At 47.2% G+C, this 70,875-nt stretch overlaps 3 protein-coding genes and 2 pseudogenes across 3 annotated transcripts; 4 read left to right on the top strand and 1 right to left on the bottom strand.

Moving 5' to 3' along the window:
• Window positions 1-14,468: 14,468 nt before the first annotated feature.
• Window positions 14,469-15,367, bottom strand: LOC149364695 (peptidyl-prolyl cis-trans isomerase NIMA-interacting 1 pseudogene; annotated as a pseudogene).
• A 7,443-nt stretch (window positions 15,368-22,810) lies between these two features.
• Window positions 22,811-25,491, top strand: LOC149364694 (uncharacterized; annotated as a pseudogene).
• Window positions 25,492-34,051: 8,560 nt separating this feature from the next.
• Window positions 34,052-41,405, top strand: LOC149364693 (kelch-like protein 10). Its single transcript, XM_089568739.1, has 4 exons — window positions 34,052-34,260; window positions 38,067-38,275; window positions 38,881-39,113; window positions 41,122-41,405. Exons 1-4 carry the CDS (start codon window positions 34,102-34,104, stop codon window positions 41,403-41,405), a joined length of 885 nt encoding a protein of 294 aa, XP_089424865.1. The 5' UTR covers window positions 34,052-34,101.
• Window positions 41,406-42,644: 1,239 nt separating this feature from the next.
• On the top strand, window positions 42,645-44,525 carry LOC149364692 (uncharacterized). The gene is made up of 3 exons (XM_089568738.1): window positions 42,645-42,808; window positions 43,093-43,203; window positions 44,197-44,525. Exons 1-3 carry the CDS (start codon window positions 42,661-42,663, stop codon window positions 44,523-44,525), a joined length of 588 nt encoding a protein of 195 aa, XP_089424864.1. The 5' UTR covers window positions 42,645-42,660.
• Window positions 44,526-45,164: 639 nt separating this feature from the next.
• LOC149364691 (kelch-like protein 35) lies at window positions 45,165-48,171 on the top strand. Its single transcript, XM_089568737.1, has 4 exons — window positions 45,165-45,186; window positions 46,287-46,412; window positions 47,459-47,602; window positions 47,926-48,171. Exons 1-4 carry the CDS (start codon window positions 45,165-45,167, stop codon window positions 47,946-47,948), a joined length of 315 nt encoding a protein of 104 aa, XP_089424863.1. The 3' UTR covers window positions 47,949-48,171.
• The last annotated feature ends 22,704 nt before the right edge of the window (window positions 48,172-70,875 follow it).

Below are 70,875 nucleotides of genomic sequence, written 5' to 3'. Positions count from 1 at the left end.
ACTACAACACGGTTAGGGTTTGTGAGTCAGTTTTCTGTCCTTATAACTTGAGGTCAACTTAGGGAACACAGCCCCACAAAGCCTCAGCGCGCGTATAGGCGTTGTGACTACTATTGCTGCGAGTACTATACAAGGTGTTTCACCTAATACTTGACACAGTTTTTAAAAATAGGGTTGTGGAGTGAGTTTTTAGTTAGAGGACGGCTTTTTTTTTTTTTTTGGCATAGCATTGCCAGCGGTGTAGTACATCAGAATAAAGCGAAGACGTGCTGGCTAGCAAGTTGAATAACTAAAGCTGAATAGTTAACTTTTTAACCATTACTGTTAGGCTATTTTATTATTCAGAAGCATGTAGCCCATCATAACTAATATTCATATCAGTCTCTAGAATTTCGAGGAAGCGGACACCCTGGGCGCTGCGGCACAATAATCTTCGGCTACATCACGCCAATATACATGTGCTTTTGAGAAGCTTGCAGACAAAGTAACCTCTATAGTGCAGGGAACTCGTCGAAATAGCCGTAAACAAAGCCACCAAATCTGTGAGGGCGTAAATCCAAGGGGGAGTATTCACCAAGTTAATGCTCCCCCTTTTGTGGGTCCAGAAATGTTGGACTAACATGACATGTTTACGCAAAAAGCGTACTGGCGCTAAAAGACGAAGACAAAACACACAACGCACAGGACTGGCGCCAGTCCTGTGTTGTGTGTTTTGTGATCGTCTTTTAGCGCCAGTACGCTTTTTGCGTAAACATGTCATGCTACAACCAACTAGCTCAAATCAAAGTACTGTTAGACTACCAATCGTGAGCAGGCTCTACGTAAGCTCAAGCGCGTGAGCCGATGAATATGCAAAGTTTTTTCATAGCACACGACATAAACGGGTGCCACTACACTCGTGAATAGGCTTAGAAGCGTGCTTTGGTCTTCTGTTCTGCCTGGAAGAACACAACAAACAAATATCCCACGGCTTACTTGGAAGAATGCGCGCGCCAAAAATGTGAGACAATGAAAATGACGACGTGAAATATGCCGCAAGGACGCCTCTGTCTCGCAAAGCTCTGCGACGGAAAAGGCCATTTTCTCCGAATGGGGCAAAATGTTTCAAAGTCAGTTGTCACTTTAAAAAAGTCAATGTTACTAAAATTGAAGTAAACCGAAACTTTAACTGCAAATTTCTGAATAAATCAACTTCGCGCTTGAGGTTTCTTTTCCATAAATGAAACTGCTTTAAAGTGCATTTCTCAACGACCACGTGGTGTTCCGCTTACAACGAATCTCAAGAGCACTTCGTGGAAGCTAAGTGCTGCAGATGCGCTTTTCTAACAAAACCTTTTGTTCAATTAAGAAAAGCTTAGAAAGACGTTTAGATATGCAGATATATTCAAATTTCAATTCCGCTTTGTAAAAAAAAAAAAAGTAAAGTACCCGACACAGAATTGGAGGTTCCTACTTGAACCAGCAAATTCTGATATTGGACTGTAAAAAACAGCGATGCACACGGAGATTAGGATGGCAAATGAATGAGGTCAGCCCCTTTTTCAGGGGTTATAGAAAATCAGTGAAATAGTTGGTGCTGGTGTATTGAATGCAGTGTATTCATTAACATACTAACTTCGGCTGATCGCCACGCAAATATTCGCCGCCACAGAAGGTTTCCATGCCATCGGATGCCGCCGACGCTTTTGTTGTTTTATGCTTGCGATTTTTTGCCGTGTTTTCCACCTTCGAAGTACCATTATTTGATTGCAAGCTTTTTCTCTCCGTAAAAATTCGAAATGCTAGACGACCATGCACTGTCCGATGTCAGTGCAAGTTAAAGAACCCCAGGTGGTCGAAATCTGCGGAGCCCTCTACTAAGGCGTCCCTCATAGCCTTAGTCGCTTTCGGGCGTTAAACTGCATACACCATACCGTAAAGATTCTAGCGCAGTTTTACATAGGAGCAAAGCATGCCACTCGGAAAAGTGACCACACCAAATAGTGGGCAGAAGGATGTCCCTATTCAAGAATTTTTGTCAACGACCCAAAATTCCGGCGCAAAATCGTGAGAGACAGTGTTAAAAAAATGCGAAGAGGTTAACCAGTCTCCTACTCTGCTCGGAGGGAAAGTGAGAAGAAGTCATGAAGGTCAACAGAAAACTGAGGTAAAAATGAAGAGTGCTACAAAAACTAGTTTAATTAAGGTAAAGAAATCTTAGAATAAAATTAAGTAGTAGGGTAATATTTTTTTTAAAAGGACATTTTGCCAAGTTTGCACAGATGCGCAGTGTGATGCCACTGTTTAAAACTTTAAAAAAGTTCGTTTGTTCATGAAACCCAGCGAGTGCTATTTGCGTTTATCTAATGGCCACTTGTCCTGAAGTGAAGAGCTGTGGAACACGCCGCGGTGGTGCGGTCACTCCAGTCGTTCTATCAAGCTCTCTCACTGCAGAAAGCACAAGCCTTAGAAGAGAACAGAAGTAATAGAATGCCCTTATTGAGGTTGGGTTTTGGCTTTCACATCTAGAACTCGCAATGACGACAAATACGCTGCGCATACGTAGGAAAATATCCCTTATACAGCGTTGCAGTCAAAAGAAAAATTTGAAGAAAAAGAAACAAAAGCATAAGCATAAAAGCAAGCGCCAAGAAATGCACATAGTGGTTTCTTGCATAAAGAAAAAAGGTGAAGTATGGCTTCCACCAGAGACAGCGCAGCAGACCTGAAGAAGCTTTAAAAAAGCCATGCTGTCCGGACATCTGCTCAGAAGTGCGATTCCTTGAGGTAATCTCAAGGAATGGCGTGTCCGCCTAGACGTGTTGTTAAGCACTACTAATAGTAGTTGTCAGCATCCATAGTTAAACTTCAGGAAACAATAGTACCATTGTTTTGCGCGTTTGATTTATCTTGCTCCCGACGATTCTCAAGGAAATGCATCTAATTCACATTTCCTTTCCGTTTGGGTAGCTCAGATTGTTCTGTTCAGCCTCTTGTAATCAGTGCTTCGTGGTAAATTTTTTCAGCGCCCTCAATGGTTATCAATCGTTATGTGCTATATCAGTAGCTGAGGCTGCCAACAACAGCTTATTTCTTTCTCTTGCCTTCCCCGCGCACTTTAGCTCTTTCGGTAAAGAGGCTTCCACGCTCCATTTCCCTTGTTCCGCAGCCTCACATGGCCAAGATCGTAAACTGTTCTCTCCGGGAAAATGGACGGGAAAACTGCGAAGCTCGGACGGAAGCTCCGGAAGGTGGCCTAGCAGCTCTGCCAGCTTCTATTTACGTCTGGCGTACGCGCGAAACTTGAGCCGGTGAATTGGGCCATCTGTTCTGCATCGATATTCTGTCCGTTTATGATTGCTATCATTCCGCTACAAAGCACGCAGCGCCGGGCGCTCGCGCTTTGCATTTCAAACACTGAGTTATAAAATCCAAAACCGACCACTGCCTGCAGATTTGTTAGAACCAGTTTCCGCACTTTCGCGACACCAAAAGGCGTTGTTAAATTGCAGGCTGCTTCTTGTCTAACCCTCAAATGGTAGCATGAGAGTCACCCTCACCATGCTTTAAGCGTATTAATATTGGCAGAAAGGTGAACTCAGTTTACGCATTTTGTCTTCGCGAAACGCATTATTCATCCAGTGTCAGTACTTCAAGAACACAGCTTTCAATGGAGCAATGAATTTATTGGCTATATTTTAACTTCTCTTTGTCCATTAATTTTTTTGTCCATCCGTCCACACCAGGCCGAAATAACTATCAGTGACTATCTCCAACAGCGCCGCTATCTCATGCGCGTGCAGGCGGAAAAAAAGTTTGTAATAATAGTGGCAACAAAGAAAAAAGAAAATATTGAAAAAAAATAATAAGTGCATCTAAGCAACCACGCCCACAGAAACGATTGCTGCCCAACGGATACCCCCAATACTCTCCTGTCCGTCATAATAAAACTGCGCGAAGAAGACAGGACAACAAGACGAGGCACGAACAGGAACACACAAAGCGCAGACTTCCAACTAGTTTTATTGCATGAAAGAAGCGGACTTATTATGGTCTCTAACAAGACAAAAAAAAATACAAAATATACAACAAACAACAACATACAGGTGAGCATAAGCTTCTGTGTCAAGAACTTCACCCAAAAGAAAAGTCCCACCCTCTCATGAGCCCCTCTTTGGCCGTTTTGTGTTTTTCTTAGTCTTTTTTTTATGTACAGTGACCTTTACTCATCTGTAAGAAAGAAGCACTACCTTAGGGGAAAGCCACCGGCCGAAAGCTCTGGTCCTGGCATTGAAACTTGATGAGCTTCTTACGTTAGCGCACTGATTACATTTCTGCATCCGCAGAGACAAAGCTACCATTCAGAGACATCCTTGCGTCATGACTGCATAGTCATTTTTTTGTTTTTGTTTTTTTTTTACTAGCAGTCTTCCAAGCTTTTAACCTCTGCTCTCTTTTACAAAGCTTATTCTTTCGTTCGCCCCTCTTCTTTGCCTTGCAGCTTGGAGTCGACAAAAGTTTCAAGGATTGTTAGTTATCAAGGAGCCTTTTTGTCCTCCGGCAAAGTTGAGGCCAGTAATTTTGGTTTGTTATGCTAAACGCGGCATTGCTATCCACTGGTAGCCTCCACGAGTACGAAACAGCTCCGTACCCACGCTCTACTACAACCTCCCATACGAAGCTTCAAAAGCTTGACGCTCTTACAGTGCGGAGTCACAGTGGCAAACCTCTGCACCTCTCCATTAAATCTCATTCGACAGGTTGTTCACTTAATATGATTTGCAGCTGCATTCCTCGAGTCTCCTCCATCTGTACATATTGGACAAATTGCCACAAGATTGCAAGAAATGAGCGATTCAACGCTGTTCCGAGCAGCACGTCATGTCATTCGTACGCTTGTCGCTCCTGTTTGTGGCATTTCGGTAAATGATTCCCAGAAGTCTTCAGTGAACCGTCCTCTAAGGCCGAAATGAAGACGAAACAAGGTAGCCACACAAATTCTAGAATTACGAAGCTATGAAGGCAGCCTTCAGAAAAACAAACAAACAGACGAAATGACACACAAACAAACAAACACACGCAAAGGTAAACCGGAGGCAATGATCAATTTTAGTGTTATCACTAGGATCCGGAAATTTAGGCACTAAAAACCCCGAAATATGCAGGCATCTAGGCTCTAAAAATATTGAAATAGGCGCTATAAAGCAAAAATAGGCGCTTTGAACAATACTTTTTATTAGTACACGATTTGTCTGTCATGCACGGAGCGTACGCAGTCCTAATTGAAGCACGCCACGATAGAGCACATTCTCAGGTTTTCGAACCTGAAGCTCCTTCGGTTTTTGCTAAGCATCGCTTTGTACTTTGAAAAGCTGTTTTCGACGTCACGTGAAGTTTGTGGCGCGAACCTAAAACGTGAGAGTTCATAGGGGCTCAGGCCTTCAGCTGATATGGCTGTACCGTCTCGGCGTATAAGGTCTCTGATTCGGGAAATTGTTTCTAAATCCTCTAATTGCTGCTTCTTCGTAGCAGCAGTAGCGCCCCTTCCTTCCCGTCCCTGAAGTGCTGCTTGTACTTCTTCGACTGCCTTCAATGATTCATCTATTAAGAGTCCAGCCTTTTCCAACTTCGTCATCCTTTCCGTTAATGTTGAGAAGTTTGCACTGATGTATGTCGTCTCTTTCCAAACTCGCCTCTTCGAGATCACACACGCAGCGGCATCCTTGATTTACTCAAAGACAGGTTTGACCACTTAAAAGTGCTGTGCATAATATACTGCTGCGTTTATCCATGTTCCCCATCGAGTCAAAACAGGCTTTGGCGGCAGAGGAATGCCAGGTGCTGTGGCGCGAAAAACAGCAATTCTTGGCGGAGATTTAAGAAACAGCTGTTTCGTGCTAGGTACTAACGCGTCCACTTAGGGAAAAGAGAGCCGGACACATTCGGCGACACGATGCGTTGCATGAACAACGCAGGTCGAGTGAACCATCTTGTTGAGTAAAAGCGTCAGTCCTTTTTTTTTTTTTTTGCCGTGCACATGTAGGATGCTTCATCCGTGATGAACGAAAGTACCTTTCTCATACTGAATATTTCCTGGCCATGGAAGCTCCAGAGATGAAGTGAAAAAGCGCGCTATAGTCGAATGGCTCACCTTTTCAAGAATGTCTGCGTTGGGCAGGATTGCTCATCGGGCTTCCTCTAGGCTCAATGCTCCGACGATGAAGTTGGCCACATACCGTCCGCTAGCGTACGAGGTTTTGTCGACTGACACCCAAATGTAGTTGTCCCCAATTTCATCTCTGATTTCGGCGAGAGTATCCACATAGCACTTTTTCACGTATCTCTTACGAAGCATTTATTCATCTTTAACATGCTGCTTGGTGTACTTTTCCAGAAAGCTCCGAAGATCACTCTTGGTTAGTTCCGACAACGGGATATCTGCCGTTAAAAATGCTTGCCACAACTCTTTGGCAAATGACGATTCCTTTGCTGTCAAACTACCACTGAAAGCCTCAGCCAATAGAAGCTGCCATGTCCCCTCTTTCGTTCGCTTCAGGTTTGCAATATGCTTGTTGGTAGCTACACGTTGCACTACATGGCAACGCTTCTCACTTGATACTGAAGTTTCGCACGTGTTGCAAAAAAGCAGCAGAAAAAAGCATCTCCAAACTGCAATACCCAGTGCATGCAACGAGCGCCTCTCGATGCCGTTTGTTTCGGCATGTCAATACGAAACGAAATGGAGGGCGCTGATGAAGCAATGAACCCGCTCAAGTCAGTCTCACGGGTTCTGGAAGCGGCAGGCAAAGAAGTGGCCGTTCTTTGAAGGACGGTAGGCGGCCGAGAGTCGACCGAGCAACGAGCGAGCAGTGAGCGCGCGAGTGTACGAGTCTTGCGCGCGTTGAGGCGACGGTCCAGGATTGGATCGAGCGCGTTGAGGCGATGGTCTCCGGCTGGACGGCGCCGGTTCGGGTGTCGGGTTGCACTCAGGGTGATTATATAACCTCTTTGGTTGCGCCAGTTACACTTCGAGAAAAACGTTTGGCGAGACCCTCGCCTTTCATCATGATGTCTGAAAATTGAAAAAGGGCACCTAGGGCCTAAATGCCGGATTTAGGCATTTATAGGCAACAGGTGCGGTTAAATAGGCAGTATTTCTTAAAAAATGACAAAAAGGCAGGCAAGTGGAAAAATTTCACGTTTAGGCATTTATAGGCATGTTTAGGCAAATGCCTAAAGTTCCGGGCCCTAGTTATCACACTAAAAAATTATTCCGTGCCTCCCTGCAAAGGTGCTCAATGAAACATTATGAAGCAGAAGGGGACATACGTGCTTCATCATGGAAGGATAGCAGCTAACTGTCTAGACACCCAACGGAAAACTGGGTACTTGTCCGCAAATCCGCATCCTGCAATCTTCTGTACACGACTGTGCGTACAGCTTTTTGTGACGTACGGTGCAATTGCATAACGAATAACAGGACATATCTCTGATTGGTTACTCTGGAGCCGCACTTTGAAAGCTGCGGCAGGCGCACTGAGTCAATACAAAAAAAGTCCTATCGACGTCATGATAGTGGTCGCTTGTATAACAGGGGGGGGGGGGGGGGGGGGGGCAGTGATTGCAATGTTTCCTATTTTTCGATACCAAGAGAAACCCAACGGTAGATTCAACACACTCCTAAGGACAAAGGAGGCTAGTACGGCCACATGGAGCTTCTGCCAACAGAGGTCGTTCTATTCGTTTTCGTTTCAGAAGGGGAACAACGCTGTTCCTTGTAAATAAGAATTCGACATTGAGAAGAAGAACATATTAAAATAAATATAAAGTGTGTAGTTTTTTGGTTGCTGCTCCCGCGCGGCAGCACTCTAGTGTTATTTATATTAAAAAATAATTATTTTGAAATGTATCTTACCAATAACTATTTACATTTATTCAAAGCTGCTGCCCCGGGAAAGTTTTGGGAGGAGGAGGCATCCCTTAAAAAATATTGTGAAGGTCAGTAGGGTAACCTGCCTGAGAGGTTATTACAAATGAGGGAGATAACGATTAAGCGAAACAAACACGCACAAAACTACTGTGCACATACATATATACATAAACATAAAGCAAGAGTGGCTTAAGCACTCCTCTTACTATACGGGAACACTGTAACAAGTGGCCCCCCAGAGGGCGGCACAATCGTCGAGTATGTCGGACCATACCAGTGCGAAACAATGGGACCGAAATGTATTATAGCACAGGCGACCCTGCTCGGCTGCCACGACTTACAGGCCCAACAAGCCTTAGTTGGGCGCGCCCGGGCGGCGGCCACCGCCACTGGGGTCCAAAACTTGGAACCTCCACCGAGTGTTTGTAAGGATCGGTGCCTTACAGGCTGATCCAAGCATACCTCCTGTCCATTCTTAATAAATGTTTCACCACCACCACCCACAGGCAACGATAGTAACGTCGCACTACGTGGTATTAATGACAAACTTTGCGCGCGCTTCAAAAATTGAAAGAAGAGGTTAGATGAAGCACAATAGAAGTCAAATAGCTATATACAAGAAAAAAAATAGGAAGAATACCTATTTCGCGAAATTACAAGGCTGCTGGGAGGCCTCGAGGGAACCGCTAGGGAAAACGGCGTGGCGGCGAAAATGTCGCCACAGAGACGGCAGCTTTATGCCGGAAAGGCCATAGCAGGAGGCAACGTGTATGGTTCCTCTCGGTACATTGAAAAAAAGATGCGCAGGAAGGAAGCAGCACTCGGGCAGGCACTCTGCCGCGTTTGCCGAGACAAACGTAAACACCGAGGCAGTTATCTAAGTTAGAAAATAAAACCCGAGGACTATATGCCGAGCAACCGTGTACAAACGAAGATAAGCCTAAACGCAACGAGTAAGGTTGCAAAATATAGAAAGAAAATGGAGGCGTGTGGCAGGTGTTTCTCCCGCCGAAGTCTTAAAAGAGCACGAGGCGAGAAGAGACGCGGATAAGTTCCGTCAACAACTTGGTATCCGTCAGCGAGAGGCCTTTCACGGCACTCTTAGTCGACATAGTATTATTTCTTTAACATTTTCGTATGGTAGCTGAGTACCCAAAACTCGTATCGTTGCTGGTTTAGGTTGGGAGCCGACACCAGCAAAATGACAGTACTCGGTCTAAAAGCGCACTTCGACCCACCACATTGAAATGTTTACTTTCTTTGTTTTCTCACCATTTCGCCTTTCGTTTTCCTCTTCCTTTCTTCCTTTCTCCTTTGCCTTTTCGCCTTCTCCGGACATTTCATTTGCCTCCCGTTTTAAGACTTGAAACAGTGCGTCTTCTCTTGTCCCTTCGCTCTCACCTCCCCTTACTGTCCAAACACATCGGCACCAACCTGGCCCGCCTTGTTGGCAGACCCCAAGGAGGACCTACAGCGAGCCGTGGTGCGGCTTGCCATCGATATTCTAAGTCTCCAATTAAAGACTGTGAATAGAGGAGTCTCTTCCCTCTTTCCTCATAACAGGGAGGGCCAGTCGAGTTAGTACATGCTCCATGATTTGTTCGCACATAATGGAGGCCGAAAACTGATATTTTATTTCCAAGCTGCATTTTTTTTTTTTCATGCAGGTATGAAAGCAATACTTTCGGTTTCTGCCGAACTGCTTCGTAAAAAAAAATGGAAATTGGTTTTGAGGAACGGAAATGACCGAGTAACTGCCTCACATATCTCGGTTAGCACCCAAACCACGCCTTAAGGGAAGGGAGGAAGGTGGGAGTGAAAGAAGAAAGAGAGAAAGAGGTGCCGCAGTGGAGGTCTCCGGCATAATTTACACCGCCTGGGGATCATTAACGTGCACTGACATCGCACAGCACACGGGTGCCTTAGCATTTCGTCTCCATCAAAACGGGGCCGCCAAGGTCGGATTCAACCCCGGGTACTCCGGCTCAGTAGCCGAGCGCCCTGGGCTACTGAGCTCGAGTACCCGAGGTCGAGACCAACCGTGGCGGCCCCGTTTTGAAGGAGGCGAAAGGCGAAAAGCGGACGGGCAAAACCTTAAATGGACGCTTAAAGGAGAGTGCTACGTCCCTGGGTTGGTTTGTTTGGTTCGTCTATGAGGATTAATGACCTAAAGCGATTCAAGCTATCAGAGACTGAGAGGTAAGCGTCAAGCGGTAGCAAATATGCTATTTTTACAGAAGATAAAGCATTTATAAGAGAAAATCTCGTAAAAATAAACTACACACAGCGCCACCACGTGCGGGATCGTGTCGCAGCGGTAAGTGACATAGTATTTGCAACGGTATTTAGCCGTCAACGGGCAATTGTCATCGATTGAGCGTTGACAGCGTGGCGAGCGTAGCTTAGAGTGCGAAGAGTCTCATAAACAAAACACTTCAACATAGACCAGGGAAGGAAGGAAGGAAGGAAGGAAGGAAGGAAGGAAGGAAGGAAGGAAGGAAGGAAGGAAGGAAGGAAGGAAGGAAGGAAGGAAGGAAGGAAGGAAGGAAGGAAGGAAGGAAGGAAGGAAGGAAGGAAGGAAGGAAGGAAGGAAGGAAGGAAGGAAGGAAGGAAGGAAGGAAGGAAGGAAGGAAGGAAGGAAGGAAGGAAGGAAGGAAGGAAGGAAGGAAGGAAGGAAGGAAGGAAGGAAGGAAGGAAGGAAGGAAGGAAGGAAGGAAGGAAGGAAGGAAGGAAAAACTTTATTTTACTATAGTCCTTTTTCCTGCGGTTTGGGGGCATCTTCAGAGACGTTTTCTCCTTATTCTATCCCCAGGAGTCTTCTATGTCGAAGTCGTCCGCCTCTAATCAGTGGTCGGTTGTCCTCAGTCCAGGGCTCCGCTGGCCACTGCCGCCCGTTGAGCTCGCTGTACCAGACCTTCTTGGTCTTCACAGCGGTCGCTGGACAGCAGAGTCTCCCACTGCTCCGACCTCGGGTTTTGTAGTTTGGGGGCCACGTCTATGTTTTGGCAGGCCCATGTGATGTGATAGAGAGTAGGTTTTTCGTCGCACCAGGGACATTTGTCCGCGTATATGGTAGGGTGCATTTTGTTCAGTATATGTAGGTTTGGGAAAGAGCCTGTTTGTAATTGTCTCCAAGTGACAGCTTCCTCTCTGCTGAGAGATTTGTGCGGTGGGGGATATCGCATTCTTCTGCCTCTGTAGTTTTGTAGTATGGCCGAGTAATCCCTGGGTGCTGGCGCGAGTTCCGCGGGCTCGTCGGATGCTCGGAAAGTAATGTATCCTCGAGCTATCCTGTCGGCCTCTTCGTTCCCTGCCACCCCCGTGTGCCCCGGTACCCACACAATTTTGTGTGGGATCTTGTCGCTTTGTTCTTCCTGGTTTTTAATTCTGTCGCTCGCTGCGAGAAGTATACGGAGCGCGTGACGACCTATCCTGCCATTCATGTAATTTCGGCAGGCTGTTTGAGAGTCCGTGAGTATTGTTAGCGACCGCCCGGTTCTATAGCCCTCCGCCACCGATAGAGCAACGGCTACTTCCTCAGACTCTGCAGCTGTGCAGCCTCGGAGAGACGCGCTGGTCATTTCGCGTAAAGACGAATCGACCACCGCCGCCACAGCGATTTTGGTGTCGCCTTCTCACCAATACTTTGCTGTGCCCGGCAGCGCTAAAACATTTTGACCCCTCCTTTAGCGGCAGCTGCCCACACTGTAGTGCAGTGTCTTCTGACACTTATCACATGGTGTGGGCCTGCCCCTCCAACCCCGCTATTCCCCCCATCCCCAACCCAACCCGGGAGGACTGGGAGGCGACCCTGCTCGGCTGCCACGACTTACAGGCCCAACAAGCCTTAGTCGGGCGCGCCCGGGCGGCGGCAACCGCCACTGGGGTCCCATACTAGGGACCTCCACCTAGTGTTTTTAAGGATCGGTCCCTTACGGGCTGATCCAAACATACCTCCAGTTCATTCGAAATAAATGTTTTCACCACCACCACCACCTCCTCTCCAAGACGCGTCTGCATACACGGTCGTGGCTTGAGGAGCGTATGTTTTCTCGATGAATTCGGCCCTCGCTTCTCTTCTGCCTCGATGGAGGTTGGGATCCATGTTTTTTGGTATTGGCGCTACCTTCAGGGTCTTGCGAAGCTCGTCCAGGGAGAAAAATTCATGGGGGCCACTTTGCTGACCTCAAGTGCGGTGAGGCGAAAGCCTTAAGCGCAGTGTTGCTGCTTATGTCACTGATGTGTGGTTAATATGTTAAGTTTCGCCTCTAAGAGTGGAACGCGACAGCGTCTTGCAACGCTGCTAGGGAGTCCACACACCGCCATCGCCCATTCGGCACTACGCCTTGCTCGACGGTAAATTCGTTTTTGAGGAAAATAAATGTATCTCTCTCGCATATCTCGGTGGACACCTGAACCTCGCCGTAAGGGAAGGGAAGAAGCTGGGAGTGAACGAAGACGCCGTATTAGCTAGACGCGCCTTTACTCATTCCAAACCATTGACCTGGCATGGCGGAGCGGTTAGCGTGCTCGTCTCGCACTCCGGACACCCTGGTTCGATTCCCCAACCCGACCAATTTACTACTCGGTTTTATTTATTTATATGGTCTGACTAGAATGGTTAATTAGGCTAATTGGTTTTAACCATTGTTCTAATGTCATACCTCATGTCCTGTCAAGTAATGGAACTCTCTAGAATGTTTGGCACAATGTGTATGTAACATCTAGAAACGTCTTAGTCATGTAGTCATTAAGTACAATGATATAACCATGAAGCGACTTTCATCATGTTCCGATGTCTGTCGATTGCACCCGATTAAGTATCAATTGGCTATTGATTGGCACATGCCCTTATAAGGCATGCATCCGAAACGCGGACACATTTGCTAACACGTCTTGGTCACGACAATATGAGGCAGTAAAGGCTTTCGCCTTAAAAGGTTAGACGCTAAAACGAGCGCTGAATTTGTCTCTTTTAACAATTAGTGCGCCATTTCCTTTCCTAAAAAAACAATTTTCAACGCGAACCCTATAACATAAGTGATGCGACGACATCTATCAGCACGGCCAGTAACCATGTCTAATTTTTTGTTCTTCGTGGTGGTGGCCGGCGGAGGCGATAACGGTGGCGTCCAGCAGTGGCGAATGTCCCAGCGTTCTGGGTAGCACGTCCTGTCACCGTCCCCTCCTCTTCGGCACATGACGACTGCTGTTCTCACGGGTCGCAATACGTAAAAAGCGCCAAGGTCAGGTACTCTGTCGCAGGTGAAGAAAAGATAAACGAACGAAAAGTGGCTGATGAGGAACGCTCCTCTAGACTGTTGTGCGGCTGTCGGTATTCATGAGCCCTACTAGATTACGGTACGCCTCTCCTGCAGCGTATTTCATGCTCACATTTACTCTTGCCGACGGGATAGTGTGTGAATTTTCTTTCTCTCTTCCTCAGCATCCAGCACTCGTTTCGGTTGCATGGCAGCTGCATTGACTGCACCTTTCTACCCTGATCCGACTGCACACACATACGTATGATACGGTAAACGTAGAGACTACCCATGTCTTATCAGCCGAGGTCAAAGCTGGTCAAAGGCAACAAAATTAAGCAAGGGCCAGAAACGCTGCGCGCTTCCTTCTCCACTTCTCGTCGTTATCGTCGCCTTCACCACAGCAAGATTTGTTTTTTTTTTTTAAAGTTTCCACGCCTCGTGGTAGTAGTAGGACAACTTTATTCATCGGAAACTATGACGAAATTCCAGAATGGACGCTAGGCGGCTACGTAGCACAGCCTTTCAGCGACAACTTCGGCCCTGCCCGCCGCACGAAGTTGTACCTCTGAGTCCGAGCTGGACAACGCAGTCTGCCACTGCTCTCCTGAAGCCCCGTAGGTCTCTAGATAATGCAGACAGCTCACCTGACCTTTGACATTTTTTTTCTTAGCTATCTCCTTGGCATCGTATGGTGCTTATGCTTATCTTGTCTCTGTCCAGGTCCTCTCCCTGCATTCTAACTATCACCGTGGAAGTTCCACCGGTTCCTTGCCCTTCCCTTTCCACGCTACTCGCCTCCTCAAATCTCGGATGTGATAAAACAACTTTATTCTGACACAACATTCAACGTTTAGAATATCCTCTAGTCTCGAATGTTGCCACACGAACACACGCGCGTCCGCTGGGTTTCATCGCATAAAGGCTATAACTATAAGATATTGGTCACAGCTAGCTGTCTCTAAACCGCAGCAAGCTGTCTCTAAATTCCAACCACAGGCTAAGCGGCTTTCGTGCATATTGCCTGACCGTTTATTCTTTGGTCTCTTCCCGAAAAATAGCGAATGTAAATAAAAGAAAGCTAAAAAAAAACAAAAATATTTACAAAGCATGTGCGACCTAGCCTATTTCCTGTCGCATAAGCAAGCAGTGCCCTTTAAAGAACAGTAGTTTAGCAGCAGAACACAACACACTAATGGAGTGGCAAGCGTACAACTTTTACGCAGCCAAAAAACCCACAGGCCCGTGCGCAAAAGTGCCTTCCCTTCAGATGTACATGAGAAGTCCAGCCGAATCGGTCAGGCAGTTCGGAGTATAATGTGGACGCCAAATTCCGTGAACACTGGCTCGGACAGCTGACCCGCTCGAAGCGCGAAGGCGGCGTCTTCGAAGGGCTTCTGCATAGCGCCGCGACCGAATATACCCAGGTCGCCCTTCTTCTTCGCCGAGCTGCAGTCGCTGAACTGGCGAGCAAGCTCGTCGAAGGTCGCTTTACCCGACACGACGCGTTCGCGGTAGGCCTCGATGAGGCCGACCGCCTCGTCTCGGCTCCGGGTGATGACTGCTTCGCGCCAAGAAGTGGGCCGACGGGAGTCCCGGTGCTTGACGAGCAGGTGCGAACACTGCACCACGCCCTGAGGCCGCTGTCCCAAGGGCGCAGCCTGTGCGGCTTGGGTTGGAAGCTCCCACTGGCTTTCATTTGTCAGCAGGTTAACGTAGTACGGGTGGCCTGTAGATCGGCTCACTTGCATTTCCCAACCACTCGGCAAATGACCTGCCATCTTAATCATGCGGTGCTGCAAGGGGAGAAAACGAAGAGTAATCAAAACAGGAAACAAGAATTACCGAAATTAGCGCTACTGATGATGATGATGATGATGATGATGATGATGTCCTTGGGCTGAATGGCACATACCTACGGCGGGGGATTGGCCAGGGTGCATAGCGGATACAAACGCACTCATGTACAGGGAATGGAGTAGGATTAAATCTAAAAATTTGGAACGCAGAGCTAGAATTTGTACAATACAAAAAATACGGAGAAAGAAAAGTTGTGAATTCACATTCTAGCAGAGGAATCTACCAGATGAAATTATATAATCGTGAATAGAATCGAACACTGGTTTCAGGGCATATCCCTTGGCGCTTGCCCCGAAGGATAAGAGAATCGGTATAGATAGAGGAAGCCCAAGCCGAGCGAGGGGGATCTCCAGGCAAATTCTACGGAGAGCAGCGAGCCGCCGGCAGGAGAGGAAAAAATGTTCTATAGACTCAATTTCGCCACAAGACTCACAAAGGTTGGATATCGAAAGCCCCGATCGGCATAAATAAAGATTTAGCCGCGGTATCCTGCAGCGCAAAAGGGTCATGGACACCTCACATTGCCTCGAACTACACATCCGCACACTCCAAGGAAATGCCAGGTGTTGAAAATTCGCTGCAGCGAGGAGAGGCTCATGGCTCAAGGTGTGGAAACGCTGGAATCGCTGAAAGCGTGCTAGAGTCAAGTAAACAGTATTTGGGACGAAAGGGACAATAGGACCATCAAGGGCAGACTTTGCTAAAAAATCAGCCCTCTCATTAGAAACAATGCCACAGTGCCCAGGGACCCAGTGAAAGCGAACTTCTGAAACATGTGGAGGAATAAAAAATTGAAGGGAACGGCTCATAGGAGTATCACTCGAGGTTTCGAGCGCTGCCAAAACAGACAGGTTGTCTGAGAGTATAATAACCCGAGTGATACTGCAGGGAATCCTTATTAAGGCCAACTCAATGGCCAGAAACTCAGCTACAAAAATAGGGGTATAGTCAGGGGCCCGAAATGAGTAGCTCCAATCAAGAGCCCTTGAGTAAATACCAATAGCGGCCTTTTCATTTTGCTGGGAGGCATCTGTATAGACGGCAATATGGTTAGGAAAATTGTCTAGGTACTCCTCTATGAGCCCATTTAACATATTGGCGGGCAGGTTCTTAGCATTCCTTGGGAGGGTGTTGTCAAAGAAGACGGCCGTGTCAGCCCGCCTGTGGTTGACTAGTACCAAAGATCTCATTGATACAGAAATATTTGACAGCAGGGAGTTAGAGAACACCACCTGAGGGAGCTTATACCGAGGCCAGGAAGTACCAAAGAAGAGAGTTGGGTTCGTTGTAAATATAGGGTTAGCCAATCCAGGAACAGGCTCCAAAGACCTTAAAAATGTCCGCACAGTGATAAGCTCAAACCGGGAATTGAGATCAGGTATTCGCGCCTCCAAGTACAACACCGCATTAGCTACTGATTTAGGGAGACCTAAGCAAAGGCGCAGAGCGCGTCGCTCCATAACAAACAGGGGTTCACGCTTGTACTTTGGGCACCCAGAAAAGAGAACGGAGCCAAATTCAAGGATTGGCCGTACATAGGACTTATAAAGAAGTAGTAGAGTGTCTCGTCGCATACCGAATTTTTTGTTGCTGATCCTCACCAACCGGCCGAGGGCACGCTCACCCTTAAGCGCAATGCTTCTAATGTGTGGCCGCCAGTCTAATTGCGGGTCATATATTATACCCAAGTATTTTGTTGAATCAACTTGCGGGATGAGGATAGAGTGATACGACAGAGAGATGTAAAGAGGGGTTGCTTGTGGGAAAACAAGGACGGCACACTTGTTCACATTTAAAGTTAATTTTATGCTGTCTAGCTAAACTTCCAGAGCATTTAAATACTCTTGCAGTAATTGGTACAGGATATGAATGTCTTTGGCAGAAGCGAAAAAAGCAATATCATCCGCATACACATAAACTTTGACGGCTGGGTGAATAGGGATATCACGCATTATTATGTTAAACAATAACGGTGAAAGAACGGAGCCTTGTGGGACACCTCTAGACTGGGCGTATGTTGTAGAAGTTAACGTACCCTTAGAACAAAAGAACGCTCTATTCTTTAAGAACTCTCCTATCCACGCAAATAGGTACAAAGGAGGTTGCACATTAGCCAGTTTATGAAGCAAAATGCTGTGTTCAACGCTGTCGTAAGCCTTTGCAATATCTAAAGTAACCAGAGCTGATACCTCATTTTGCCTCATAGCAACCTTAATACGGCTCTCCAAGTCTATGTGCGCGGTCCAAATAGAACACCCCCGGCGGAAGCCAATCTGAGCCTCGCTAAAACCTTGAAGACTCAGAATATGACTAGTGAGGCGGCTGAAGACTACCCGCTCTACAAGCTTAACCAAATTTGATGTGAGAGCAATCGGCCGAATATTGTCGAGATCAAAACCCTTCCCCTGCTCTTTCAGCAGTAAAATAATTTTCGCTGTTTTCCAATTTTGTGGAATCCAGGCTTTTTCCAAAGACCAGTTCACAATCTGCAAGAGGTACGAGGCAAAATCTTGCATTAGGATTTTAAGCATGCCAACTGTTACTCCGTCAATCCCAGGGGCAGCAGATTGCAGGCAATTAACTACGGACGCTAAATCAGATTCAGATGCCTTAGTGAAGTCTCCACCCAAATGAAACGGGCTTGATGGAAAGGTAGTGCGAGCTCGAAAACGCCCAGCAAGGCCTTGGGCTATGTACTCTAGTTGATCTTTTTCGTCCCGAGGTGGCAATACTGTGGATTGAGAGATGTGAGAAGAGGGCAGCACATGAGTACGTTCCATGAATCTATAAAGAGACTTCCGGTTGACAGGATTAGACAGATAGGTGTTCAGGCTTGCATTGTAATCATCCTTAGCCTTAGATATCGTTCTTTTAAAAGAGGCTGCAAAGAATTTGTAATTTATCCAGTTCTTTGGGCACTGGTTGTGCGTTAGACTCTTCCATGCAGCTTTCCTTCGACGATAGGCTTTTTCGCAGTCGTCATTCCACCAACTGGAAGGAGTCTTATTTACAACGCCTGACCGGACTGTAAAGACTGCTCGCCGAGAGGCGTCTAACACAGAATTTAATACCTGAGGGCCCCCGTCAGATTTATCGGAGGGGGCAACAGACGAGAGGGTCTCACCTAGGAGGTTCTTGAACAGTGTAGTATTTATAAATTTTTGTGGCGAACCAGTCGCCTTGACTGGACTGCACGCAATAGTGAAAGTGATTGGAGAGTGGTCACTGGACGTACCGCAGTCAACTGTACACCACGAAGATACCGCTGTACCATTAACTGCTAGCGTTAAATCAATAGCTGATCGAGAATCAGCCCTCATGTAAGTTATGGCGCGACTATTGTAACAGCACACGCCGTTTCCTGACATCCAAGACCAAAGTAATTTCCCGCTGAAGTCTGATCTGAAACCACAAATTATATGATGGGAATTGAAGTCCCCAGCTAGAACTACTCGTCTGCTGATGCGCAGTAACGCATCGAGCTCATCCGTCCTACGGACTCCTGCGGGGAAGTAGATATTTGCCACCGTAACAGGGGCGCACTGCGGAATAATGATTTCAACGGCAAGTATCTCACAATCAGGTCTCATAATTTTGTGAGACACTTTAGCACGATGATACAGTTTCGTTGAAATCAATGTTAGTAAGCCCCCACCCCTGCCGTTTGGGCGATCATTTCTAAAAACGGAGAAATTTTTAATTGCAAATGGGCGATTAGGATTGAGCCACGACTCCTGTATTAAAATAATGTCTGGACTATGTTTTAGTATAAGCTGCTGTAAATCGGGGAAAGGTGATGATATAGAGCGACAATTCCACTGTAGAACAGATATTCCCGCCATGATTATTGCTTTAAAAACGTAGCCGCAACAGCCTCTTTCAACACATATGTTTTCTTAGAAATTCCAGGCGAACTTTTCTTAGTCTTACCATGATGATGGTCAGATTTCTATGGAGAAGAGGAAGCACGACACTTCTGAGATGGAGTAGTCATTTCAACATCTGACTCACAAGCGTTAGAGAGGGGGACTTGGTCAGAGTCATGTACACCCACGGACGTGGAGGCAGAAGGGGTGGTGGGCTGAATAGCAGCAGTGGCAGAGGAGGAAGGACAGGTAGACGAGTTGAGGTTACTTAAAGCCGATGAAGCAGCCTGCGCGGAAATGACCTGGGACAAGGCATCACTGAACGTACTGATCATGCGGTCAAGTACGCCAGCAACAGCCTTCTCCACCGCAGCAACAACGGACTTAGTTAAGGCTGCTTCCACATCAGCCGTGGTCGTGCGGGCAATACTTGCGTATGAGCACTGCCGTCTGTCAAGGCGGGCGTATGCATCAGCGCGCGAGCGCCTGTCACGCTGAATAATGTCCAAAACGTTCTGCTCATCGGCACGCTTGGGGCAGGTGGGGTCGTCAGCTGTGTGATCAGAGTGGCAAAGACAGCAGCTAAGCGACATGCGCAGTAACTCTAATTTCGCAGGACATGCGAGGCAGTTGCTGCGCCATTTCCTTTTCTCAAATACACAAGATATGGAGGCTAGGTATAAAGACGTGGAAGAAGACGACGACGACGACCGTCGATTGCTACAGCGCTACTGTAGCAATCGACGGTCGTCGTCGTCTTCTTCCACGTCTTTATACCTAGCCTCCATATCTTGTGGATTTGAGAAAAGGAAATGGCGCAGCAACTGCCTCGCATGTCCTGCGAAATTAGAGTTACTGCGCCCTTTCCATTCCTTAAAACCAATTTTTCACCAAGAAAACAAAAGTACTGTCTCGAAAGGAGTCTCGTCCAGTCCAGCTGTATGTTACGGTACTCACTGGTACTAACGAAAAGGATTCAGCCGAAGTTACTGAGGAGAAGAAGAATAAGTTAAAGAAATGCAACGAGTTATGGAAAGACAATTGATAGGTGTAACGTTAACAGACAGGAAGAGGGTAGAGTGGGTGAGGGAACAAACATGAGTTACTGACATCCTAGTCGAAATCTCGTTTGGTTTCTTGTTTCGGGGGGTTTCACGTCCCAAAGCGACTGAGACTATGGGGCATGCCGTAGTGAAGGGCACTGTGAATTTCGACCACCGGCGGTTCTTTTAACGTACACTGACATTGCACAGTACACGGGTCTGTAGAATTTCGCCTCCATCGAAATTCGACCAGATTAATAAATGGACTTGGGCAGGACATGTAATTCGAAGGCAAGATAACCACTGGTTCATGAGCGTAACACACTGGATTCCAAGGAAAGAGAAGCATAGCGGGGGCCGGCAGAAAGTTATGTGGGCGGATGAGATTGAGTAGATTGCAAGGATAGGGTGGCCGGAGCTGGCACGGGACAGGGTTAATTGGAGAGATATGGAAGGAGCCTTTGTCCTGCAGAGGGCGTAGTAAGGCTGATTGATGATGACGATGATGGTGTTATCCCTGTCGGGTTAAAGCCGGAATGCCGCTTTCTAGCTGTTAACGTCAACATTAGATTCATCTGCGTTACGTTAAGTGTTATGACGACCAGCTTACACTTGAGTAGCAAGCAATACTACGGGCTTTCCTTATGCGTATACGGTCTTTTTTTGCTAACCATCTGGAGCCTTATTGCGCCTTACGAAGAAAACAATCAAGCATTATTATCTTTATTTCAACGTGGCCGTCTGCTCCGCTTGACAGCGAATGTAAAGCCAGCTGCTGCAGCTCAGACCTCCTCGCAAGGACGCCATCCCAAACTCTGAGCTAACGCTGAGCAACTTAAAGTATTTGAAGACTTAGTTAGATTCAGGCCCTAATTCATCTTGAATCAATTATGCTGCCCGGTCCTTCTTGTTCGAAGACACATCGATTGGCTAACCTATTTTTGAGGACGAGTAATCGACCTGACACATGTTCCACGAGGAAACATGCGTGGCATAAATCAATGAATCCAGCGCGAAGCGGGCAGGAGCGGTAATAGAAGGTAATGGCACGCCTAAAGGAGTGAAAGTACTTAAAGGAGCAATCAATCTTCGTTCAGGAGAGAGAAAGGTAGTTTTCCTTCGCTTTCTCTGGTGCTATTCACCCCCTAATCTGAGTGCAAGAATGTTCTGATTGAAGTAGGGCGGCGGGATTCTTTACCGGTTGCTACCCATGTTTCTGCATATTTTCTGAACAAAGTTGCAATTGACGGTGTGCCTTCCTTCTTAGATGGAAGAAAAACACGAGTATTGCCTGCCCGTAGTAAGCTGCGTACGAATAACTAATCTTAATCGTAGTCATGCGTCAGGTTAATGCACGCTGCGATTAATTTTGCACGCACTTCTGTCTCCAGTGGTGGAAGTGGCTCTGCCTAACCAAATAGGAAGTTCTTTATCTTTTCTCGGGATCACAGCTTCTATGTTTAAAGTGATGTTTATTGCCTCAAATCCTAAAAAAAAATGTAAGTGTGATGAGCAATGGAAGAAAAGAATGGTTAAGTAAATGAAAAAAAGGTTGGCCGATTAAATGGAGTCGATGAGTGAGTGGGGATATGGTCCCTGTGTCCAAGCAGTATGTGACGAAAAATTGTTCGGAGAGACACCCCCTACGGGCATGTGCCTGATTCTTATCGGCACAGCGAATTAAAAACGAACGTTTGCTGTAATCATTTATATTTGTAAACAAACAGTCTTGTTTCTAAAACGCAGGAGTCCATGAACGATTTAGATACTTTGCACTCAGACGCAAACTTTATCACCCGAGGATTGCATTACTCAAGGTACTGTGGAAAGTAAGTGTATAAATATCTTTCTAATTAAGAAAGCAGTAAAATCTGTGGCAGCGTAAACAATTAGCGCAACCCGTTTCTCAAAAGTGCGAAATGGGAAGTATGTAATGTTCTACAAGGAAAGCCCACTTCCCTCAGCTGCGTTGGTGGTGGAAAACATTTATGTACAGGAGGTTATGCATGAGCTGACCCAGAGGGGGCCAGCTGCGGGCGGGTGGTTCAGTGTTCCAAGACATTTTTCTGGCCCCGACTGTGCCGGGGATCGTCTTTAGCGTTTAGCTTACCATAAGAAAAAAAAACTCGGCTCAGGCATTGCGTCAGTGAGACAAAACGACGTTTGGGAGGCGGGCACGTGTGTGTTCCTTACGCCTTACCGCCTCGGTGATGTGGAACCATGCTGGGAACAGTGCTTTATTTTTTTGAACGTCGGTACTGCAAAGATGACACTTGAGGACCGTTAAAACTTTTTCTGGGTGTGTCATAAATTATCGCAGGCCCGTACTGGGTCGCAGGTTGCGAAACCTACAAAAAAATTCAGCGGGCACTTTGACTGTCTAAAGTGGGTAGAGGCGGAAGCGTTTTCCGCACCACCTTCGCTGTTTCTGTGGCACCGGTGGCGTCACATATAATTGACTACTAATTACTAAGTGATGACAAATCACTAATTAATTGTTAAATATTGATTAATGCCTGAATAGTAATTAACTGCTAATTAATGACGCTTAAGCTTCGCCTTTAGGAGTGGAACGCGACAGCGCGTTGTAGCGCTGCCGGGGAGTCCACGGAACACCACCCGTTCAGCGCGATGCCTTGCCCTTTGAACGCAACGCTTTTTGAGGTAAGGAAATGGCGCAGTAATTCTCGGTCATCTCGCTGGACACCTGAACCGCACCGTAGAGGAAGGGAGGAAGTGGGAGTGAAAGAAGATAGATAAAGAGGAGCCGTAATGAAGAAAATGAAAATTGTATTTGAGGAAAGGAAATTACGCAGTAACTGTCTCACAAAATTCAGGGGGCACTTTTCTGACCTAAAGTGTGGTCACTGATGCCCCTAAGAGTGGAACGCGAAAGCGTCTTGCAACGCTGCCAAGGAGTCCATAGAACGTCATCGCCCATTCGGTTCTACGCCTCGCTCGTCAGTAAATTGGTTTTTGAGGAAAGGAAATGTATCTGTCTCTCATTTGTCGGTGGACACCTAAACCTCGCGGGAAGGGAATGGAGGAGGATGAGAGTGAGTGAAGACACCGTATTCACTAGACGCGCCTTTGTTCATTCCAAACCATCGAGCTGGCATGGCGGAGCAATAAAGACAAAAAAAAAAGAGCTGGCATGGCGGAGTGGATAGCATGCTCGTCTCTCACGCCGAAGACCGGGGTTCGATTCCTGAGCTCGACCAATTTCTTAATCGGTTTTATTTATTTATATGGCCTGACTAGTAAAGCTAATTAGGCTAATTGGGTAATTTATCAATTAACTAAGCTCAGTCCCACTTAATTGGAGCATCACTATACGATCCCTTCAATTGGTTGCATGGTTACTAGCCAAAGTACAATTGGCCCCGTTTGAAATTCGCGCACTGTGACGTCACGACCGTTTCCACCAATTGAAAAGCGTGATATTTTCTGTCAACAACTGCTGCTTACAACGATGAGACATTAAAGGCTTCCGCCTTAAAAACATCCACTTTCAACCACGAACGCAGCGACGCCACAGGCCACATTTTAATACGATAGCATAAGAATTCCCATCCCGGAAAAAGCCCAGCGTGGTTAGTCCCAAAATTCGCTGATTGGTCAAGAGAGTTGTGATGGGACGGGTCACGTGACATTGCAAAGTACTGATATTTCAGGAGTGTGTGACGTCACGACTGTGACAGGCCCGAGCTGGCAGGTACGCTGGGAGCTAGGCAGTTGGCAGGTGACGTGGCCAATCGCTAATTCTTCGCCGCGGTGTGTGACGTCATGAGATCGCGTGGCATTGCAGAGTTTGCGTGTGAGCTGGTCACGCGACATGGCCTAGCGCGGGGGCTGGCTCGACATGTCAGCTGGGCTTGGATGTGTGCACACGTGTCTAGTGAGCTGCGCATATAAGGCTGAAATGAAGCCAGAATCGACGACGCCTGTGTCTACCATAGTGGGAAAATCCCCGCGACCTGAGTGGGCGACCACGGAAGTATGACGCTGAAGGTGGGCACAGGCGGCTGCACATACTCAGAGAATGCGTCTAGCAGCAATGACGAAGGAGGAGAAGCAGCAGGCCGAACAAGCTCCAATGCGATCGCATTCTCAAAACGTGATGTATTTAAGCGCCCTTTTAATTTTGTGCACTGTGAGATACAATAAAAGCTTTGAATGAAAGCAACCAAGAAACATTCTTCAACCGGCGAAATATATTACATTTTCTTTCAGATGAGGCTGTTTTTAGTCGAGTTTTGTTATTGTAATAATGGTGGGCTCGGTGGCTGTGCCACTATGCAGTCGCTTAACCCGTTCTGCCTCGCCATGCAGGTTAGTAAGCCATGTTGTCTTTACGCTAAGAAATCTAGTGAATACTTTTTGATACAGCTGCCGAGCCCGCAGTGCTGCCTTGCCATTGTCACTGAGTGTTCTGATGTCATTATTTCCTTGCGTTTGTTGTCCGGTGACATAGAGACTAACCCCGGCCCTGCCTCACTCGAAACTGTAGTTACGGAACTTAAAAAATTGTCCGCCGGTCAGTCGGCATTAATCGCTGATGTTACAGACCTCAAAAAGCAGTTACTAAAAACAGACAACCTTATTTCTGATCTAAGCAGGCGCATCAGCGAGCTTGAAGGTCATTACCAGACTATACTGTCACTACGCACAGAGATAGAAGGCCTAAGCACTCACACCACCCAGGCAACTCCCCAGCTCTGTGATCTCGAGGATCGTATAGACGAAGCAGAAAACTAATCACGAAGAAACAACCTCATATTCTACAACATTCCGGACCCTGACCCATCTGAAACGTGGGCCGACTCTGAAAAGCTACTAATTCGCCATTGCTCCGAATTTTTGGACATCACCCTCGACCCCAAAACAATAGACCGCACTCACCGTCTTGGGCGCCACGAACCTGATCGCTGTCGTCCGTTAATTGCCAAATTCGCACTTTTCAAAAAGAAGGACGAAATTCTAGCTGATGGCCGCAAATTCAAGGACACTGACTACTCTGTCGGTGAAGATTTTTCACGCCGCGTTCGCAGTGTTCGCGAACACCTAGTTACTTTTGCCAAAAGCAAGACTAACCGTTTTTCTTTGCGATACAAAACCCTGTTCATCGGTTCCCGATTATATATCTTCGACGAACCATCGCAATCTGTAAAAGAGATACCATAGCAGTTGCTGCGCCGCCAGCTCCCAGCCGCTCATATACCTGCCACCCCCCAGCCTAATCTTTCCTTTTCGGTGATTTTCACAAACATACGTAGTTTTCTTCCGAAACACGAAATCATCTCCAATCGTGTGTGTTCATCTGCTAATAACTTGCTGATACTTCCCGAAACATGGCTCACCAATGGCGTCACCGATACTGAAGTTCTTGCTGACTTACTTAATTTTAACCTTTTTCGCAAAGATCGCACATCCGCTCGTGGCGGAGGCGTCTTCATCGCAGTTAACAATCAGTTCTCGTGTACAGTTATTAATATTCCATCAGATCTTAAGATAGTATTGCTATTTTGTCGCGCTGCGCCCCAAACCGTACTGCTGGGCGTTTGTTATAGAGCGCCAAATAACAACTCTGATTTTTCTCGAATTCTTAACGATGTGATCAGCCAATTCACGAGGAAATACCCAAAAGCGCATATCATTCTTTTTGGAGACTTCAATCTTCCAGAAATCAACCGGCAGACACAGACAGCAGTCGGCAACAAGGAAGCGAATGTTTTTATCGAGGTCTGCCTAAACTTCAACTTAACTCAAGTGGTATCTTAACCGACCCGCGTTACAAACATCCTAGATCTAATCCTGACTAACCACCCGGAAGCCCTCTCATCTATCACTTATCTACGCGAAATCAGCGACCATAAAGTAATCCACGCAACATTTCAGTTCCACCCATCACGACGCCAGAATCAAAACAAAACTATTCGCCTCTACGATAAAGGAAACTATGAAGACTTTAGTCTTGAATTAAACCAATATCGCACAACATTTGAAGCATCTTTTCACGATCATTCAGTAAATGATAATTGGTCCCGTTTTAAGAACAAGGTTAGCGAACTAACCAATAGATACATCCCCAAAATAAGCTTCCACTCGGACCGCCAGAAACCATGGTATACCAAAACGATAAAAAGGCTCGACAATAAAAAGAAACGCCTTTTCCGTGCGGCAAAATTACAGCAATGCGATGAGTGCGCGTGGGAAAAATACTATGCAGCCGAACACACGTACCTATCAGCAATTCGCAACGCAAAATACTCTTTCCTTCACAACGACCTCCCCAAATTGTTGACTTCCAATCCCAGAAAGTTTTGGCAGGTAATAAGTGAGCACCCGGTACATACCACCACTCTAACTAAAGAGTCTGGAGAAGAAGCTAATGACAATGAGTGCGCTGACATTTTTAATAATGCCTTTTCATCTGTATTCTCTAATGAAATTCACCCACCAACAGCAGCTTTCGCCGTCAATATAGAGTCCAGCATGCCTGCTACCGCGTTTTCTGAAGCCGTCATTTTCTCGCTCATTGAACACCTTAAAACTTCATCATCGGCCGGCGTCGACGAAATTAACTCCAGAATACTGTGCAACACTATGAATATTTCTGCAATGTACTTATTGTTATTGTTTTCACAGTCGCTTTCTACAGGTTCCATTCCGGATGACTGGAAAGTGGGAAAGGTCATTCCCATCTTTTAAGTCCGGTAACAAAGATACCCTTTAAATTACCGTCCGATATCATTAACCAGCATACCTTGCAAAATCATGGAACACGTCATCTATTCTCAAATCATGGACTTTCTTGACGCTAACAACATCTTTCATCCCTCACAACACGGGTTTCGCAAGGGTTTGTCATGTGAAACTCAACTGGCCGTCTTTCTCCATGACGTTCACTCCAACCTCGACCTAAATTTACAAACTGACGCTATTATTCTAGACTTTGCTAAAGCATTTGATAAAGTTCCCCACAGGCGTTTACTGCTAAAACTAACCATGCTAAAACTGCATCCTAACGTCTTATAGTGGATCGAAGAAATCCTTTCTAACCGCTCCCAGTTTGTTCTCGTTAACAGCCAGAGTTCCAACCCTCTTCCAGTAACATCAGGCGTACCCCAAGGTTCTGTACTTGCTCCCCTCCTATTCTTAATCTATGTGTATAAACGACTTGCCCTCAAACCTGGTTTGCAATGTTGGTCTGTTTGCAGACGACTGCGTTATTTATAGCACAATTTCCAACACCTTTGACCAATCACAGCTCCAAAACGACATTGACAGAGTGCATGCCTGGTGCGATGACTGGCTAATGTCGCTTAATCCTAATAAATGTAAACTCTTATCTTTTCACCGCCAGCGTAACCCCCATGTTTTCACTTACTCCGTTGCTAATGTTCCACTAGAATCCGTATACTCATACAAGTACCTAGGTGTCACCTTGTGCCAGGATCTCTCCTGGCGCTCTCATGTAACGAACATCGTCGCATCAGCTAACCGGTCATTGGGTTTTTTGAAACGTCATCTACGGCACGCCCCTCAAAGTATTAAACTTCTCGCCTACCAATCACTCATTCGACCAAAACTAGAATACGCATCTGCTATCTGGAACCCGCAACAAGCATATCTCATGAGTTCACTAGAATTTGTCCAAAATCGCGCCACGAGGTTCATTCATTCTGCCTATTCATACGACATCAGTGAATCGTCATCACTTAAACGACAATCAGGTTTATCAACTCTTGCCCATCGTCATCGCATTGCTTCTCTTAGTCTGTTCCATACGTTTTTTTACAGTTCTCTCAGACAACTACCCTACATCACACCGCCAGCTCGCATATCCCATTGCACCGGCCATCCACTGCAAGTTTCATGCCAACGCGCCCGCACCGTCACTTTTTCCGCATCCTTTTTTCTTCGCACTGCTAAAGACTGGAATGGCCTTCTCCACGACGTTGATCCCATCACCTGCCAATCAAGTTTTGTTAACAATTTAAATATGCATTTCATAAATATCATGTAATCAATCATATTCAATCTATATTGGTACTCAAACCCCTTATGTCATACCTCCAAAGTGGGGTCTTTAAGGTAATAAACTGAAAGTGAAAGTGAAGTAATGTGCTTCTTCAGTGGCGATGATAATCTCATCATCGAATTTCATTTCTTCCGTCAGTATAACCTACTTCCAGCCGATTTGATTTCGTTTTTGTTGGACCACGAATAAATGGAAAGGTGTACATAAAAGCAATACACTGAAGTCTGACGAATCGGTGCCACGAAAAAATTCAAGCAGTCACAGAAGCCGCATTCTTAGCGCATTGAACACACTGTACTCAAGCGTCCCCGTCCCCTGACTGCGTTTCCCTTTGCATTCGTATCACAGATATACAAATGGCTTCAAGATTCGTCGCACCAACTCAGTTTTATCTCAAATCCGAGGCTGCTAAGAGCGAGTAGTCTATTTTAGAGGAGTGCTTCCGATACTGGGAACAAAGCCTATAAATCAGGCTCCATTTCGACGCGCTCTTTCGTGCGCGCTTTGGAATACAAATGACGACATCCGTACGTTTTCTTTTTTTTGCATCGAAACAAGAAAACAAACAGCCTCTGCTGTTGTTGGAACAATGCAGAGAGCCGAGGCTAAGCACAATGCTTTGTAGACTATTGAAGGTTCCTGATATTGCGTTCTGATATCATGATGTTTGTTTTAGGGTCACACATGTGTGCGCATCTTGAGAAGAAAAAAACATCAATTATTGTGGAGATTGTCGACAACAAATGGCGCTTCCCCCTTCGTGAAGGAGAGTTTCAACGCCTCGTGTGTTGAAGAAAAATGAATTTATTCTTATACAGAACGCGCTCCGCTTCCTGCAGAAACGTACCAATGCCCCCAAATTTCCGCTGGCTGAGCCTAATCGGCCAAGCATTCTTCCTTTCTTAAAGGCATAACTCTGCATAGCCGCGATAACACATCTAATCCGAGAAGTACTTCTGGCATTCTTAGCGAAATCGTTTAGGCGTTGATTTCTGTCATATTATATGAAGGAAGGAGACTGCAGGGTCAGTAGACCCATCAATAGAGCGAAGGCATATGGTCGATAGAAACGAACCCAAATGAAAAAGTTAGGTTGCAGAACCACTTCTTGACCAAATCTGGATTGCAGTTCCCTAGAGCCCCTTTCCATCGTATGTTCCCGTCTTCTTGCCTGAGGTGCCGCTTTACCTATCATCAGGTCTCTTCCATTAAAAAGGACCATTCCCCATGCTGTCATGCGTCGCAAAGCAGGATCACTGTTCTCGCTGTGCTTTGTCGGGATTCATTTACTTAACAACAAAATGAACAAAAAGCAGCCAGCAGCGGCATTAACTGTAGCAGGCATTCTTCCGCCAAGTTTTCACAGCTTCAGCTAACCCTCGTGAGTGTTACTCATTGCATACTCTCAGACATTCGCATTAAGTATGCGATGTTCTGTACCTTCCACGCATACCCTCCCTCGGCGCGCGCTCCGTTTACACTTTCTGCGGTGCGTGATGCCGTTGACGGGGCTGTGCCTCACTCGAGTTAAGTTGTTCTTCACACAGGCCTGAACGTGCCTTCTGCGAGGCGGTCCTCCGTGCATGATGTTTCTTTTTTACCTCAAGCCTGTGGTTGCGAATTCCGCAGGTGTTTAGTTCCAAGTATGCTTGCCCTCGCCCCTCCCTTCCCACCACTCCCTCCCTTTGTTTTATTTCCAAAGATGTAGTTATTTCAAAGATCTGAAGTCTCTGTCCACATAGGTGACTTCATGTGTGCCTTGTAGATTTATTTGATAGCTGCACGACATTTTCGTCTTCAGCGGCACTCGCAGCTGAGCAATTAAGTCACACCCACTTTCTGTATTGTCTATGCCGTTGGCAGGGCTTTTTTATGGCGCTGTAAACCATCTCTCATGTTAAATTTACAGTAATCTTGCTGCTCTGTCCTTCGCGGGATTATTTTTAACTACAGAATATACCAATGTGCTTAGGCCTCTTCCTTGACCCCGTGTGCTCATTCTCTCCCGTCATTCCTCCTGCTATGTTCCCTGCATTTGCGTATAACCTGCAGTGCTCGTAGAAATATTAGGTATCTATTATATGGTTGCATGAATTCGAGTTATTTTCTTGGGAAGCATGCCTTGAGTACGAACAATGCCCTTCTGAAGGATAACCCCATCGGTTAAAGCCCGTTAGAAAAGGATTGGTTACTTTTTACTGCAGTAAATATATCAGTTACAGTCACTCGCACCAAATGCTTAAACACCAAGCAAGAGAAAAAATAGCGAACAGCACAATGCTTGCCTGTACCACGCATGAAAACAAAGTTCGACGTTAGCTCTCATGAATGTCCATCATAAAAAAAAAAAACCGTGATCACGCCGCTTCTATGATTTCCATCGCTGGGAATGCAGCCTTCAATCCCCCTGCCAGCAATTTTGTTGCAGATAACGGAAGTGTGATTCCCCGTAGTTTATTTCTATTTTGCCAAGCGTCTTCCCTAGCTATCGTTGCATGCACTCACTGATGTATTAGCACCAGCAAAGATGTTCACTTAGCCTCAACGTTCTTAACAAGTCATAGGTGTTCTTAACTGGCCCATTGTCGCCCGAAATATCTCTGCGAGTGGGTTTTGTTAGTGATAACATTAGAGTAGCTTTGTCATCTTCATATTCGAAACGACCGTATGGCGTTGAACTCGAGCTTGCTCGCTGGTAGAGCGCAGCATATAAGTATACTTCAATTTAGCCAGCTATGGTCCCGCCCACATTGTTTTCGTCTGAGACAAAACTTTAAACGACGCACGCCTTCTCCGTTGTTTCACAGTAGGCAAACTTTCCTGCAATGCGAACTTCTACGCCCACTTTTCTCGTTACCTTTTAACCACCCCAGTGCAGTAAGGCAGGCTGATCCGTTCATCCGCGTGCGCTAACGTCTCTTTCGCATTTTCTGCGCCAGTTTCCCCACGGGCTGCCACCCGCTCTTTCATTTCAAACTGTCGCAACACGGACAACACGGAGCACTCGGCGTTCGTTGTGCGCCGCTCTACCGAGCCACTAATTAGCCCCAATGGCAGGAAACGCCCAGCTTAAAATTTTCTCCCCATAAGTTGCACTTTCGTACCTCTCAGTGCCGGTGCGCTTCCTTGGTAGCGCACCCTGCGTGGACTGCTGACGCCCCGACTGGGCGAAGCTTGAATGCATGTCGCCAGTTTTTTTATTTCTATTTTTTTTAGAAACTTGAACACAACCCACCACACAGTTCCTCGTTACGCGAAACCCGAATGGTTTAAAAGCCAGTGCTCCGACGGGTCGACTCGGAAAGCAGCACAACCGTGACACTCGAGAAACGAGATTGGTTCAGGCCCGACAACATCGCCCTAATCAACCGCAGCAACCACGCTTCTTGATAGGGATGCGCGGCAAATACATTTCGAAAGCTTCTCTTGACGTTTTTTTTTTTTTTTGCACAGCTTGCGAATCAGAGAACGGTGAAATATGCATAGAAATAAATCCAGATATAAATTCCACGTAGCATGGACTTAATAGTCTCCTAAAATACAGGACGCCTTTAAGGATTTCAGTAATGTGCGTACTGCATGTATTCAGTGGCCCAGCTCTTTAACCAGGCATAGATGCAAGGACCACTGCGTCTATTTTCAAGCGAAATAACTAAATCAGAATGAGTGAGAATGACATCAGCCTGAATCGATTTTTACCAACAGATAAGTAGTCTCCATTTCCAATGAAATTTTATTTGAGACAGAAAAATAATAGCGCTCAAGGCAAACAAACACAAGAAAGACCGACACAGCAGATGCACTAAATTCATCTGACTATATTCACTGCCAAGCCAGGAAATATGTATAAAATCTAAGGCATGCGCAAAAAACAAAAACACAAGGCATAAAAAAAACCGGTCAAGATATATCTCGGTCTTGAAAAGGCATACTGAAGTATCGCTCCTACAATCTAGAGCGTGTGAGCGACTAGATCATGTGATCGATAAATTGTCGCGCACACAATAGATGTATTTGCTGGCTTCGCAGTGAATAAAGTCAGATGAAGTTAGCGCATATCCTGTGTCGGTCTTTCCTGGTGTATGTCTCCCTTTACCGCTATTAATTTTCCGTCTCAAATAATATGCACCAGCTAGCCCGAATTGACGTTCTTTTATTCCAATAAAATATTTGCGATTAAGTTCCAAGCTCGGGGCAATCAATTATACTGCCACTACCTGACAATAGTCTTGTCCACTAGCATTGAAACATTACTACGTTGAGCTTTGTTGTACTTTCAGCCCTATTAGTGACCGCATCATATTTTTTTTTCGCTGTTTTCCGCCCACGGGGTCTGTTTCCGCATTTCGCAAAATACTCCCCACAGCAGAGTAGCATAACGGCGCTGTTTCCACGCCGGCTCAATTCTCTTTCAAACCAGAGCTATTCTTGTCTCATTCTCTCAGAACCAATCAGTAATAAGCAAGATATGTTGCTGATCAAGTTGATTGGTAATCATTGTGAGAAAGGCAGCGCTGTCCGAAGAAGGACAAGCACAAGAAGTTGTACATGAAAATGTGCTTGTTTTCTTCCACCAGCGCTACCTTTCTCAATATGGCAGCCAATAGTGGGCACACTCTGTCACTGCGTCACAAGTCCATACTCTCGATTAACGACGTAATGAACCAGACATGTCGTCAACTCCGTAACCTTACACTTCTCCTGCGACACCACGGTGTTGCTAACACTCAGTTCCCTATACTTCTGCCGCAGGAGATGTCTGCACACAAACGAGAATTCCTCACAGCACAGCCGCCGCGGTGGCTCAGTGGCTATGGTGCTCGGCTGCTGGCCCAAAAGACGCGGGTTCGATCCCGGCCGCGGCGGCTAGAATTTCTTTGGAGGAGAAATTCTAGAGGCCAGCGTGCTGTGCGATGTCAGTGCACGTTAAAGAACCCCAGGTGGTCGAAATTTCCGGAGCCCTTCACTACGGCGTCTCTCATAGCCTTAGTCGCTTTGGGACCTTAAACCCCACAAAACCAAAACCAAACCTCACAGCACAGTGCGCAGCCCCAACCCGTAGTGTCCGCACTAAGCACGCTGCAAAGCTCTCTCGGAAGAGCTCCACACAACCTCTTCTTCAGGCAGCAACTAGTAAGACCAAAGCTCATACAAGTATAGCTAAATTAAATTAAATTTCTATCGTTCCATTCGTTATCAGTACCTAGCTGCACGGTTGAAGCGATTTCTTTTCTGCCCGGCTAAGTGGGTAGAAGAAAACGAAATCATGGTTTCACGCGAGGCTCGCGGACAGCGCAGACCGCTCTTAGCACACGTCACCATCTCTCTCGGGAGCCATGTCTGTCTTCTTCAGGAAACTGCTGCTTCCCGGCGGCGACGGCTGTTACGACTGCCTCATTCGCACCGACGACGGCGGCGAGTTCAGGGCCCACCGGTCCTTCCTGTGCACCACGAGCCCCTTCTTCCGGGTGGCGTTCTGCGCCGAGTACGGTTCCCGCAGGGAGATGCTGCTCACGGGGGTCTCGGCGTCCGTGCTCGACATCCTGCTTGGCTACTACTACGCCGATGAGGCAAGCCTCGGGAAAGGGTTAACAGGTGGGGGAGGGTAGAGAAGCCAAGCATCGTAATAATGAGCCTGATGTCTCGCCAGTGGTTGCAATAGAAACCTAGAGATGGTGGGACAATAGGGTGCTAAAGCATCCCTTTCTGAGAAGTCGCAGTAACGGTTTTGAAGTGCTGTGTCCGCAGCATGCAGGAAACTGCTTGAAGGTGAGAGTTCTGAGCATCTCCGTGTTGCTCAGGAGGAAAGCGACCTGGTGGTAGGCAAGCAATGTTCTTCCGTGGCAATGCTAAGTGGCACCACGCATTGACATCAGCATTAGTTTGAATAAAGAACGCAAGTATACATTTTTTTTTTGCAATGGTTAGTACGCATCTCAAATCAGGTGACTTCCTTTTATATATTTTGCCAAAACCCATGGCAGAATATGTAGAAGAAAAACAGGATAAGTCTTCTTTTTCAAGCGTTCTCCTGCTTATAATACAACTCTGTTTGTGACCGTCACTGCAGTTGCACATCAACAACGGCAACGTGGCCGATGTGCTGGCGGCTGCCGACATGCTGTTGATGGAGGAGGCCCGTGACCTGTGCCTGGACCACCTGCTGCACAACATGGACGTCGACAACTGTCTCGGCTTTGCCGCACTGGCGCTGTGGCACCACTGGCCGAGGTTCCGAGACACCGTGTTCTCTTTCGCGCGCGAACACTTCGGCGCGGTGAGCAAGGGCTTCATTATTTTCGATGGAAGATGTACCCCCTTTGCCAACAGTAACCGAGCAACTGGTTTCTGCTTCTCAACCGTATAACGGAGCCTTTACGACGCCGCTAAAGACAGAAAGGTGTCAGAACGTGAGAAGGAGGGTTCACCTTTACACGCATTCAGAGCTCAAGGGCTGCCATAAGGGGTTCGCCACGCGGCTAAGAAAGAAACCACCGCTGCCCGGTTACTTTTGGCAAAGGTGTACGGGGGTGAATATTGATTCGTAATCAAGGCACTACGAGCATCAATGTCAACTGCTGCACTATCCGACATGTGAGCGTATTAAATAACACTGCGACGGATGTTTAACGAGGATGTTCGGCTACGGAGGCATATGAGATAGTAGTGTGTTTCTTATAATATGAAAGTTACAATTAGAAATGCTTGTTGTCTTACACCTGCGTCTTGGAGCGGAAATTCCAACCACCGATATCAGTGTGGCGAGGGTTGTGTGAAAATGGTTCGAGGTTGACAGCAATGTAGTCCTCATGCTGCAGGTTCATCGATTCCTTTAGGGCCTAGTTGGCTGCCCAGATGGCACGGCGACTGTTTGCCTTCGCGTCCTGAATTTTATAGCAGCGTCTTCCAAACTAGCTGGGCCACACGGGATGCACCCTTGCTTCCTATCCTTTAGCATGCGTGCCACGTGATGTCGCCCGCGCGTGCCTCAGGAAGACTAAAAGCCACGTGGTTCGAAAGTCCCTTCCAGCCCGGTATCTACAGGCAACTTAGGCATATCGCAAACCCTCGTTTTTCGATGGTGCAAGAAACGTGTGCGATGGCACTAGAAGCATTGTGAAGCGTGAATTCATTAAATTTACTTCAGTATATGCACCGCACTGTTCGTCTAAGCAGGAAGTTCAGTTGCGAAAAGGAAAGCTTATGTTTAAAGGTTTGCGTCTCCAAATTGCTTGTTTCGCCTCCTTGTCGCAAATATATTGCCTTCGAAACGTTCTCTTCCATGTTACGTATACTCAAATTAATAATTTCACGGGACTGAAAAATTAAACATTCATGAAGATATGGCGGAACAGGGTAGGATCAAATCACACAAAATATATCATGACAGAGTTCTTTAGACATTATGCGTTTACTGTACTAGGAAATATTAGAGGCTGTTTATTTTTTCGAACACGTTTTTAATCTACCCTGCCTGTTCAGCGCAATTGTCACAGACGTAAACAACTGCTTGGCGCTGCCATCTACACCAACACTGCATATTCATAGCTGCCGGTATCTTTGCGCAAGAGACTTCTTGGTTTGGTTTATTAGGGTTTAACGTCTCAAAGCGACTCAGGCTATGAGGGACGCCGCAGTGAAGGGCTCCGGAAATTTCGACCACATGGGGTTTTTTAACGTGCACTCACATCGCACAGTACAGGGGCCTCTAGAATACTGCCTCCATCGAAATTCAGCTGCCACGGCCAGGACCGAACCCGCGTCTTCCGGGCCGGCAGCCGAACGCAATTACCACTTAGCCACCGCGGCGGGGCATGAGACTTCTGTTAACACTTTGCGCATGAGACTTCTGTTAATATTTTGCGCTCAAGGTTAAGAAATCGTTTCTAAAGTAGGAAGCGTACCATTAGTTATTTTATTTATTTACTTTATTTATTTACACAATACTGCAGGCCGTTAAGGCCCAAGCAGGAGTGGGATAAACATACAGAGAACTCCGACGACCAGCAGAAGACGACGCCAACAGCAGAATGCAGTAGAAGCGATACGGAGCATGAAAATAAAACAAGTCGCAACAAATAACAAACAATAGTTAAGGGTCAAGTACTTGTTCAATGGCGGAAAGCACATTTTCGGGTACAAACACATGAGGGGGTAGGTTGTTCCATTCTGCTATAGTTCGAGGAAAGAAAGAATATTTAAAGTTATTGGTGCGGGCATACAAAGGAGATAATTTATGCGGATGGCAATGCCTTGTTACTCTAGTTGTTGAAGGTTTCACATACAATGAAGGGTCAAGCCGGAACTGAGAATGGTAGAGTTTAAAGAGGAATTTAATTCTTGCTAGCTTTCTCCAGTACTCTAAGGGTTTGATCTTGTTGATTCTCATTAATTCAGATGGGGAGTCATGTCGTCGGTACCGGTTATATATGAAGCGAACTGCTGATCTTTGAATTCGTTCAAGTTTGCTAATGTCTTTTTTAGTGAAAGGGTCCCAAACCTCGCATGCGTACTGCAATCTAGATTTGATCAGTGTGTTGTAGGCCAGAAGCTTTACATGGGAGGGGCTATATTTGAGTCTGTGTCTTAACTGGCCGAGTTTGCGGCGCGCCGAGGAGCAGATATTGTCAATATGAGCGGACCAGCTTAAATGTTCTGTAATCGTTACACCCAAATATTTAAAAGAGTCAGTTTGAGTTATGGGGATCTGCTTGATAGTGTACTGGTGAGCAAGAGGAGACTTTTTGTTTGTGATACGCATGAAAACAGTTTTATCAGGATTCAGTTTCATATCCCAGCGATCACACCAACTGGAAACAGCATTAAGACTTTCATTAAGCACAGCCTGATCATTCATATTTTTAACAGCCTTGAAGAGCAAGCAGTCATCCGCAAATAATCTAATACTGACGCTTTCATGTATGACGGAGGTTAAGTCGTTTACATAAATTAAGAAAAGAAGAGGGGCTAGGACGCTGCCCTGCGGGACACCAGAATTGACAGAGAGGACGTCGGAATGGTGCCCTTCGAAATCAACAAATTGCTGGCGCTTATCAAGATATGACGATACCCAGTCAACTACAGTTCGTGGCAAACCCAGCTCGTCAAGTTTGAATAACAGACCGGAATGAGTAACCTTATCGAATGCCTTGCTGAAGTCCAGGAATATAACGTCAATCTGACCGGAACTATCGAGAACGGAGGAAAACGAATGAATTGTGGAAACTAGTTGTGTGGTTGTCGACAGGCCTTTGCGGAAACCGTGCTGGAAAGGAGAGAGTATGTTTTTACTATCGAGGAAATCAGTGATGTAGTTGGAAATGATATGTTCCATGAGTTTGCATGAAGTGCTGATGAGAGATATCGGTCGGTAGTTGGTTAACTGAGAGCGGTCACCTTTCTTAAATACAGGCACGACACGTGCGAGCCTCCAGTCAGATGGGACATCGGCACTAGAAAAAGACAAACGAAAAATGACAACAAGAAACCGGGCAAGCGATTCAGCGTAACGGCGCAAGAAGGCGTTTGGAATACCATCAGGGCCGCTCGATGATTTAGAATTAAGATTTAGGAGCATGGAAAATATGCCCTCATAGGATATAAATTCAGGGCTGACACTGCTCGTGCCGTTAAAACAAGAGGGTCGGGGGCGGGAATCTGAAAAAACTGACTGAAAGAAAAGATTAAATTCCGTGGCTATCTGCGGCTTGTCGCGTACAGTTTTTTTTGCCGGTCTTGATGTGATCGATGGATTTGCGTGTATCAGAGGTAAGGTGGCGCCAGAATTTGGCAGGATCGCTCTTGATAAACTGCGGTAATGTGGAAGAATAATAAAACTGCTTACTAGAGCGAAGTTTTTCTGCAAGTAAAGGTCTTAAGTTTAGAAGCGCAGGGTTGTTCTTCGTGTGCTTTCTGAGCCGTTTTACTCTGCGTAATAAATGAATTATTTCGCGGCTGATCCATGGGTTTTTACGACGCACATTCTTAGTTTTGCTCGGAATGAAGTGTTTGTTGAAGTTCAAGTTTGTCGCATCATTGTGCTGAAAAATGTCACGTTTGCTTTCTGTTGCTCATTGTATGCAGGTATGGCGAAGCAGTAGCGAGTTTTCGAGGGCTTCAACAGGGCTGCTCGTCGAGCTGCTCTCCTCGAGCGAGCTCAACGTGCGAGACGAGGTGGACGTGCTGCATGCCGTCCGTCGCTGGCACACGCAAGGCCGTGCGCGTACAAAGGAACGGAATGCCGGCCTGTTCATGCTGCTACAGTGCGCGCGCATCGGCCTCTGCAGAGAATCGTGAGTGGGGCACTCTGTACGCAAGGGCTACCTAACGCAAGCTGCACTTGTTTTCGAGAGTGCAAGCGGCTACATACATAATTTCCGCTCACCACTGTATAAACAGTTTCTATTAAAGTTTGCGTGGCTACACTGAAGCAAAGCGGCTCTCAGATTATTACGACAGGTAGGTTTGCTTTAGTACGCGAAGAAAATTGTAACTGAAATTGAAATTATTCCCAAAGCCTACGCAACTAACGATAGCTTGGAAGCGGGAGGGGGGGGGGGGGCAGTCTCCAGCTTAACGTAACATCTTCAACGGGCCAGACAACGAAGCTTGAATGCTTGTGTTTCAAGGGACATGTAATCATAATGCTCTTGCTGGAATCTCGGTTCTTGATCGGCCCAAGCTAATGGCGCTAGTCGAAGAAACGAAAGCCGAGGTACCGACGAGCTCGCAACTGGTCGCAACGTTTCCAAGCTCGTCACCGTAACCAATCTCTCAGCCACCAGTACCAAACACCCTTTGACTGAAAGGAGATTTTATTGCAGGCGTGGATTTTTTTATCCAAGCCGTAAAATACAGTTTAAGAAAGCTATGGTTCTGACACGCTCGTGTGGCGCAGGACGCTCATCGAGTTCCGGCAGGTGAACCCGACCTTCGCCAATAGCAAGTCGTACCACATGGCAGTGTGCGAGACCCTGCAGACGGGACCCTGCATGTGCTCACCCAGCCCGCTGCTGCTGCTGCACTTGGAAGGCTTCGGGCTGGAGGCCTGCAAAGCGCTTGCCGCTGCGAACCCCCAACACGGCGACGCGGCGTCGAGCGGAAGCGTTGCATCCAATGCACCCAAGGGTGGTGAGTTGGCATCCGCAGTGACTGCCTCTCAGTAGCTGAATTGGGAGAGCAGAGTTGACCGAAAAATGCTGCTTCTGGGCAGTATACATGCCATTTACGGTCAGTTTTGATCTGCTGCCGGCTTTTGAAGCGCCTGTCGCCGAACTCTTTCTGGCTTCACTAAATCACGTGACCACGTTCTTGGGTGATCTTGTTACTTAGTGATTAGTCCTCTCTTCGGCTACCTGATATACAGTGGATTCAATGAAACCCAGTCAAGGTGGGACTACGCGTCTTGTCACCTGCATAGCAAGTCGTAATTTGCGTTCTTTCGCTCGCTTTACGCTGGATGCCTCGTTGAAAGCATCAATAGAGCAAGATCTGTTACGACCATCTTAAAACAGTTTGGAAGAATGAAACGAAAAAAAATAATTCATCCAGGAAGATCCAAAAATAGAAACAAGAAATCAAGTCTTTCATTTAGAAATTTAAGCACGTTTCTGACCGCCCGACTAACATCGGTTCAAAGTTGGCCCTTGTGTATGTTACCTTCGTGTTGTCAGTCTTTGTTTTCGCGCTGCTAGGGCCTCAAGTTGTTTAAGTCACCACGAGGAACTGCTCACTTCACTTGCGACCATGCCGAACAAAAGTGGCCTCTGGTGCACACGGGGTACAAAATGTACATCAGGCGCGGAGTCAATAGCATAAGTGTTTTCTAGACCGCGAAGGATTTTATCTCTGGCGGGCTATATAACGCGAGCACTAGCTGGCGGGCATAACGCGAGCACTAAGATCCGCGCTCCTGCCAGCGTCATCATTTTCTATAGAAATATAATGAGCTGCTACGTTATCATTTCATTCATGACATCTACAGCACTAAAAGCTCGAAATAAAGCTCAACATGATTTGAATGATTTCAGCGTTGTCGATAAGCTTTCCGTTTCAGCTTGTTACAACGACAGTGAAACTTTCATTGGTTACCCCTCGGTAATGCGAAAGCCCTGTGGGTAAAGTAAATGAAATGAAATAAAATGCGCAAATATTAAGAGAGGTTGTTGTAAACGGCCACAGTACCTGCTCCCACAGAACGCCCACAGTGACTGCACTTGTGACAATCCCTTACCATCTTGAGGTTAGAGCCCTTGAGCAGTCATATTTCATGAGAAATCAAAAACTAACCTGCACTCTTCAGTCAGTGCTGTTCGGCTATATATGTGTTCCCTCTTGCGAACTTTGGCTCTTAGATTTTTAAAAAGGACAAAATTGGGAAAGTACAAGAGCTTGTCCCGCGTTTGTTATTTCATCGCTTTCGCTATCATTCATTTTTGCGCCCCCATATTGTGGCCAAGTTATATGCCCAACACCATAAGTAGTCTAAGTCCTTCTCACGTAATATATTTCCTTACATGAGGGGCGACTGTCTGACTCACTTAATCTGCTTGTAATAATTTTAATGAGAAAGCATTATATAGCTATGCCTACTCAGGAGAAAGTGTCCGCAAAATTTGTCCGCAATTTTTGTCCGCATGATTACGTCGTTCTCTGATGATAAATGTGTGAAAGTGTGATTACTATAGATAGTGAGTGATAAAATTTTGTCTGGGAAACATTTGGTTGATGAGGGGTAATTAGTTAATTAAACGCAAAAAACACTAAAAAATACTCTTAGACGTCAAAACAGCCATGGACGTCGATACAGTACATGGGCATCAGAAAAGTCACGGACGTCGATTTAGTATGGGGGCGTTTTGCATTCGCATTGCTCCAATGCGGATGGTCGCAGTGATCTCAGTTTTCTTGCCACTAATATGGTTATAGACTCCTTGACAACGCGACCAGGCATTGAAAAATGCTTCATAGCTGCCCTCCGTAGCTGCATGGTGCGCTCTTGTTGATGATATCATTTCGATAATCCCTATCTTCGCTCTGTCTGCACCGCAGGTCATTGCACTTAAACACGTTGGGTAAAACCGCCCATTGTTATCGACTCATCGGTGGAAATTTCCCCATTCTCCCGATCTGTCCGCAGCCATCGCAGCCCTGTTTCGGTTTCCCTGCGAGCGCTGCGCCGGCGCGAATCCCGAGCGCTGGGCTCCGCGCGTGCCGCACGAGGTGCTGTTGACGGTGGGCGGCTGGAGCTCTGGAGAGGAACGGGACGCCGTCGAGGTGTACGACCCGCGGGCCTACCGCTGGCTCATGCACACCATGCGGGGCACGTCACCCAGGCAAGATGCACGATCCGCATTGAAGGGTTCTTTCGTGTACCTCGAGCGAGCCGAGGGCCAAGCATGCGCCATCTCAATTTTCGAATAGAACTAAAATAAACGCTTCCTTCACCTTTTCTGTGCAATCGTTGCTTCCCTCTGTCGTGACAGTGTTGAGAGGTCGCTACGCATTGTTTCCGCGTATCAAGTGGCCTCAGCTTACCCAGGACCGGGTTGACTGGAGATATGTAGGAGAGCCATTTGTCCTGCAGTGGGCGTACTCAGGCTGATGATGATGATGACGATTCCAGTCATACCGTCCGCTGCAAATGATATGTGAACAAGTCAACTGAACCGCGAGCACACCAAACACAACATTAGCTGCTAGAGATAGCAAGCAGTAGACCTCCATTAGCTCCTCCGAGAACCGGGCTTACGCGCCTTTGAAATAAGACCATCTGCTTCAGTAACTAATCTCCCCCAACTGAAATATTGTTTTACAGGACACATTTAGATAGTTTTGTCTACGTTGCACTTGTCGCCTATAGCAAAATGAGCCCAAGCAACGGCTGCAAGGCAGGGTGTTCAAGGCTTAGAGTTTCTTACTATTACCTAGAGGGAAAGCTGGCGGCGCTGCACTTCAGCCACCATGGACGCTCAAAGCATCATGGGGCGGTGAGCTACTTGTTGCGGAACAGTCGTAGTTTTTAAAGAACACGGAGTGTCATTACTAAGATGTTTCATTCCAAAAACGCTGTCCGTGTGTGCGCAGACCACTTTCGCGCGAACGCAGTGTGCAAAAGTCATAGTAGTGGAAACGCGACGACACACGACGCCAATAAAAGGTTTTACTCTTCCGAAATGCCATTAAAAAACCTCTTAAAGCATCTAAGCAACAACATTTTTTTTAAACATACTTACTTTTAAAAGTGCGCCTGTTAATTACGCAATATTAGTTTTTTTAGTGTTCATCACTTGGCCAATAGGAAAGCTAGTCATCTCTTATTTTGGGCAAACTTTGCACTTAAATGCTTTTCTGCTCGTTTGTTGCAATCATTAGACAAGATATTGAATGTTAGGACATTCGTAGTTATCTAACAGCTTTATTTTTCTATTATTTTTTGGCCAAAAGTTGTAGTTCTGCAGTCGGTAGCTCACCGCCCCATGATGCTTTGAGCGCCCTTGGCGGCTGAAGTGGCCTCGAGGGGTCTCCATGCAAACTCCCATAGAGGGGTCGCCAGCTTTCCCTCTAGGTAATAGTAAGAAACTCTATGGTTCAAGGTGAGAGCGGTAAACTCATAATCATTTCCAGGGCGTACCACGGCGCAGCGATGGTAGGCAAGTTTCTCTACGTGGTGGGCGGAATGCGGGGAAGCTCGTACCTGCGCTCCTGCGAACGCTTCGACACCGAGCTGTGTGTGTGGGATCCCTGCTCGTCCATGCACACGGCTCGCGGCTACGTAGCCGTCGCGTCCCTGGACAACTACGTCTACGCCATCGGGGGACGCGACGGTATGCGCTCGCGCTGTCGAATGTTTTTGCGTGAACTCTAAATGGCTAGACTTTGCGAGGAACCGGTAGTGTTTATTTCATTCATCCGTGCACTAAGAACATGGTCGTGGCGACCAGTCTTGCCGTATACGGGAGCATTCGGGATTCCTGAAGTCGATAAAGCCCTCTTAATTCTGGTATTGCGCCAGTAGACTTGAATATAGGGATTGCGTGTTTAATGCAGTGTTTGTTCATTGTTTACATCGTCCTAAAGTGACATTTGCATTTTGTGCTCCGGGATGCAGACGTCGGTCGCACTGCCAGTGTGGAGCGGTACAACCCCGTCTCCAACCAGTGGACTGCGGTGTGCTCGATGAGCAGGGCGCGCAGCGACGGTGCAGCCTGCGCATTTAGAGGTTAGTGTGAATGATAGAGTCTATTGCTCGCACTTATTTACCTCGCGCGCACCCTAAAAAGCCTAGTTGGGAATTAACTCCATGCTTAAGTGATATATGATTCGTCCTGGTGCTTTTGCTTTTTTGCGTCCTCTCTAAGTGAAGGTGTGACTATATAAAGCTGTGGAAGTTATTGCATGCCACGCATGGCTGTTGCTATTGTAGCTATGTGCATGAGATTGAGGATTTGCATTACTTCAGAGCATTTGTCAAAACAAAGCTGAGGGTTTGCCGCATGCTGCGTAGCAGGACAGAACAGCCAAGGCCAACGACTAAAATTCGTCGTGAGATAATGCTATCAACCGCCTTGACAGTCATAGCAAGCATCTGTCACGAACTTTGGGCGTGAAATTTTGGGGCTAGTCCATAACTACATCTTGTTTCTGTCGACCACCACCGCATGCATTCTCTAACGTAATATAAGCTGCGCAGACCCTGAGGTTCATCTACTGCCGTATTCTTCTCCTCTCGCACGCCTTTCCCACTCCATCGATTGGAATGTTGTTATCGCTGTAAAAAAAAAAAAGTTATTTTTGAGGAAGGGGAATGGCGCAGTAACTGCCTCACAATTCTGTGGAGACCTCAACCGTGCCGTACTAAAAGAGAGGAACATGAGAGTGACAGATAGAGACAAAGGGGTGCCGTAGTGGAAGGCTACACAATAATTTCGAACACCTGGGGATCTTTAACGTGCAATGACATTGAACGGCACACGGGCGCCTTTTGCGTTTCACCTCCATCGAAACGCGGCCGCCGTGGTCGGGCTCGAACCCGGGTACTCCGGGATCGCTGTAAACCCGAGCTTCCAGTTAGGCAAATGACTTCAAAGCATGCAGATGTCAAAATGTGACGCGTGCCTCTGCACTTATCCAGTATAGTCTGAGTCATCGCAAGAGCAAGTCTGAAGCGAAGCAGTCCTCGTGCCTTCATTGGGTCGTTGTCCGTACGACGCAGGGAAGCTATACGCGAGCGGCGGCTTCGACGGCCGCCTGATCCTGAGCAGCGTGGAGGTGTACACGCCTTCGTCCAACTCGTGGTGCCTGGTGCAGCAGATGCCGGGACCCCGCTGCAGCCACCAGATGGTGGCGATGGCGGGGCGCATCTACGTCGTCGGCGGATACAACGGCCGCTGCCGCCTCAGCACCAGTGAGGATAGAGAGGGAGCGCACGGGCGTGGTCTTCCCTCTTGGGAAACCACGAGTGCTGTGCAAAGTCCCCCAAAACAGTCATCCTTTTATTGTTCGCCCATTCATATTCAAGTCGTGTTCCTGCCATCGCTCTAGATGGGCGCGTCTGACGTCTTTTTTTGTCGGTATGTTAGCGGATGTTGCTAGAATGGCACTATTTAGTGTATAATGCTCTTTAATTCGTAACATCTATATTATCTGAAAAACAGCCTAGAATAGTTGGCTAGTTTATAACACTCGCCTTTATGCCCGACAAAAGCGTTTGTTACGAGTTACCTTCCCTTTTTAATGCCTGAGAAACGAATAACTTCAATTTATTTATCTGTACCTTTATATGTGATCATACGCACCTCATTTTGAATACTCCCTATATTCGCAAGATTTTATGTTATTGTCTGACTTCTTTTGTGATTGTAGTTTGTTTACGTTAAGACATTATTAGTACCCTTTGTATATTAAAGATTGACGCATTCTGTATCGCTTTCCGTGAATGTTTTTGAAGTGCCACTGTGTTCTTCCTACCAAAATAAACCCGCCAGGGACTGCTGGCTGGGAAAGTTGTCTGGGAGAGGCTTGTTTCCCGTCACTCTCCAATCTCTAACCGTATGATCTCTATCTCTGTTGATCTCTATCCATTGGTATGATCTATATCTCTATTAGTAACATGTCAAACATGATAATTATACGAGGATAATAATTCCAGCATGAAGGCCCTTAACACTTCATACCCTCTATATGCCCTTGGAAGGAAAATGTGGTAAGCATAAGCGCTTGTCGTTGGAAAGGTGCTAATAGTTTCTGAAGTAGCGCAGCCTTGCCAACTAAAAAACAAAGGCGTTCTGGGCAACAGGAACTTCGAAGTACCAAGGACAGATATTACTTAATAAAGCTCTGCAGACAGAAAAATGTACTAAACGGCCTCAAAACACAGTAAGCATCATTAATAATCGATCCGTGTCTTGCATGCACCTCAGGCACCTCAACCTGCGAATCCTGTTTGCCGGTAGTTTGATGGTCTGTCTTGGAGAAACGGTCGCTCTTGAGAAGTTACAGAAGCGGGAGATACTCTGCTCAGCAACGCGCGCAGCGAGCTGAAAATTTTTAGTTAGTTCCGCAAAAATTGAAGGCCGGATATCTAATTCAAGTATATTGAAAAAGAAGCATCGTGTCCTTTCCCTCAGCACCAGTCACGTTGCATATGAGTCTCAGGCCGGCGGAAAAGTGCTGAATAGACTCCAATATATATAGCTCGAGAAACAAATGGGAAGTGAATACCGAATTGCTTTTAATTGAATTCCTGGAACACTGCAGTAACGTTTTTTTTATACGTCCGTATGTTGCTAGGGAAAAAAATCTACACGCGACACACTAATACGAATATATTACGTTTAATGTTCGGTGTCGTGCTGGGATCCAATTCGAGAAAATTGGAAAGGAATGCTGAAATGGCCGTAGTTCTGCGCTTAGATCGCTCTTATAGCGTTACCACTATAAGGCTTCGTAACTTCGTTGAGGGTGCACGAGCCCTCTTAAACTGCATTAACACCTGTTAAATAGGCCTAGTACACGGCTGCATCTCCCTTCAGCAGCCGTTAAACTTTCCAGATACGCATCCAATGTCGAAGTATCAGATGCTTATCCATTGGTGACTTTTTTTCGGTCAATTTGAGGTCTCTCAAGTTGATGCAAGTCTCAAAGGGAGGAGAATTGTTTTGCACACATTGCGTGCGCCAGCCAGGAAAGAAATTTATTTTCTTCCTTCGTCGCCTATGGGCTGTCGGTAGGCCCAAGGCAATAACAGTGTGTTCCTCCCCGTAGCCCAAACTTGTAGTTTGCCGACTTGCACGCCCTGCGCAGTGATCGCCAGCGAGAAGGACAGAGCCCCGTCCTCCTGGCAGAGCATGGCGCCCCTGCGCGTGGGCCGCAGCACATTCGCTGTGGCACAGCTGTACGGCGACCTTTACGTCATCGGCGGATTCAATGGTGCACACCTTTCTCTCTCTCTCTCTCTCTCTCTCCGCGTCTCCTCAGCTTCTTTTTACGAGCAGAGGAACAGCTTGAATCGACGATTGACCATTCGCGATACTGCGCTGTCCAGTTCCGTTTGCTTGGCAAATGTGGTTTTTGCAGAAGGCTACAACCTAGAGTGGTGGAATCCAATCTTTTCACGAAATAAAACGTTTTGTTATCCAACCTATCAGTCAATCATCCAATAAGTCAGTCAGTCAGTCAATGAACTACTCTGTCACAGAGTCAATCGGCAGTTAATTACGACGCTTTGCTGCTGGACACTGAGATAGCAGGTGTAATGCATAGGCGCAGGGCTGCCTTCGTTTTTAAGAAACCCAAGGACTGCTTAACACAGATTTCGATGCCATATGGCTGCTACTAGAGCCCTCCCACGTTTATTTTTCTGAGGTCAGAATCATCAGTAAGAATAAATATTTGGGAATAAAGAGGATGAGGGTAACGAAAGAACTAAATCAACAAATAGTACCCATAAACTTGATTTCAGAGGCACTAAATGCACGCAAAAATGCAGCTGGGAAAGTTTGCTTAGTGGAAAGACTGCAGAAGCAGGCGCTAAGCGCAACATCGAAAGATCACTTTTTGTGTCGTTTCCCGGCGGGAATCTCTATTATTCCAGAGGTCTTGGTATGCAGTGCGAAAAGCTTTCCTCATATATCTTTTACAACAACATATATTTCCGGCTCTCAGGTTACTGAAGTTTGGCTGTTAAAGTTTTAATAAATAAAACAACAGATTCAACTTTCTGCCCAAATGAGCGGCTGTAGGGCCGTAGTTCTTGACCTATTCAGCTGGCAAGAGAAACATGACCGCCAAGAAGACGTGACTGCTTTAAAAAACAGAGCTGAACACGGTCAGTACTCAGCCTCAATACTGCCCCCTATTAGTGTCCTACTTCACGCACATAAAAAAAAAAACAAGTGACGCAATGACTTGTATAACTTTCTACGGTTGAAGACTCTGTACAATATGTTTTGATCACCACTTTTTATTAAACGCAGGAAGAACCACGACAGCCAAAGTGGAACGTTACTCGCCCGCGACAAATACCTGGCGGTCCGCCGTTCCACTGAACGAGCCGGTCAGTGCCATGGCCGCCTGTTACGTGCAGGGCCTCGCACCCGCCAGGCAACTGGCCACTCGTGGTGAGTGTTGTTTTATAGGCAAAAGTACAGGGCTTCGTCACACAAATTAATGATTAGAGATCGAGAGTTCAGATCAGCTTGCGCGAGCGGCGCTTAAATTTGAGGGTATGTTCAGTGACAACTCGCAAGCATGCATGACTTGCTTTGCCCTGGTTAATAGCTTTCTGATCTAATGGGAAGCATATCTGCTGCTCAGCAGTTTCGATGCATTTGGATGAAAATAACTAGTGAGACATGAAAGGACGTGCGCGTCCCATGCACGTGCGCGTTCAGAAAAAAAAAATTTGCAATACTCGCTAACTGTTCCTTCATTTGGTTTGCAGGAGCGCTCGGGCTCTCTGCGTGAAGTATGAGGGATTGGCGGGTACATTTCAGCGCACATCGTCATGAAACTGGCCAGCCCAGAGAGCTCAGGAATTTATTGCCACCAGATCAAAATGCCACCACCCGTTCAACAGCCAGGAGGCATACCGACAAAATTTAAGACACTTCAGTCGTGCTCCGAGCGCACCGCAAAATATCGAATCGCTCAGCACATCCTGTGCGAATAAATGAAGCACTCCTACCAAGGAAGAGATCAGCTGTGTCTGCATCTGCAGTGGTGGCATTCGGGGAGAGTTGATTGCGGTGGTGGTCGACCGTAACATGCGCATCGTCATCGCAAGGCCTGGCCAACTCTGCAGTCTGGTTGACGGAAAAGTCGCCGACCTGAAGGAAGGCCCATTTGTGTGTCTAATTGAAGCGGATTCAACTGTTGAAATATGAGGTGGTCTGTGAGTAGTTAATCACGCAGGAGCTGCTAAGCACCGACTCAGTAGGGAGCCAGCCATGAACAACGACATACGGCCCGACAGTATTCGCCGTTTTCCTCCGGAACACTAGAAATACCTACTTCCCTCATTCTTGCGCATGCGCCCACTATTAGCGGAAACAGGCTTCGTGCTGTTGATTGTGAAGTAAGATGGCGAAATTATTGTTGTCGTAACAATTAAATGCCATGGGCGAGCTTCTACTACCGGCAGTCAAGTGCAACTCTTGGCACGGCAGCAGCAGCACTGTGACCTGAGGCCATAAATGTGAGTGGTTCCGGCTTGCAGCAATGCGAAACCCTACTCTGTGATGCAGCCCGAGAGTTGGACATTAAAGGTGTGAAGCACGCGTAAACGTGTTCCCTGCGGTGGCCATGCCAGAGTGTGAGATCTCTTAAGCTGAGTAAGGCGCGGCTTTAGCTCACTCACGTTGGATACCCTCTACAACTGCATAACTTCTTGGCCTCATTCATGAAACTAACCATTTGCTGGCTCAAAAACTTGGTCACTCGGTGAAGATGAAAGCAGCTTAAGGCTTTTGGCAAGGACTGTTGTCACGGCTAACAAATATAGCAGTTTTTCGAAGAATCGTAGCTTCTGAGAACAGGAAAACCTCCTCTGAGAAGAACATTATCTGGATCGTTAAAACGAACTCTGCCGACTGCGATGGTACCCGCCAATTTCTGTGCTCAAAATTCTTTTCCTGTAGTCTTAAGCATAAAAACTGCCGCAGATACTACAATCAATAAAATTAGGAGGACGCTTAAGCTTCGCCTTAAGAGTGACGCGATAGCGCCTTCTTTTTCCTCTTCTCATTTCTTGTCTTTCTCACTTCTCACCTAAGCTCAAGTTGCAGTCGTAGTCCGTCGACACTTCGTTCTCGACAAGCCCGATGCCACGAACGCCAGCATAGCTTCCGCGCCGAACGAACGGGCAGCAAGCCGCAAGCTACGTGGTGAAAGCGCCTGGGATGTGCGCCGCGTAGTTCGGCGCTCACCGCGTGATTCCTGCGTCCCCGCACGGCCCCACTGCGCCCGAGCGGGACGAGTGGGAGGCGCTGCCGTCGCGCGCTATCTGTTGGGGCAGTGGCCATTGCGAGGAGGAGGTTTTAGTGGGCGCCGCCTGATGGCGCTACGTGTGCGCCAAACGATGAAGAAAAGTGGCGGAAACGTACTTTTGCTACTCGCATAACTGCGACTTCTGTAACTTTCATGCTCGTAATTACTATACAAGTCTCTAAAGCACCCGTCTAAAACACCATATTCACTAGACGCGCCTTTGTTCATTCCAAACCATACAGTTGGTGTGGCGGAGTGGTTAGCGCACTTGTTTCGCACTCCGAAGGCCTTGGTTCGATTCCCCAACTCGACCCATTTCCTACTCGGTTTTATTTATTAAGTCTTCTGGGATTTCTCACTCACTGTCAACGCCGCCGACGCCGACACCGGCGACACGAGGCCCTTATTGTGTTAAAACAAATTGTGTTAAAACAAAGCGCATGGCAGCCAATTTCTCATGTGTTGAGCACAGCTTGTTTGAGGAGAAGTCGAAATTGTAGCTGCCAGGCAAGCTGTGAGGTAATGCTGTCCTGAGGCTACTTCCTGACAAGGTTTATTGCTCATCCATGTCAAAATAACTCGAAATCAGGCACGACAGCTTAAATGCACCAATGCCAAGTTTTGCCCCGCCGCGGTGGTTCAGTGGTTATGGCGCTCGGCTGCTGACCCGAAAGACGCGGGTTCGATCCCGGCCGCGGCGGCTGAATTTCTTGAAGGCGAAATTCTAGAGGCCCGTGTGCTGTGCGATGTCAGTGCACGTTAAAGAACCCCAGGTGGTCGAAATTTCCGGAGCCCTTCACTACGGCGTCTCTCATAGCCTCAGTCGCTTTGGGACGTTAAACCCCAATAAACCAATAAACCAACCAATGCCTAGTTTAAAAAGCAAGCTCAAGCTACCCACGCTCTCCTTAGACCGTGCGTGGCAGACACTCATTTCTTTCAATCTGCTTTTGCTCCTCCTCATCTTATTCCTCGCGGCGTGGTTCAGGTTTCTCACAGCCCGGTGTGAGACAGTTCTCTGGCCTTCATTTACCACGACGCAACTTAACCTAAACAGGCAAGGCGGTCTATCGTTGCAGCTATATTGCTCTCCTAAACAAAGGGAGGGTAGCGGAGTTTCAATACTCGGGCGTTCCTGCGCAGATCGTCGCCGCTAAACTAGAACGACGCTCTCATTCTGCTCTGAGAAGGTCCTGCAGTACCGCGAACAAAAGTGAAAAAATATATATACATGTTGAAGAATTCAACCGGGCGAAAAGTCTGCTTTTCACCCTCACAGTTGTCACAGAGACGGCACTGCCTGCAATAACGGGCGTAGTGCCTGTGCTGAGCAACCATTCCTGTCACTGTGCTCTTTTCTTTAGTTCTGGCTCTCTGTGCATATCCTAAAATCAGCCAGTTTTGCAAAACTTTGTAAGTTCTGAAAAAAAAAATAATAGTGCAGCAATACACCCACGAAAAGGCTGGGAAAGACAGTAGCTATGCACCATCTTGCTCCTTTACAACTTTTGTTATTTTTTTAACAGAGAAAATTACTATTTTGAAGTTGAAATTCACGGTAGAGGGACAGCCAGAAATGGATTGGCACTCTCAACCCTTATTCACTTTTTCATTCTTCCGGTGGCCGTATTTACACCACTTTTCTCTGATGTTCAGTGGTCTTGTCTGCGGCAATTCCCGCGGCTTCTAATGATAAAAGACTGCTTTGCCAGGACACTAGAATACTGACAGCCCTTTTAGGAAAACTTGAGTTTCACGCTAAAAAGGTTAAACTGCGACGCTATAAACTGGGTGCCATAATGGATGACGTCCAAGACGCGCTGTAGGCTGCGTGCCAACTCACAGTTACGGACATCCATTACTCGGCCTCGAGAACATTTGTAGCTGCGCTGGAACTCTTGGCGCGCTATATCAATTCCAAATATTAAAGTTTTATCTCCAGATGACAGTACTATTCAAGGATTTTGATTTATTAAAATAAAAACATTTAGTATTTAGAGTAACGTGGAAAATTAGGCGTGTTGGTACATGTCTTGAATAAATAAATAGCAGCGCAAGGAGACGAGGACTAGACGAGACAACAAGGACGGCGCTGAACTTCCAACTTTTATTTTCAACGAATCGTGCCAACATATATGCACTCTGAACAATCCGGCGTCATCGTCAGTGCATGCGCAAATATGTCAGCTCTTTATCAGAAAGAGTGATAGAAGCGGAGCTAACACATGCTTCTCCCCGATTATAAATCAACTCTGATTCAATGATTTCGCGCGTTACACGTTGATTATTTTTTTTTTCTAATGACGGTGCTAGCAAGGTCTGGGGAATATTCTTCACACGTAAGACAGTGGGCGGCCAGAAGTCCTTCAAAATCTTTTCCTTTAAAGGCATTATCTACGTTTTTGGCATGTTCCCTCAACCTGTCATTCACGCATCTCCCAGTTTGGCCGACATAAGTTTTGCCACAGATTAACGGAATTTCTTATACTACGCTTTCTGCGCGTTCAACAAAGGGCCGATGATGCTTGTTCCCACAGTTCTTTTGCTTCGCTGTCTCGGGATCAGTCATCTTGCACAGCTTTGACAGCTTGTGAAGAGCAGAGAAGACGACTTTCACGTCGTTCCGCTGCGCTACCTTTTTCAGGTTGTGTGACAGCTTGTGAATGTAAGGTATCACAGCTACCTTATGCTTACGCTGCGCGTGGGCGTCACACTTACTCACGTCAGTGCGCAACTTTTTGAGTAGGCCTTCAGCAACCGAAATGAGAAGGTGCTGCGGATAACCGGCGCTGCTCAGCCTATCGGCTTGATGGTTGAACGCTTCTGCGGCGAGATGCGGGCAACTTTTGCTAAGGGCGTTTTTAAAGCAGGAGGTGGCGATGGCTCGCTTAACGAGCTTTGAGTGTGCAGAGTTGAATGGCAGAAGCGGTTTATTGGCGCGCGGATCATAGCCCTAGCAGACACCATCATCTTTAAAGTGAAGCCTAATATCTAAAAATCTAATTTGGCCGTTCACTGGGAGTTCGTGGGTTAGGTCAAGAGGCCTCATCACCGTTCCAAAGGTGCCCAATATCTTTCTAGCAGCACGTTCAATTACCTGCGCGTCACAATCAACAACACCTAAATAATCATCAACAAACCTAAAGACCCTGCGGACGTTTTGGTCTTTGAAGGATGAGATTAAAAGACGGTCTAAATGAGCAAGTACAAGGTCGCTAAGGGCTGGGGCAATGCAAGACTCGATGCATACGCCCTGCTTTTGCAGGTGCGGTGTCCCTTCAAACTGGATGTAGGTTGACTCTAAATAAAAGATTAAAAGCTCTAAAAAACCTTGGACTGGAACTCCAGCAGCGTTCTGGAAGGCAATGCAGCCAAATTTGTCAATAGAGTGCTCAACGCATTCAAGGATTAGCTTAAGCAAAATAACTGTGGGAAGAAGCATCGGCGGCCCTTTGTTGAATGCGCAGAAGGCGTGGTATACGAAATTCCGTTAATCTGTGGCAAAACTTATGTCGGCCAAACTGGGAGATGCGTGAATGACAGGTTGAGGGAACATGCCAAAAACGTAGATAATGCACTTAAAGGAAAAGATTTTGAAGGGCTTCTGGCCGCCCACTGTCTTACGTGTGAAGAATGTTCCCCAGACCTTGCTAGCACCGTCATTAGAAAAAAGAATAATCAACGTGTAATGCGCGAAATCATTGAATCAGAGTTGATTTATAATCGGGGAGAAGCATGTGTTAGCTCCGCTTCTATCACTCTTTCTGATAAAGAGCTGACATATTTGCGCATGCACTGACGATGACGCTGGATTGTTCAGAGTGCATATATGTTCGCATGATTCGTTGAAAATAAAAGTTGGAAGTTGAGCGCCGTCCTTGTTGTCTCGTCTAGCCCTCGTCTCCTTGCGCTGCTATTTATTTATTCAAGTATTCAGAGCGCTTGCTTTTGCTCGCCTATTCAGTTTTGTCAACAGAGCGCCACCAGCAATAATAAGGCACGATGGGCGGTGACATGATGGCGTGATGCCGAACCCGTCGTGTGGAGGTAGAACTGCGGCAGCTCACATAAAAATAATTCCAACACCCATTACAACCCCACTATTGTTTTTCACTGGTGTGTTTAAATGTCCGCACTGTTCGCAATTGAAGCCTAACAGCAGTATCCATCATATACAAGATGTTACACCTAAGATTTTACACAATTTTTAGAAAGTTTTGTTTAGTCGAAAGAGCCCTTTTTTCAGCATAGCATTGTCAGCGTTGTACTTCATCGGAATACAGCTAAGATGTGCTTACTAGTAGGCTGGTTAACTAATATTGAATAGTTATACTTTTTAACTGTTGCTGTTAGGCTCATTAATTATTGAAAGGCGTGTATAGCCCACCGTAAGCGATATACATATCAATTTTGAATTTTCAAAAGGCGTTTACCCTCGGCGATGTGTCCCATTAAATAATACCTACATCACGCAAAATACATGCGCTTTCGACAACCCTTTAGGCAAAGCGATTTCTCCAGTGGACATCCGGGCGCCGGGGATACCATGGACGCGCCCACCGACGGAGCAGGCGGTCAGGGCTTGCAGACACACGGTCGACGAATACTACAGGCAGCAAAAATTGGACTTAGCTGATTTACCACCACCACACCCATCCTTATCGATCCTTGAAGCTTCCATTCTTCGCCGAATGCAGTTTAATCTCCTACATACGCCAGCCAAACTTTATCTATACCGGTACACTTCCACATCGTAGTGCCCAAACTGTCCGCACTGATATGCAGACATAGAACACTGCCTTACACAGTGTCACGCAGCCTTCCAGTCCCCCGCCTATCCTCCCCTCCCCATGGCCCATCTGGCTCGCCTCCCTTGATCTGAAGCTGCAACGTGCCCTCGTCGCCTTGGCCCAGGACCCATTGAACGCCTAATAGAAAGTATGTTCTAATAAAAATTGGCTGTGGCTTAGCTTGGTTAAGCCCGGTAATTGCGAAAGCAATATCCGTAGCTACGCCATGGTTCAGCTGGTAGTGTAGCTGGTGGTGGTGCTTGTGGTTAGACTTGTGGTGATGCATCGGTTATACAATCCCATCGAATCCAATATGCTAAAGGTCATTGGTAGCTACCGGCCTCGCTACGCGACGGGCTGAAAGTGCAACCAGTATTGCTTTCGCAATAAAAGTGTCCCACCACCACCACCAGTGGACGTAACTCGCCGAAACAACCAAAGTTTGTTGGGTCACAGCGGCGAGGGTAGCCGCGTTTTTGAAATTCTAAAAACTGACATGGATATTATTTAAGGTGGGCTAGACGCATCTCAGTAGTTAAGAAGCCTGACAGTAGTATTTAAAAAGGTAACTATTCAGTATTAATCAACCAGCCTGCTAGTTAGCGCGTCTTAGCTTTATTCTGATGTACTATACGCTGACAATGCTTTGCCATAAAAAGCGCTCTTCTAACTCAGGTCTACATTTAGACACTGCGTAAAGGCTTAAGTGAAACGCCCTGTATATTCACCCGCATGTAATAGCCATGACCGTTGCTCTTTACTTTGTTGTTAAAGGTTCGTGTCTAATTTTCAGTGCTAAGCTAATGCCTCATCACACACGGGCTGCCAGCGCGAAATTCTGGGAGAAAATGTGTTAAGGCCACTAGTATGCGTTTCAGTCACCGCGTTTTTTTTTCTTGCACACGAACAATTAGAGTGTTCCCCTTTAATATAATGCGGTTGAGGGGCTTCAACTTGCGCTAAGAATCCACTGCCTTTTAAAGACAGCGCATTTCTCAGAAAACTGTGGTCCGAGTAGTTTGGAGCGCTTTACCACATCACTCACCTTCGCAATAATTATGCTGGTTTCAGACGGAAACGAATCATCTAAATATTTAGCAAAGAAGATAACCGTCGATTTGTTCTGTCCAGATATTTAGTGATGTTTTCCGATGTTTTCTGCGATGTTTTCCTCGGTGCCGATTAATCTTTCTCATGCATTCCAGAGAACAATGCCAAAGAATTATTGAAATCCGAGCATCTAAGCGAAAGTTCTTCTACTTTAAAAATTCAAGCAATAAACTAAGAATAGCTCATTTGCTAAAGACAGGACAAATAAATGAAGACAAATGAGCTAATCTTCCATGGCAAGTGAAACGTGCTGTACAATCTAAAGTTAGGAAGACCGGGATTTCACTAGCAAAATATCTTCAAGAGAGGTTAAAATCTTCATATTATTCAATCCTACTACAAACACAAGCCATCCACTCCAGGGACACTGCTGCAAACTATAAACATGTGTCGTGACTGTAATTTCCGTAAGATGACAATGGTCTGCCACAGCTCATAGAATGCCGCCGCAGTCCGTCGGAGTAAACCATCCGCCTTAACTGCAACTCTCATTTCACAAAATTTTCTGCATTTTATAATAGTTTGAAATACATTTCTCACATATCACATTCAACCTCACAGTGCATCCCTGGTTTAGCTTTGCTGCCATTCCTTCATGCCTACACTGCACTCCCCCAACGCAGCGACAGCTAACGAGCATGGGGCGCTGGAATCCCCCTGTTAAGGACAGTTATTTCTCTCTCTGCCATCACCGACGTCTGCCACCGGTATCTAAATGGTCCCTCTTTCATCCTACGTCGTACAAGCTCTACCTTCTTTTGGATTCTTGGCATTCTCTGCGCCTTAGTAGCAAAGAGCCGTCATCAGAATTCCGCATGCGTTTTGCCCGGGTCTTCTCGCGTGGACACGCCTTCGCTTCCCATTAGGCGCGCTGCGAAGCGACGTAGCCCTCGTTGGCTTCCCCCGCCACAGCCCAACACAAGGCGAGAGCCGGTGACGACGACGCCAGCTCTACGTGGAAGCTTCTTCCGGTGATGCAGCATCGCTGACAACTCGCTTCAGCGCTGGTTGGTGTCCGCGGCTTCCGTTTCTTATTTCCTAGCGCGCCATTTCCTGTCCGCAAGGTTCTTACAACACTTGTTGGTGCGTGTGTAGAAAGCTTTCGCGCTTTCCCGTTCTTTATCGCGCGTGTTTTGCCTACTCCTAATGGCGTCTCTCTTCAGCAGGATGCGCCCTCTGAAGTCTTCTTCTTTCCTGCCTGCTTCTTTCCATCAGCGCAGTGGAGATATTAGATGACCCTGGCGCTCTTTTGCTTCGCTATCTTTTGTTGGCAAATGACTAGCTAAATGAATGATTCAAAGACGCCGTCGGGGCTTACACCAATGCCTCATGAAAACAACAATGCTCCTCATCAGATTCTTGAAAAAGCTTAGCCTCTCAATGAAGGGCACAGCTGAGCATGAAGGAAATTTACACGAGCGTGCACCAATTCCGCAATTGTTAACAGAGTGGACAGAGCAATAAACTTTTTACAAGACTGTTTTTTTCCTTCAGACACAGACGAACAGGAAAATGCGACCAAGGTGTGGTACCGGAAAGAAATTTGTAAAGGAACGGTACGGTAGAGATTTATGGAGCATGTGACACGAACAGGGCAACGGGAACAAGAAGAAATCTGCGGCCGAGAATGATACGCGAAGCGTGTTGGTATGCGGGGGCAAGGACGCCATGTGAAATGGAACTAAAAGTCGCACAATGGTTCACACAAGTCACACAGTAAATGATCAATTACTTTGAACGCTAACATTCATTAGAATATAAGAAGTCAACTTGGTGATAAGTGTTAAATTTTGTTGTACAGATTTTCTTCTTTCATGTGCATTAACCTTACACAGAGATTGCAAATATCATCCTTGGCACCTAACGAGTTTTTTTCTCTAGTAGAGTCTTTTCCGTAGTCGTAACTTGTACAGAAAGGGTTTTTAAAATTAGGTAGGAGTAAATGACACCAAAATGACACCTCTAAAAGTGTTTCCATCGTGACCAGCATTTCAGTCAAGCAAACTGTTCTTTCAAAGAATGTGGTTGCTAGATTAAGAAGCAAAGTAAGTAAATAGAAAAGTGCAACATTATCTCTACTAGATTTTCATCGTAAAGTGGCACGACACACACTATTGACGCATCATTTACTTTCCGCGTGAGCTGCTTACTTGCATCAAACTAAGCGGCAATGTTTCAACTTTTTTTTTTTTCAGAGGAATTATCAGCGTTTGTTAAAAAAGATATTTCCGAAAATCAGATCACGAGCAGCGCATCCATTCTCCACCCTCCGCCCACAACACGTGGAGTATAAAAAATGGTTAGGTTTCAACATAGTTAAGCCGAGTAGACGTGCGAAAGCATGTGTTTAGCCTGACCGGCTCCGTCAGACATGGCCGCAGGCTTTAATAGTTTTAAGAGTGTAACGATTTTGGAGTGAACACATGTGTTTTACCAGCCGTACGAACACAAAGAGGACACGCACTGAACATTACACCAAATTATCCGCGTAGCGTAAGTTTACAAGGTATGTGTCGAGATCAGCAATAAAAAAGAGAAGTTCGAATTTGCGTTCTTCTTCCTTGCCCGAAATAAATTCCTCACCGCTGTTCACCTCACTTCCCGCGTAGCTCTTTGTAGTAAACATCCTGTGGTTTCGCCGAAGGCTTAAACAGCAGCTTCTCGCACTTTGATGTATTTGGTACACAGAGGAAGGCGGCCTATGAGTAAATCCAAAACTGCCCAAGAGGTTCTCTCAAAGTGTCAAAGTTGAATATTTTCTTTCATCCTAATCGTTATAAAGTTATGATTGTTGCCAATTTCAGGCATCATGAGAGCCGCTGACCAAAACATCGTCTCCGGTATGTGCAGGCAGATATGCTTTGTTTGCGTGGATGTGTCCTCATGTGGGACGAGTCTAGATGCAAATGGACCACATATCAGATGGTTCATTCATGCCAGGAGTGCCAATTCGCACCATTTATTGTGGTGTCAGCCAGAAGGACTGCTGGGGAATATAGAATTTGGAATAAATTCAACCGGCGTGTTACCTAGGGAAGTCCACAATCCAAGATGTACAAATGAAATTTTAATATCCGCTGTTTGCAATCGCGCAGGCTAAGATTCGGGGTTCGTTCCATCGATCTTCGGGTAACGCAGAGAAGATGGTATGCCCTAAACTGGGCAACTGAAGCGGTCAGCAGACATGCGCATGCGACTTGGAGGAAAGTAAACAGTGACTGAAAATCTGCGTTCTCATCTCCGCTCTTTTCCTGCTCAGGAATGTAATTTAATATAGAGGGTATTTCACTTAAAACTTTACACAACTTTTAAAAATAGGCTTTTTGAGTTAGAAGTGCGATTTTTTCGGCATAACATTGTCAGCGATGAAATACATCAGAATAATGATTGATGATGATGATGATGCTGAAGTACATCAGAATTCAGCGAAGCCGTACTAACTATCAGAAGAGTTAACTAATATTGAATAGTTAGCAATCATTACCCTTAGGCTGCTTAATTATTAGAGGCATGTATATTACCGTAAGTATTATCCATATCAGTTTTTAGACTTTCGAAAACGCTGTTACCCGGAGTGCTGTGGCCCAACAAATTTTGGCTATTTCGATTAGTTAGGTGCCTTGGAGCGGTTGCTTTGCCTGCAAGCTTCTAGAAAACGCATGTATTTTGGCGCAATATTGGCAAAATTTTTCGGCCACAGCGCCGAAGGCAACCATGTTTTTGAAATTCTAGAAACTGATATGGATATTACTTACGGTTCAATAATTAAGGAGTCTAACGATAATGGTTGAAAAGTTAAATATTCAATATTAAAGGTGCACTGAAGAGGATTCTGAACTTGTCTTTTTGCCGCGGGAACTCGATCTACACGTTCCTAGCATTCTTATAAACTGCAACTTATTGCCCTGTATGGCCGATTTCCCTAATTAAATCGAATTAACGTCCGGCTCCCGCCCCTTTTTTTGAATTCTGCCTCGTACGATGGGAGGAGTCGACCAACGCGTGAAGTTCCTTTCAGCCAGCTCCGTGGAGGCTGTGCTTTCGCTTTATTTTGTTTTTTAGGTTTCCATGAATAAATAGTTTCATTCGCAGATAATATAGCCGCAAAATAAGCCCGCAGAAATAAAAATACGCGCGGACTATTTGCTACTACGGACTACTACGTATTACTCCGCCGATGGCAGAGCGGCAAGTCGCCACGGGACTGGGTGAAAGGCACTCCACGCGTTGGTCGACTCCGCCCACCGTACGAGGCAGAATTCAAAAAAAAGGGCGGGAGCCGCCCGTTAATTCGATTTAATTTGGGAAATCGGCCATACAGGGCAATAAGTCGCAGTTTCTAAGAATGCTAGGAACGTGTAGATCGAGTTCCCGCGGCAAAAATACAAGTTCAGATTCCTCTTCAGTGCACCTTTAATTTACCAGTGTGCTAGTTAGCACGCCCTACTGTATTCTGATGTACTTCACCGCTGACAATGCTATGCCTAAAAAAGCGCTATTCTAACTCAAAAGTCCTAATTTTAAAAATTGTGTAAAATCTTAGGTGAAACACCCTGTACATGCAATCGGTTTAGTAATAGTGCACGATACTGCACCAGGTACTAATTAAGTGTGCGCGCATATAAGCGGAGTAGCACCTTAAAACTCTTGTACGCAGAAAAGCCATCTACGTGAAATCTCTCAACGTCCATGGCAAGAGCTTCTCTGCCGGGACGCGAGTTCCGCCACCACTAACAAGGTTCCCTGTCTACTGCGTGCCGTTGTATTTGTGAACGAGGCACCGTAATTCAGGTTTAACGTCGCTTCCGATAACGAGGACCCAACCCCGGTACTCACCACGGCCAAGTCTCTTCGCAGAGGTTTTTGTTGTTGTTGTTCACCTCATAGGATGGCGCATACCCACATAGGGGGATCGGCCAAGAAGAGGGGTGCATAGAGAGATTTTGAGATTTTTTTTTTGTTTGTTTTTTGCAGAGGTTTCCCCATCTTGCAACGGTTTTCCTTGTCTTTTTCCTCGTTCACCGGAAAGGCCGTCTAACCACGTCGGGGCCAAGACTGCGTTACATATTTTTGTCCGTTTTTGAGGGACAGCCAAAAGAGGGCAGTTATTTCAGATTACCACATAATGAACGTCATTCACAAGAAAGCAACGGAGACCGCTTTAACTGGCCCTCTTTCGCTACAGAAGCCGCTCAGCATTGCCAGTGCCCTGAATATGCAAGACAGGGTACTATGCCCGCAACAATATCTTTGTGGATGTTATGCATGTTACAAGCTTGAGCGCATACCCTGACAGTGTCATGTCCAGTGGACAGAGCTAAAGAGAAGGTATGACGCATGGGCAGCTTAAAGGGTTCATTAAAACAGTTTTATGAAGCCATTGTTTTTTGATTATTTTTTATGTCAGGTTGTGTTAACTGCCTTTCAGTGTTTCTACTCGCGAAGTTTAATGTCTGTTGAGAAATGCTACGTTATTATTTCTCAAGTCTTGTCGTTTTTTTTTTTTTGCTTAAACATGAAGCACAAAATGCACAGAAAGCAAAAGAAAGCCAGCAGAGATGTACCATATATTTTTACAGGTTAGTCGTGTGGTAAGATTACATTTATGGCTAGAATATTATCTCTGAATCGACAACGATGTGCCAGCTTGTGTGATGTTATTCACAGAACAAAAAGTGACTGCTGACAGTGCCCGGAACAAGTTTCTTTCTCGCGCCAAGAACCGACTCAAGAAACAAACGAATTTTTTCCAGCTACGCCACAAAGTTTTTGTCTGCGCATAGTGTAATAAAGGAAAGGAAAAAATAAGAAATACATGCACGTCCCCGGAAGCCATTCTACTAAAATAGATGAAAGCGCTGCCTGGTATATAAAACAATCTGTGCCCCAAGAAATCACAGGGTATTGCTGCAGATGCGACAATGAAACACAGTAAATGAAAACGGATGGAAATTCATTATCCCTTCATTGTAAAGCTTTGAACGAATATAATCAAAAAGCAAAAAAAAATGATGGGAAAGGAAGCCTTCACCGAACCAGAGATTATCGCAGGCAAAACCAATTGAAAATAGAAAGGGCCAGCGCCCAAGAAAAAATTTAAGAGAAGCCAATTAGACAAAACTTCTGTTTGGGCTAGATGGTGCATAGCTTATTTTGAAATGAATTTAAGCGCACAAGAACACGCACACAAAAGGAGGAAACACACAGGACAGGCGCTTACTTCATCTGATTTATTCGCAGGTAAGAGAGCAAAAATATATACATATAACGAGACATGCGCAGTAAAGAAACACATCGTCAGTTCACAATACGTGCTCAAGATACCTGTACTCTGCCTGCAAAAGATTAACCGACGTGTCACTCACACAGCCATGCCCCCTCTTCCTGATGTGAAAGGCTTCTAATAATTCACGTGCCGTCTTATCACCGCCTCTGCCAAGTATCTTAATCTCCTTTAGCCGCGGCTCGCACGCTCAGCAGTTCGCACAATGGTCTGCCAAATGTGTCCCTCCTCCCCTTAACGCCCGCAAATGTTCCCCCGCCCGGTCATTGACACACCGCCCTGTCTTGGCTATGTAAGCCCTACCGCAGGTCAAAGGTATCTCGTAAACGACACTGGAACAGCAGTCGACATACTTTTTTTTGAGTGCTTCTTCCTGCAGCCACTCTTCTTTTCTGCGCACGAAATGCGTGAGCAAAGTTGGGCGAGTTTCTTCGGTGCGAACAACACCACAGCAACGCCGTGTCGGCCTGCCACTTTCTTCACATGATGAGCAACCTTGTGAATATACGGAACCACAACTGGTTTAAACGAGTTCCTTTCCAGTACGTGCGCTTCGGCGAACATGACCTGCTTGGTAATCCGAAGTAGGGCCTCGGCCACAGAAACAATGACCGCGCAGGGGAACCCGGCCGTAAGTAGCCGGTGTACTTGCTTATTAAAGCTACACTGCATAGCATGCGGGCACGACTTCGAGAGAGAAGCCCTCTGGCATAGGCCGGCAATAGACCTCTTGACAGTTTTCGAGTGAGCTGAATCAAAAGGTAAAAGCTCCTTCTGTGCCCTCGGAGCGTACTCCCAACATACAGAAAAAATTAAACAACATTTCTTGCACCGACGCAGTTGGCAGCATCCTGGAGAGCTTTCAGCAGAACGGGAGGGGATTGAGATTTACGCACTAACTCCCTTTACAAGGTTCGTTGCAGTTTTTAGACGTCAATTTTACTCTAGGGGTTGATCATGTATGTTGGGAGTACGGTCCGAGGGCACAGGAAGAGCTTTTACCTTTTGATTCCGCTCACTCAAAAACTGTCAAGGGGTCTATTGCCGGTCTATTGCTGCAGCGTATGCTGCCGAGCTCTCATATTCAAATTGGATAGCACGCTGCGACGCCGCAGCTCATCAGATGAGCTCGAAGGGGACGTGGCGTCTCTTTCGCAGTCTAATCGACCCCTCCCAAACGAGAGGGGAGACGCAAAAGCAGCTTCGGCGGGCTCTGCAAGGGTATCAAGGTACGACGGCGCAACTTCCGGACACTCTGTGCGACAGATCTCTCTGTCGTACGGAGGACCCGCCTGGGCCTGAGTACACGTACTCTGGCAGGCCTGATGAAACACTCGATGCCCCTTTTGAGTTGCACAACCTTAAGGCGGCCTTAGCAAAAATGCGCCGGCGTACGGCTCCGGGACGGGATCACATAACAGTGAGCCTGTTGGCGAACCTACCGGACTCAGCCTACCTCCATTTATTAGAATACATCAACCAGATCCGAGGCGGGCGTCCACTCCCTCCCGAATGAAAAACGTCACTTGTGACGTTTATCCCTAATACAGGCAAGAACGTGAATACGGACAACCTGAGGCCCATATCACTGGCCTCGTCACTGGCCTCTCTCCATACCTGCGAACTTTAAGGCGCCTGCAGACAGGTACTCTACTGTGTCCTGCAATCATGAAACATTACGATCCTAAGACGGATGGGCGATGCCCGCACTGTGGAGAGACCTGTGATGTCTTCCACATGGTGTGGGCATGTACTCAAAATCCTCACCTCCCCCCTTCCCCTGCCCCTTCCCGAGAGGAATGGGAGACTGCCCTCCTCAACTGCTCCTCGCTTGAGTCCCAAAGGGCTCTGGTGAGACGGGCGAGAGACGGGCGAGAGACGGGGCCTCGTCATGCGGTGTCCCGGGCTAGAGACGCCGACCATGTACCGGGCCACGCTGTGGCTCCAAAACTCTATTGTACCAGAGAGAGAGAAAAACTTTATTATGACAAGTGTGTTTAGACCCCCCTTGGGTCCCTGGACCACCGCACGGTCCCACTCTACGTCGGAACGTTCATGTGGTGTTTGTCCATGACGTCGGCACCCCTAAGCACCGCAGCAAGCTGCGATGGCGGGTCCGGAGACGAGAGCACGACCTCCCAGTCCTCCCAACTTGATAATGCGGGCTGTCCCTGCGGGGGAGGATCAGCAGGGCAGCCGAAAAGGATGTGGGAGAGTGTGGCGTGAGGGTCGCCGCACAGGGTGCATGCAGGGGAGGTGCCACAGTAGTGGGATAGCAGCTGAGGGGATGAGAGAGAGCGGGTCTGGAGGCGTCTCCAGAGGATCTGTTGGGAATGGGTAAGGGAGGGGTGTGGAGGAGGGTAAGTCCGACGGTCCAAGCGGGGCATTTGCGTGAGCTCTGCAAAGGTGTGCGCCCGTTCTCTCGAGAAACCTGGATCGAGGCCGTCCTGAGCCCGGCAAATCAAACCTCGGGCCAATTTATCGGCAGCCTCGTTTCCTGGATTCCCAGAGTGAGCCGGCACACACTGGAGCTCTACCCTGCGTGGTAAGTTTTTGGTGTGCCAAATAAAAGTTTTCGCACCACCACCACCGCAATCCAGCACCCGCCGGTCTGGTCTCGGTTTTCCGTCGAAATATTCTCTTCCGACGAAGTAGTGCGGAGCGCATGGTTGCGGAATGTTTGTGGCAGGCGGCTTGTGAGAAACGACGCCGAACAAAATGTCCACAAGCGTGTCGGAATAGGCCTAATGTCGCGCAGACATACAAGGCTGCTGCTTGTATTGTATTGGTTGACCCTTAGTAGAGCCCTTGCGCCAGCGCTCACGACCAAAGGGTCTAGAAAGAAAAGCAAAAGACTTCCTCTCACCCTGCATAAACTTACAGCTCGACTGCTGTCTTGAATGCTCGTTGCCATCCCCTGCCTTTTCCCAAAAAGTAAATTAATTTCCCTTTTTGCCTCAGAAAATGCCTAGTGAAGATTCACAAGTACTTAATTTTTTTTTCAATGCTAGCATCCTCTTGGTAATTAGAACGCGGCAATGAGAAGCCTCGTTAGGGTGAATAACGAGCTATGGCATCACCCGACCTGATCAGGCCGCGTTCGCAGATGGTTAGCCATGAGCAGTGGAAGGCAAAGCTGGCTCACACAGAGCTCCCATTTCAGCGCCAGCTAATCGTTCAGGCCTGGAGGGCCGTATTCAGCAGTTTCCCGGAGCTGGGTCAACCACCCGCGTACTCTATATTAATAGTTTATTCTCTCTCTCTCTCTCTCTCTGCAGGCATAGTGTTATCGGGAACAAAAGGGACGCATACAAGTCGTGACTTTCCTCAGACTCCAATGATGCACTCATTTCTGGCAGCTCCTGCTGTCGAGTCTGGAGAAGATAGGACCAGTAAGATCCAAAGAAGGGTCAGTTTTCTCGTTTCAGTGCGCACTGCCCCTGCTTGGCCAAAAAGTAAAAAATCATTGCAAGAGCAGCCAGCAAACAGAATAGCGCGTGGTGAACGTCGCTTTCGCGCCTGACTGTGTCCGCGCCCGCACCAGATCATCGCAAAAATATTCACCAGTACAGACTTGTTGTATGTGAAAAACAGGATAGAGGCTTTGTTCATATAGTCACACCGTCAGAGCCAGCAAAAAGGTACTTTACGTGGCTCTGGAAAATCAGTAATGAGAACGGGTGATCGTAGATTCAGACCGGAGAAAAAGGGGTGTACACATCGCAGCATTCTTGCATGCGGGTGCCAGTAATGAGAGCAACTACAGTCTTACCATAATTATTTCATTTTATTCTCCGTTCGCGAAATGGCGGGAACCAATAGCTTCACGGCTTTTTAACCAGCCTGGTACCTAGCAGGCATCCACCAATCATCGGTGCCCGCCAGGCGGCAGCATGTTACCGTCTCGTAATTCAAAAATAATTTTTACGGCCAGAAGCAGGCAGCACTCATCTGCCTGCTTGACATGAAAAAAAAAATTAAAAATGCCCTGATCTCTATAGAGGCCAACGCTGTGTTGCAAGCCTGGTCCTGAGCCGATGGTGCAACGGGTTGTCGAGGATGCCGCGCGACGCCAGGTGAGTCGCGGCCTCTCCGGGTGAGTCGGCTTAGCTACACCCGGAGCAGATGACGGTCCCATGGGCGCACCACTCGAGCTCGTGCTCCTGGACCTGAATTGAGAGTCCGGATATCTCGCAGCAGCCTATCGGGAGGTTGCTGCACAGGATCTGCAAGCGGCAAGAAGAATGACGACGAATCGTTTTCCTTCACATCTTCTGGGGACACAGGCGACGAGTATAAACAAGCATGGACGAAATCACCAGTACAGACAGTGACTACATGTATGTTGGCATGGCACGGAACACTGGTTCCGCATTGAAATTAACTTTGTATATAATTACAGCCCTCCACTAGGGCACCTCTTTCCCTCTTCTATTTCACTCCCACCTTCTTTCCTCCTCACTCGGCGCGGCTGAGCTCTCATCGAGAAGTGAGACAGCGTTCCATTTCCCTTCCTCAAAACCACAAATACACTGAATTAAAGGTGCACGAAAAAGGAATCTGAACTCGTCTTTTTACCACAGGAACTCCTCCTGCACGTTCTGAGAATTCTTAGCAACTTTCAATTATTGTCCTGTGCGGCCGATTTCCCTCACTTAAAACGGATTAAACGTCCCGGCTCTCGCCTTTCTTTGAACTCACCACTGACGGTAGCAGAAGTCAACCAACCATTCAGCCAGTCTTAGGGCGGCTTGCCCCTCTTCCATTGGCGGAGTGATATATAGCAATCGGCGAAAGCCGAAGTGCACGCGTATTTTTATTTCCTTGGGCCTAATTTGAAGCTATGTTGTTTATGACTGGAACTGTTTCTCTATGGAAGCCTAAGAAAACCAAATAAAAGCTAAAGCGAAGCCGCCACGCGACTGGCTGAAAGGAACTCCACGCGTTGGCTGACTCCTACCGTCAGCGGTGAGCTAAAAAAAATGCGAGAGCCGGGACGTTTAATCCGGGTTTCGTTTGGTTTATGGGGTTTAATGTCCCAAAGCGACTAAGTCTATGAGAGACGCCGTAGTGGAGGGCTCCGGATATTTCGACCACCTGGGGTTCTTTAACGTGCACTGACATCGCACAGTACACGGGCCTCTAGAATTTCGGTTCAAATTAAGGAAATCGGCCGCACACGACCATAATTCCAAGTTTCTAAGAATGCTTGGAACGTGTAGATCGAGTTCCCGCACGAGTTCAGATCCCTGTTCAGTGCACCTTGAAGGGCCCTGTGCCCCAACCATGCCTTTGGTGTGATAATGCCTTCTGTAGTCTTCTGAGGCCTCAATGGTCTGTCAGATGCTATCGAGAACGTGAATCTATTTCTATTATTGGAAGAAAAATACTTTTCCTCGTCCAACTATCGAACACAGTGTGTGTGTGTGTGTGCGTGTGTGTGCGTGTGTGTGTGTGTGTGTGTGTGTGTGTGTGTGCGTGCGTGCGTGCGTGCGTGCGTGCGTGCGTGCGTGCGTGCGTGTGTGTGTGTGTGTGTGTGTTGTGCGCGTGCGTGCGTGTGTGTGTGTGTGTGTGTGTGTGTGTGTGTGTGTGTGTGTGTGTGTGTGTGTGTGTGTTGGTTTGGTTTGGTTTTATGGGGTTTAACGTCCCAAAGCGACTAAGGCTATGAGAGACGCCGTAGTGGAGGGCTCCGGAAATTTCGACCACCTGGGGTTCTTTAACGTGCACTGACATCGCACAGTACACGGGCCTCGAATTTCTCCTCCAAAGAAATTCAGCCGCCGCGGCCGGGATCGAACCCGCGTCTTTCGGGCCAGCAGCCGAGCACCATAGCCACTAAGCCACCACGGCGGCGAGTGTGTGTGTGTGTGTGTGTGTGTGTGTGTGTGTGTGTGTGTGTGCGTGCGCGTGTGTGTGTGTGTGTGTGTGCATGCGTGCGTGCGTGTGCGCGCGCGCGCGTGCGTGCGTGCGTGCGTGAGTGCGTGCGCACACGCGAAAAGACCAGGCCAGCTGAAACGTTTGCGACGCACTATCTTTAATTTCTTTTCAGAAAGGAAATGCCACTGTAACTGTTACTTCCCAGTGGACACCTCCACAGCGTTTTGAGGGAAGAGAGGCAGTTGGGAGTTAAAGAAGAAGGAAGAAGGTCCGTTGTAAAGGACTCCAGGATAGTTTCGACCTCGTGGGGATCCTTAACGTACAATGACAAACCACAGCATACGGGCGTCTCTTGTGATTCGCCTCCTCCAAAACGCGGCCGTCCAGCGCTCTAGCCACGCAGACACCGCAGCGGGTAATATCTTAAGCACCGTAGCTGCGGCAGGCGGAATTGAAAGGGAATGGGAGAGGATAGTGAGGTAAAGAACACGAGGGGCGATAGCGAGAGAAGACCCGGTGCGGAGGCTCAGTGGTTAGGGCACTCGGCTACAAAGCCGGAGTTCCCGGATTTTAACGCGGCCTCGGCGGCAGTTTTAATGCGAAAGCAATACTACGTTCATGAACGGCCTTTCGCGTAGCGGCGGCCGGTAGCCATGTTTGACCTTTAGAATGACCTCTGACGTCATACCAGAGGGACAGAAAGGCTACCAAGTCGAGTCGTCGCGCAGCGGCGGCCGGTAGCCACGCGCGACATTTATAATTACCTCTGACGTCATGCCATACCTAGTGACGTCATAGCGTGACGTCATATCAGGATGAGAGATGGCGCCGTGGCTCAGCGGTTATGGTGCTCGGCGGCTAACCCGAAAGACGCGGGTTCGATCCCGGCCGCGGCGGCTAGAATTTCTTTGGAGGAGAAATTCTAGAGGCCCGTGTACTCTGCGATGTCAGTGCACGTTAAAGAACCCCAGGTGGTCGAAATTTCCGGAGCCCTCCACTACGGCGTCTCTCATAGCCTTAGTCGCTTTGGGACGTTAAACCCCATAAACCTAACCAAACCAGAGATGGGCTACCAAGTCGTCGTCGCGCAGCAGCAGCCGGTAGCCACGCGTGACCTGTAGACGCGGCGCACTGCGTTCCTTCCTTAGACGCGGCGCGCCGCGTTCCTTCCGTTAGAGGCCCTGCGCTCGCTTTCGCAACCTACCAGGCTTAACCAAAGCTAAGCCCCCGCCAATTTTTTTTTTTTCGATAGACGCAAACTACAAAACGCGCCCGTGCGATGACAGCGCACGTTAAAGATCCCCAGGTGGTCGAAATTATTACAGAGACGACCACTACGGCACCTGCGTCATTTACTTTCCTCAAAAACCAATTTACAAATTTTGAAGCGAAATCTTCGTTACGCTAGCTAAAGCAAAACTCACCGTGTCTTGAGATTTCACCTTCAAATAAAGCAAAGCAAGGGATCGGCGCCTAACTGGCCCCCTGGGACAGTGGACACCTTAGTCGCGCTTCAAAACCAATGAAAAGGCAGCCTCGAAAGCAAAGGCGCATAACTGGCCGCCTGGGACTCTGGACACCCCAGTCGTGCAGATGTGAGGGGCATGCGTTGACATTAACGCTGTGGCAGAAGCGCGGCACTGAAGTCATAGGCCGCCGTCGTTCATTGTGTTCATTGGCGTTGGCGTTCGTTCTACACTCCGATGATGTGCGCATACTACGTGCACATACTAGCTGCCTGGGACGCCTGAATCGCGCTTTTAGGTACGTGGTGGGATGAGAGAAAGGTGGGCTGCATGCGTTAGCGCTGGCAACGTTGTGGCAAACACGTGGCACTGCAGCAATAGGCCGCAGCGTTCATTGGGAGCGAAAACTCGCGGACAACCATTAACTGCCACCTGCCAGGGTGGGAGCGCTGCCTATCCAGTGTCCGGAACGCACTCAACGTTACAGACGCCAAGCCGCATATAGGTTTATTGGGGTTTAACTTCCCGAAGCAACTCAGGCTATGAGGGACGCCGTAGTGAAGGGCTCCGGAAATTTGCCCGATACGCAATAGCTTTCACTCTCTAACCAGGTGCAGCAGTAGCTAAACCGCACCTAGTCTGCGTCCGCTGGCTGCGACGCAGAGGCGAGGTTTTGTTACCGCAGCTTGCACGCATTACGGTTGGCAACTATCTTCTGAAAAGAACGCACACTGTCATTCGCTCTTACTAGAGCGCGGGCGCTAAACAGTAACAGCACGAACGGTTCGGCTGAGAATGAGGACGGAAAACAATGCATTTTGCGCAGTCAGTACGTCCCCGATCCTATTAGAACCATTCATTCTTTCTCTTTTCCCTGTCAGGTCTAAAATGTGCGACGATAGCAAAAGGTAAAAAGACACCAGATCGCCAAAATTTAGCCGGACCCCTCCACTACGATGCCTGTCTCTTATTTTCACCACATTATTTCAATCCCGGTCGCCGCGGTGGCTCAGTGGCTATGACACTCGGCTGCTGAGCCTAAAAACGCGGGTTCGATCCCGGCCAAGGTGGTCGAATTTCGATGGAGGCGAAATTCTAGAGGCCTGTGTACTGTGCGACGTCAGTGCACGTCAAAAGAACGCCAGAGGGTTGAAATTTCCGGAGCCCTCTACTACGGCGTCCGTCATAGTCCGTCATAGGCGTCCCTCGTAGTTAACTCCCATTAACCATAAAGAAATTTTTTTGTTCATTTCTGCAGAACCCACGCTCCAAATAAACGACACTCAAGCCATCTAACTACGATTGATGAAATCTGAGTATATTCAAGCCCATTGGTAAATACTCCAAGGCACAGGCAGTAAAGGTTTGATGTCTAGAAGTTCCACATGTACTGCGAGCTGGCCTTCGTTAAAGCCTCGAGATTAATTTCGACCACCTGGGGAGGTTTAGCGAGCGTTTGTATCGCACAGCACAAGCGCGTTCTTGCACTGCAAATCCGCTGAAATGCTGCAGTCAGGTACGGAATACAATCCGCTACTTGTGCTCAACGCCCGAACGACGCGACCACCGAGCCACCACGACGTGCGACGTCAAGGCATAGTGACACAATTTCAATATTCGCCACTTACGTGTCGAGCCACTATGTCCTGGCTGGAGTAGACCACGGCGGCGACAGCTTGCTGGCGGAGGCCCGGGCGTCCAAGACGCAGCACCTCATGGCACGCTGAGCGTAGCAGCCGGAGCAGGTGACGTGGCAGCAGGGGAGCACCACCATGTGCGAGCAAACCCGGCCACAGTAGGCGCAGTACCGGCTCAGAGGCAGGGGCTCCAGGAAGCACGCCAATCGCCAGGCCACGTCATAGTAGAAGCCATGCAGTGCA

The sequence above is a fragment of the Amblyomma mixtum genome, chromosome 2 (assembly GCF_055824585.1).
Source record: "Amblyomma mixtum isolate Tamu chromosome 2, ASM5582458v1, whole genome shotgun sequence".
Classification (NCBI taxonomy): Eukaryota; Metazoa; Arthropoda; class Arachnida; order Ixodida; family Ixodidae; genus Amblyomma; species Amblyomma mixtum.
This window is presented reverse-complemented; position numbering and strand designations above follow the sequence as displayed.

Excerpts from the sequence above, each read along its gene's own strand:
- LOC149364692 (XM_089568738.1), top strand. The coding sequence starts at position 42,661 with ATGCGGGGAAGCTCGTACCTGCGCTCCTGCGAACGCTTCGACACCGAG. Across the intron at positions 42,809-43,092 it reads CGCCATCGGGGGACGCGACG|ACGTCGGTCGCACTGCCAGT; the intron begins GTATGCGCTCGC and ends TCCGGGATGCAG. Across the intron at positions 43,204-44,196 it reads TGCAGCCTGCGCATTTAGAG|GGAAGCTATACGCGAGCGGC; the intron begins GTTAGTGTGAAT and ends CGTACGACGCAG.
- LOC149364691 (XM_089568737.1), top strand. The coding sequence starts at position 45,165 with ATGCCCTTGGAAGGAAAATGTG. Across the intron at positions 45,187-46,286 it reads GCCCTTGGAAGGAAAATGTG|TGATCGCCAGCGAGAAGGAC; the intron begins GTAAGCATAAGC and ends CGCCCTGCGCAG. Across the intron at positions 47,603-47,925 it reads CAGGCAACTGGCCACTCGTG|GAGCGCTCGGGCTCTCTGCG; the intron begins GTGAGTGTTGTT and ends TTTGGTTTGCAG.
- LOC149364693 (XM_089568739.1), top strand. The coding sequence starts at position 34,102 with ATGCTGTTGATGGAGGAGGCCCGTGACCTGTGCCTGGACCACCTGCTG. Across the intron at positions 34,261-38,066 it reads CGCGCGAACACTTCGGCGCG|GTATGGCGAAGCAGTAGCGA; the intron begins GTGAGCAAGGGC and ends CATTGTATGCAG. Across the intron at positions 38,276-38,880 it reads ATCGGCCTCTGCAGAGAATC|GACGCTCATCGAGTTCCGGC; the intron begins GTGAGTGGGGCA and ends CGTGTGGCGCAG.